Genomic DNA, 72,089 nt, shown 5'->3' on the forward strand with positions numbered 1-72,089 from the left:
TAATGAGATGACTGCTGAAAAGTGATCTCTACAGAACAGGAAAGATCAGACTATTATGAATGGTGGATCCTGTGTTATCTATATATAGGTGTTACCTGTCAGTGTAATCCTGTTTGGGATGATAATGAAACCACTGCTGAGAAGTGATCACTACAGAACAGGAAGGGTCAATCTATTATAAATGGTGGATCCTGCGTTATCTATATATAGGTGTTACCTGTCAGTGTAATCCTGCCTGTGATGATGATATGATGCTGAGAAATTATCTCTACAGAACAGGAAAGGTCAGGCTTAGTGGCCAAAGTGAAATGACTTCAGGATTACTTTTTAATATACATAATGACGTAGAATTTTTTTTTTAAAATCACCTCAGAATAGGTTTCTAGACTTTTTATTGGTGCATATCTGGCTTAGGCCGGATTCACACGAGCGTGTTCAGTCCGTGATATACGGTCCGCAGGTCGGCCGCATTTCCCGGACTGAGCACACTGCAGGGAGCCGGGCTCCTAGCATCATTGTTATCTACGACGCTAGGAGTCCCTGCCTCTCCGCGGAACTACTGTCCCGTACTGAAAACATGTTTTCAGTACGTGACAGTGGTCCTGCAGCGAGGCAGCGACACCTAGCGTCATAGATAACGATGACGATAAGAGCCCGGCTCCCTGCAGTGTGCTCAGTCCGGGAAATGTGGCCGACCTGCGGACCGTATATCACGGACTGAACACGATCGTGTGAATCCGGCCTTATGGTCCGTGGTAGACATAGCAAGAACCAAACTGGCCCTCTATTATAGGTTTACTGGGTATTACTATCCTGGGTAGAAGGGCCTGATGTTTCCCCCTCCATGCCTTTTCCATGACCCTTGGGCCAATTCCCCTCCCTCTTGTTTGCTAACAATGTCGTTTTTCTGTAGAGGGGGGTCCTGCACAGGTTCTTACCACCCAACAGTAAAGTGGACGGGACCAACCAGGGCTGGGCTCCCTTTCTCCATGAGCCTCAAGCAACTACATGGCCTGTCTCTATGGTGTGTACACACTTGTGTACGGGCCAAACATAATGTGAACAGTGCCTAACATGGATTTCCTGGGCCCGCCCCTATGACATCATAGGACAATGTGTGTAAAGATAACAGCCATATGCAGCGGTCTCTTTCCAGCTATTGCCAAACTATAACTCCCAGCATTCCTTGGCTCTACAGCTGTTGCTGAACTGCCGCTACTAGCTTGCCCGGGCAGCCGCAGAATGTCATGGAATGCTGGGAGTTGTAGTCACCAGTCACCCCCAATAGCTGGAGAGCCGCAGAACTACTACTATATAGTATCTACATAATATAGTGAGCTCTAGTATGATCACATTACTGCGGATTTAGTTCTTGCACAAGCTTCTTCGTTATGTGGCCTGGTGGACTATGGACCCCCAAGGCGCTGGGTCCTGGCTGCCATTGTCACCTCTGCCAGCTATATACAGGGTACTCGCACTCCACCCTTGACTACTTGTATCATTTCCGCTACACCCTGCTGATCTATTCCTTATCCCCCCTCACTTCTCACATACAATATCCTTATTTATGCAGCCGCACGATACAAAGTAACAGCACTGCAGAACGACTGCACAATTATAAGGAAGTTCTGTTCTCACAGATGATCTTGTGGTTTAGATCAGACTTGTGGCCAGAAAAGCAAAGTAGGTGAGAGGTCGTGAGGCTGACTGCGAGTATAAATAGATCAGGAATTATACTTCAGTTCTGGAATGTGTCCAGCAGGTGGCGCCACTGTGTAACTCCTGCTCTGCCGTCAGCCTCACGACCTCTCACCTACTTATATCTTTGTCCTCTTTTTATTTTTTTTATTAACATTTTATAACACGACAATATATAAAAGACATAAAATGCTGCACCGGTCAATACAGACGGACGTCACACTATACAGAATACAAGGAAACAGCAATTAAACAAACACCATATGGACACAAGTATTGGGACACCTACACATTTCACCTACTGGAGCTTTTAGGCCCTGTTCACACAGAATTTTTTTGCAGGTAGAAAATTCTGCCTCAAAATTCCGCAGATTTTGATCTGCCTGCACGCCGTTTGCCACATTTTCCGCCTGGGGCCATTGAGCGCTGCAGACAAAAATGTCACGACAAATGCTTTCTCTACCTCCCATTGATGTCAATGGGAGGTCAGAGACGTAAATGCCCGAAGATAGGGCATGTCGCTTCCTTTGAAATCAATGGGAGGCGTTTTCGGCCATTTTTTGGCACGTTTTCTGACGCGGTTTCTGCGTAAAAAAAACTCTGGGTGAACAGGGCCTTAGTTATTTCACCGGAATTAAGGGGCCTAGACCGACCCCTGAAAACCCCCCCCATAGCATTACCCCTCCTCCAGCAAACTTTACAGCTGGCAATGCAGTCAGGCAGGTAACGTTCTCCCGGCATTCACCAAACCCAGACTCGTCCATCAAACCGCCAGATAGAGAAGCGTCACTCCACAGAACACGTTTCCACTGCTCCAGAGTCCAGTGGCGGCGGCTTTACACCACTCCATCCAACGCTTGGCGTTCTGCTTGGTGATGTAAGGCTGGCATGCAGCTGCTCGGCCCCCGTGTCATGAAGCTCCCGGCACAGTTTTTGTGCGGATGTTATTACCAGAGGAGGTCTGTACTCTGCAGTTATGGAGTCAGCAGAGAGTTGGTGACTTTTATACTCTGTAACTTTACGTGGTCTGCACTTCGTGGCTGAGTTGCCACTTTATAATAATATCAGTAACAGGTGATGGTGGAATATCTAGGAGGGAATAAATTTCCAGAACTGACGTGTTAGGGTATGTTCACACGTACACGTCCGATACGCCTGAAATTACGTCCGTAAATGGTGCGTGTGAAGCCAGCCCAACACCGGTGGGGTCCTATTACAGGACCGCGCTGGAATTCAGTGATCTCTTTACTACGATCCATTATATGACAGATGTCCATAAAGGCGACTGCAGGGCGAGTGCCGGATTTTATACACCTGGGGGAATGGGACTGAAGAAAACACATGAACTCAGTGGTTGTGTCCCAATATTTGTCAAGTCTTTAGGCTCTGTGTACACACGTCAAGTATTTTTACCATACAAAACTGGAACCCAATCGCCCTCCCACCACAAAACAAAAACTCAAAATAAAGTCAATACGGCAAAACACTCCCCCATAAAAGGGGTAAGAAATTTCAGATGCAACGGCTGAGGCTGCGACCTCGTAAAGAAATGTGTAAAAGGTCTTAAATCTCCCTTTAAATCCAACTCCAGAACCCAAGAAGTGTGTCGAAAAGGTGTCACAATGTCTGACCTGATCAACTCATCCCGTGCACATGTTTACAGTATGAACACACATTATTTCTTAAAGAATGGTTTCGCTCCAGTCTCTCTTGTTTAATATTGTCCACATTCAGAAGATGACTGAAACCGCTTCTGTAGCAGGCATCTCTTGGCCGCCAACAGGACAGCCGCCACTATCTGCGAGAGAGAGGCAGAAGAAGGGTAGAGTATAACGATCAGGGGCTCTAATGGTAGGATAGTACCCAGGGGCGGCCTTAACGGTGTGCGACCTGTGCAGCATCGCTCCTCCTGAGTAAAAGGAGAGCGGCTAGTACCAGGCATCCGAGGCAGAAGCCCTGGATTTTTGGCTCAGTGCCCCGGGCAACTGCCACATTCAATTGTATCTGCATCCTCAGGACGCAGATACAATTCAAAACTTTGGGGAGCAGGGAGCTATCAGCTTATACGATGCCAGGACAGGATCCCTGTGCAAGCCGGCACGATTACATCACTGCGCCGGTCTATGCAAGGGTCCCGTCTTGGCGTTTCATAGGCTGCAGGCCTAATGTGACTGAGGAGGCTGTGCAGCTCCGTTCATCGCAGGATCATGGCTAGGTATTTTTTGGGGGGACACTATTTTTTTAATGGGCGCACTATCTACAGAGGCTTTGTGGCACTATCTACAGGGGGCACTGTGGCACTATCTACAGGGGGCACTGTGGCACTATCTACAAGGGGTTATAGCCACGCCACTAGTAAAAGGTAATATGGGAGGGGGCGCCACAAAAACCTGCACAGGGCACACTTTAGCCTAATTCCGTTCCTGATATATTGTATCACAGATCTCCAGAATTATTCAGTCTGACAATCTATGTGACTATGACTTTCAAAAAGCAGTTACATCCTCTTGATACAGGGGACAGAATCCACATGGTCTTCCCTGCACTGTTTATAGAGGTCAGTGACGAAGCAGTAGGTTTCATGTGAGCGCCCTCTAGTGGCTTATATGTAGACCGTACTTCAGTGACCGAACGTCGTGGGAGCCGGGAGCGTATGAATATACTATGGCATAACTTTCATTGGGGCACTGAGTCTAGTACTATTGTGGAGGGGGCACTGTTGCTGTCACTGTTATGAGGTTTCTGTAGCGGGCAGCGTGATTGCACTGTTATGGGGGAGGGGTGAGTTTACCTTGGCCATAAAAAAATAAAAATAATTGTCCCGTCCTTTTTAAACAAGTTTATAGCCAACACCGCCCGGGGCAGCAAACACGCCAACATGTAACTTCTTATGTATGAAGGGGACACTGTATTAGTTCGCTATTATATATGTACAGACAAGAGGATATACAATATAGGGTCCATCACCATTAGCGCAGTCGACTGCGCTATTAATTCTGTCAGAAAACCAGCCGGAATGGTGACGAACGGAAACCATTAGCGATGTTTCCGTCACCATTGAGATCAATGGTGACTGAAACGGAAGCTGTGCTGTCACTTTCACTTTCCGTTGCGGGGTTCACCCGACAGAAACCTCAGACGGAACCCCGGAGCGGTGGTTCGTCACCATTCCGGCTGGTTTTCGGACGGAATCAATAGCGCAGTCGACTGCGCTAATGGTGACAGAAACGGAAGCTGTGCTGTCACTTTCACTTTCCGTTGCGGGGTTCACCCGACAGAAACCTCAGACGGAACCCCGGAGCGGAAGCGAACGGTGATGTGAACAGGCCCTAACACAAAAGTTTTGTATTTTTTTAAGCTGGTTCACAAAAAAAAATAATTCCAAATTCTACTGGACCAACTGCCTATTTAGAGAGCGGCAGCAGCTCCAGGAGCGACATCATAAGGGACACACTAGGCGGATATGCTGAGTAAAACTCCACAGCTTATCCCGGGAGCCGCAGGGAATTCCGCCAGCAAAACCGCACCAAATAGTGGCGCAGGTTTGGTGAGGCGTGTCCGATGCGGGAATCCTGCAGGGAAAAAAAAAGTTTAGACTTGCCAGGGCCGTAGTCCTGGTGACGCATCTCTCTCTTCTGAACGTAGCCCCGCCTCCTGGGATGACGCTGTAGACCATGTGACCGCTGCAGCAGTCACATGGGATGAAACGTCATGACAGGAGGCGGGGCTGCGCTAAGAATAGAGGATCGCGTCACCAGGACTACGGCCGGGGTAAGTCTAAACTTTATCAATTTAAAAAAGTACCTTTTTTTTTTCTCATTTGTGATTTTTGCAGCAGAACCGCAGCATTTCCGCAACAGAGCAGCGGCGATTCCACAGAATACATTGACATGCGACTTAAAAAGCCAAAAGCCACACTGCAGGTCCATTTTTTTTGCAGCGTGTGGGTGAGATTTGTTAAAATCTCATCCACTCGGCTGCGACTGTAATACGCTGCGGATTTTCCACAATAAAATGTGTTGCATAAAATCCGCAGTGTTCATGCCTAGTGTGTTCCTACCCTAAGGCCGGATTTACACAAGCGTGTGCTTTTTGCACGCGCAAAAAACGTGGCGTTTTGCACATGCAAAAGGTCCATAACAGCTCCGTGTGTCAGCAGCGTATGATGCGTGGCTGCGTGATTTTCGCGCAGCCGCCATCATTATGACACTCTGTTTGTATGTTTGTAGCACGTGGTGCTTTTCTGTTTTCATTCATAGTTCATACGGCTGCGGAAGTGCTGGGCGTGATTTTCACGCACCCATTGACTTCAATGGGTGCGTGATGCGCGAACAATGCACCAATATAGGACATGTCGTGAGTTTTACGCAGCGGACACACGGACACACGCTGCGTGAAAATCACTGACAGTCTGAACGGCCCCATAGAGTAACATAGGTCCGTGCGAGGTGCGTGAAAATCACGCGCGTTGCACGGACGTATTACACGTTCGTCTGAATAAGCCCTAACAATAAGGCCCAGTTCACAGAGTTTTTGGGCCTTGATATTGACTCGGACACTGCGTCAGAATCAGCACCAAACAACTTCCAAAACCGCCTCCCATTGATTTAATCTGAAATCAATGGGAGCCAGTCGCGGAAAAAAGAAAAAGCAGCACGTCCTTTCTTGCCGCGGTTCCGCCTCTGACCTGCCATCGAAATCAATGGGAGGCAGAAAATGCATTTTTCGCTGCGTTTTTTGCCTGCTGTCCTCAATCGCCGCGAGCAAAAAACGCAGCAAAAAAACGCGGCAAGATAGTGTGGGCAGGGCAAAATCTGCCTCAAAATTCTTTAAGGAATTTTGAGGCAGATTTTTTTTTGCCTGCAAAATACTGTGTGAACAGGGCCATAAATGATCAGCACTTTGAGATAATTTACTCACTGTCAGAAGAGCTGCTCCCACTCCAGTCCTCTTCCGGCGATGTCTTCCAGGGGAGGTCTTCGGTCCAGACGTCCAGTCCTTCATCTCCAGCCAGGCTCCAGGTAAGTTTTGTCCATGTGGGTCCGCGGCTGCGCGCGCTTCGTTCGCGGGTGCGCGGGCGGCCGGTCGCGGGTGCACGCGCGGTCGATCGCGGGTGCGCGCGCGGGCGGTCTCCAGTGCGGGCGTTCGTGGATGCGCGCTCGCGAGTGCGCACGCGCGGGAGTTTCATTGTGCGCGCGATCGGGTGCGCGCGCGCGCGGACGGTTTGACGGCCCCCCATGACGAGGGGAGGGGGCCCGCAGCAGCAGCAGCAGTAGCTCACGACATTCTTTTGGTGAAAAAAACGGGCCCCATTGCAGGGGCCCGTTTTTTCCTAACAAAAGAATGTTGAGGCAGTTGCCGGGCCCCCCTTTCAATTAGGTTTGGCCGGGCCCCTCACACCACTACCCCTAATACCCCCCTGATGGCGGCCCTGCATGGAGGCGATCAGCCTGTGGCACTGCTGAGGTGTTATCAATGCTGCGTGGCATGGAGGTGATCAGCCTGTGGCACTGCTGAGGTGTTATGGAAGCCCAGGTTGCTTTGATATCGGCCTTCAGCTCGTCTGCATTGTTTGGTCTGGGGTCTCATCTTCCTCTTGACAATACCCTATAGATTCTCTATGGGGTTTAGGTCGGGCGAGTTTGCTGGCCAATCAAGCGCAGGGATACTGTGGTTATTAGACCAGGTATTGGTACTTTTGGCAGTGTGGGCAGGTGCCAAGTCCTGCTGGAAAATGAAATCCGCATCTCCATAAAGCTGTCAGCAGAGGGAAGCATGAAGTGCTGGGAAATGTCCTGCTAGACGCTGCGCTGACTCTGGACTTGATATAACACAATGGACCAACACCAGCAGATGACACGGCCCCCAAACCATCACTGACTGTGGAAACTTCACACTGGAGCGCAGGACACTTGGATTGACGCCTCTCCACTCTTCCTCCAGACTCCGGGACCTGGATTTCTAAATGAAAAGCAAAATTTACTTTCATCTGAAAACACACAGGAGCATGATGAGCGTCTTGGTGCCGTGCTTGAATGCTTAAAGAGGCTCTGTCACCACATTATAAGTGGCCTATCTTGTACATGTGATCGGCCCTGTAATGTAGATTAGGGCCTGTTCACACCACTGTTCGCTTTCCGTTCCGGGGTTCCGTCTGAGGTTTCCGTCGGGTGAATACCGCAACGGAAAGTGAAACCACAGCTTCCGTTCGTCACCATTCCGGCAGATTTCCGTTTTAACGACGGAATCAATAGCGTAGTCGACTGCGCTATTGATTCAGTCGGAAAACCGGAAACCTGCCGGAATCGTGACGAACGGAAACCATTAGCGATGTTTCCGTCACCATTGCTATCAATGGTGACTGAAACGGAAGCTGTGGTTTCACTTTCCGTTGCAGGGTTCACCCGACGGAAACCTCAGATGGAACCCCGGAACGGAAAGCGAACGGTGATCTGAAAAGGCCCTAATCTACATTACAGTGCCGATCACATCATGTACAAGATAGGCCACTTATAATGTCGTGATAGAGCCTCTTTAAGCATTCAAGCACGGCACAAAGACGCTCATCATGCTCCTGTGTGTTTTTTCCCCACACAATGATATAATCGGAAATATTGTGTGTTCCTTCACCACCATGTAGCACTTGTTGGGTGACATGTTGATAGGCCTCTGGTGCTGAGCATACTCCAAACATCAGGCGATTATATCTGAAGAGACCTTTATGGCTTGCAAACGTAAGTACCCTAGAAGCCGGGGTCAATTCACTTTCACTTTCCGTTGCGGGGTTCACTCGACGGAAACCTCTGACGGAACCCCGGAACGTAAAGCGAACGGTGATGTGAACAGGCCCTTACAGCAGTGATTTTTATTTAGAAAAACAATCATTTTTGACAGAATTATGACCTATATTAGCTTTATGCTAATGAGTTTCTCAATGGACAACTGGGCGTGTTGTACTATATGACCAAGTGGGCATTGTGGAGAGAAGTGTATGACGCTGACCAATCAGTGACCAATCAGCGTCATACACTTCTCTCCATTCATTTACACTGCAGATAGCGATATAGCTATATCACTATGTGCAGCCACATAAACACACTATAACGTTACTGCGGTGTCCGGACAATGAATATACATTACCTCCAGCCAGGACGGGATGTGTATTTATTCTCCTGACCACTTCTGTAGCGTCTCTGTGAGTTACAGCATAGCAGGCGCAGTCTCGCGAGATTACACTGTAAACTGTCATTCACAGCGAGATCTCGCTGTGCTGTGCTGTAACTCACAGAGACGCTACAGAAGTGGTCAGGATTCTGAATACACATCACGTCCTGGCTGGAGGTAATGTATATTTTTTTTTGCATAATTTATTTGAATTAGTATGTGAAGATGAAAATCTACTTTTTTTCTGAAAAACCATAGAATTTTAAATTTTTTACAAGGAATAAAGTAGAAAAAACACCCCAACATATGTAAAGCAATTTCTTCCTATTATAGCAATACCACATATGTGGTAATAAACTGCTGTTTGGACCCACAGCAGGGCTCAGAAGAGAAGGAGCAGCATTTGGATTTTGGATTTCTGATTTTGCTGGAATAGTTTTCAGTGCCGTGTCGCGTTTGCAATGCACTGGAGGGATGAAAACAGTGGAAACCCCCCAAAAGTAACCCCATTTTGGAAACTACACCCCTCAAGGATTTTTTCTAGGGGTAAAGTTAGCATTTTAGCAAAGTAAAGCAATTTCTCCCGATTACGTAAATACACCATATGTGGTAATAAACTGCTATTTGGACCCACACCGGGGCTTAGAAGGGAAGGAGCGCTATTTGGCTTTTGGAGCTCAAATTTAGCTGAAATTGTTTTCGGGTGCCATGTCGCATTTGCAAAGTCCCCGAGGGAAGTCAGTGGAAGCCCCCCAAAAGTGACCCCATTTGGGAAACGACACCACTTAAGGAATCTATCTAGGGGTATAGTGAGCATTTAGACCCCACACGTCTTTTGCAGAATTTATTAGAATTAGGCCGTGAAAATTAATATCAACATTATTTCCAATAAAATGTTGCATTTTTTCAATTTCACAAAGGATAAAGGAGAAAATGCACCCCAACATTTGTAAAGCAATTTCTCGCGAGTACGGCAATACCCCACATGTGGTCATAAATGTTTTTTCATTAGAAAGTAATTAACCCTTTCCGGACTGATCCATGTTTTGCTTTTTCTTATAAATTTTTTCCTCCCCGCATTCCAAGAGCCATAACTTTTTTATTTTTCAGTCAATAGAGCGGAGTGAGGGCTTATTTTTTGCAGGACGAGCTGTAGTTTTCATTGGTACCATTTTTTGGTACATACAACTTTTTGAGCATTTTTTATAACATTTTTTGGTAGAGCCAAGGTGACCAAAAAACAGCGATTTTGCTGTTTTAAATTCTTTATTTTTCACGGCGTTCACAGTGCAAGTTAAATAATGGTATATTGTAATAGTTTGGACTTTTACGGACGCAGCAATACCAATTGTGTATTTTTTTTACATTACTTCAGAGAAAAAATTTGCAAAGTATTTTTTTTTGGACTTAAAATATTTTATTTTTTCCACTAACAACCATTTACTTTTGTTTTTACACATTTTATTAGTCCCCATAGCTGTTTCTGTCCGTTAGTCCTGGGTATCAGCTGTAATACACAGCTGACACCCGCAGCGTATGGCGCGGGCTCAGTAAGTGAGACGCTCCATATATCACCCTCCGCACCATGACGTGCTATTAAGTCATGGTGCGCGAAAGGTTTAATGCGCAGCGGATGGTGCAGAGTGAAAATTAAAATTTTCCACTGATGTGCCATTTTAGTGCACTATATGTTATGCCCAGTTTGTGCCACAAATACCTCATAAAACATTAACCGGGTTCTCCTCGGTGGACGTAAACGGTTTGGGCACGCTGTAGGGCTCAGAAGGGAGGGAGCGCCATTTGGCTTTAGGGAGTGCAGATTTTGCTTGGCAGTTGTTCTGTTTGGGGTTTTGCTGGTATTTCCATTTATAATGTGAGGGCATGTGTAATCTGTGCGGAGAACATCAGGACATAATAAGAGGGTATAATAATGTGGTATATAAATAATAATCCACAGATATGTGGCCGGTGTCGCACTTATAAATGGCGCCTGATCTTATCCGCTTTTGGAACGCTCTGCACATTTTGCATCGCCATAATCTGGGAGCCAGAACGGTTTTATTTTTTCACCACCGGAGCCGTGTGAGGGCTTATTCTTTGCGGGACAATCTGTAGTTTTCATTGGCACCATTTTGGGGTACATGCGATTTTTTTTGATCACTTTTTATTCAATTTTTCGGCAAGCAAGGTGACCAAAAACCATCAATTCTGAACATGTTTATTTATTTTTTACGGGGTTCACCCTGGGCTATAAATGACAATTATACTTTATTCTGCGGGTCGATAGGATTACGGCGATACCAGATGTATATAGTTTTTTTATGTTTTGCAGTGTTCGCACAATAAAATAACTTATTTATAAAATAAACTATTTTTTGTGTCACCATATTCTGAGAGCCATAACTTTTTTATTTTTCAGTCAAAAAAGCTGCGTAAGGGATTGTTTTTTGCGGGACGGGTTGTAGTTTATATCTACAGGGCTGGGCTATATACAGGGGGACTATATCTACAGGGCTGGGCTATATACAGGGGGACTATATCTACAGGGGGGCTATATACAGGGGGACTATATCTACAGGGCTGGGCTATATACAGGGGGACTATATCTACAGGGCTGGGCTATATACAGGGGGACTATATCTACAGGGCTGGGCTATATACAGGGGGACTATATCTACAGGGGGGCTATATACAGGGGGACTATATCTACAGGGGGGCTATATCTACAGGGGGCTATATACAGGGGGACTATATCTACAGGGGGGCTATATCTACAGGGGGGCTATATCTACAGGGGGGCTATATACTGGAGTGGGCTGTCTATAGAGCGCCATATACAGGGGTGGGCTATATAGTATATAGCCCCCTGTAGATATAGCCCACCCCTGTATATGGTGCTCCATAGATAGCCCACCCCAGTATATAGTCGCCCTGTAGATATAGCCCCCTGTATATAGCCACCCTATGTATAGCCCACCCCTGTAGCTATAGCCCCCCTGTGTATAGCCCACCCCTGTAGATATAGCCCACCCCTGTAACTATAGCCCCCCTGTGTATAGCCCAGCCCTGTAGATATGGTCGCCCTGTAGATATGGTCCCCCTGTAGATATGGTCCCCCTGTAGATATGGCCCACCCCTGTATATAGTATCCCATAAATAGCTCCCCCTATAGTGCTCCACAGAAAGCCCACCCCTGTATATAGCCCCCATGTAGATATAGTCCACCCCTGTATATAGTGCTCCACAGATAGCCCACCCTTGTATATAGTATATACAGGGGTGGGCTATCTGTGGAGCACTATATACAGGGGTGGACTATCTAGTGGAGCACTATATACAGGGGTGGACTATATGTACAAGGGGGGCTATATACAGGGGTGGGCTATCTGTGGAGCACTATAGGGGGAGCACTATATACAGGGGTGGGCTATATCTACAGGGGGGCTACATACATGGTTGGGCTATCTGTAGAGCTCTATATACAGGGGTGGGCTATATCTACAGGGGGCTATATACAGGGGTGGGCTATCTGTAGAGCACTATAGGGGGAGGTGTGTGTGTGTGTGTGTGTGTGTGTGTGTGTGTGTGTGTGTGTGTGTGTGTGTGTACAGTGAAGGAAATAAGTATTTGATCCCTTGCTGATTTTGTAAGTTTGCCCACTGTCAAAGACATGAACAATCTAGAATTTTTAGGCTAGGTTAATTTTACCAGTGAGAGATAATTATATAAAAAAAAACCAGAAAATCACATTGTCAAAATTATATATATTTATTTGCATTGTGCTCAGAGAAATAAGTATTTGATCCCTTTGGCAAACAAGACTTAATACTTGGTGGCAAAACCCTTGTTGGCAAGCACAGCAGTCAGACATTCTTTGTAGTTGATGATGAGATTTGCACACGTGTTAGATGGAATTTTGGCCCACTCCTCTTTGCAGATCATCTGTAAATCATTAAGTTTTAGAGGCTGTCGCTTGGCAACTCGGATCTTCAGCTCCCTCCATAAGTTTTCAATGGGATTAAGGTCTGGAGACTGGCTAGGCCACTCCATGACCTTAATGTGCTTCTTTTTGAGCCACTCCTTTGTTGCCTTGGCTGTATGTTTCGGGTCATTGTCGTGCTGGAAGACCCAGCCACCAGCCATTTTTAATGTCCTGGTGGAAGGAAGGAGGTTGTCACTCAGGATTTGACGGTACATGGCTCCATCCATTCTCCCATTGATGCGGTGAAGTAGTCCTGCGCCCTTAGCAGAGAAACACCCCCAAAACATAATGTTTCCACCTCCATGCTTGACAGTGGGGACGGTGTTCTTTGGGTCATAGGCAGCATTTCTCTTCCTCCAAACACGGCGTGTTGAGTTAATGCCAAAGAGCTCAATTTTAGTCTCATCTGACCACAGCACCTTCTCCCAATCACTCTCAGAATCATCCAGATGTTCATTTGCAAACTTCAGACGGGCCTGTACATGTGCCTTCTTGAGCAGGGGGACCTTGCGGGCACTGCAGGATTTTAATCCATTACGGCGTAATGTGTTACCAATGGTTTTCTTGGTGACTGTGGTCCCAGCTGCCTTGAGATCATTAACAAGTTCCCCCCGTGTAGTTTTCGGCTGAGCTCTCACCTTCCTCAGGATCAAGGATACCCCACGAGGTGAGATTTTGCATGGAGCCCCAGATCGATGTCGATTGACAGTCATTTTGTATGTCTTCCATTTTCTTACTATTGCACCAACAGTTGTCTCCTTCTCACCCAGCGTCTTACTTATGGTTTTGTAGCCCATTCCAGCCTTGTGCAGGTCTATGATCTTGTCCCTGACATCCTTAGAAAGCTCTTTGGTCTTGCCCATGTTGTAGAGGTTAGAGTCAGACTGATTAATGGAGTCTGTGGACAGGAGTCTTTTATACAGGTGACCATGTAAGACAGCTGTCTTTAATGCAGGCACCAAGTTGATTTGGAGCGTGTAACTGGTCTGGAGGAGGCTGAACTCTTAATGGTTGGTAGGGGATCAAATACTTATTTCTCTGTGCACAATGCAAATAAATATATATAATTTTGACTATGTGATTTTCTGTTTTTTTTTAAAATATAATCTATCTCTCACTGGTAAAATTAACCTAGCCTAAAAATTCTAGACTGTTCATGACTTTGACAGTGGGCAAACTTACAAAATCAGCAAGGGATCAAATACTTATTTCCTTCACTGTATGTGTGGGGCACGGTTGTATGGTGCTATTATAATTAGAGGTGCAGTGTATGGCGCTATTATATTTAGGGGTGTAGTGTGTGGTATAATGATAACTTTATATTTATTTATAGGTGCAGAAATGTTGGAAAAGTGAGAAGCTGAAGACATGTGAGCGGCAAACTGCAGAAATGGGCCGGGAGAAGTCATCATAGAGGTCTGGACCAAATGGAGAAAAATAACTAGAATCTGAGACGTCACCGGTGAGTCACTTAATGTAAATGTTTATTCTGCCTCTAATCAGCACTGTAGTCACTATATGATCTGCAGTGAGATGATGGGTGGTATGATTATGATAGGATTTATTTTTTGTGAAACAGCATCTCATAGCATATCCTTACCATTGTTCGGGCCATGCTGGGAGCTGTAGTTTTACGCCGTACAAACCTATACGGCAGGGGTTGCACTAAATTGAGCTGTATTTGTGCTGGGGCTGTATATATGTACTGAGCTTGGTTCTGGTGTTGTGTATAGAACCATATTGCTTGTGAAATGTACAAATAATTTTATGCTCGCGTTACATAAAAAGAAATGACACGTCGATTGGTAGAGAAAACAAACATGGCGAGGGGGAAGGAGATGTCGGGAAAGAGGTTGGGGAGGGGGGGGGGGGCGGGCGCCAAACTGAATCTTTGCCCTGGGTGCTGGAGAACCTAGCTACGCCTCTGATATATATATATATACTACACTGGTGTTTCATGTTCTTGGAAGGTGGTTCTGTCCATAACGCTTCTATACCAGACATTTTAAGATAATGAGCGCCATCTGGTGGTTACCTAATGAAAAACTGTTTTTAACAGCCTGGGCCAGTCATTTTTCGTTCTCCTTTTCCCTAGTGCGGATCACTATCACAGGTAAGCCCGGGGGCATATAGTAAAAGAACTGGAGACCCCGTCCACTAGGACTATTATAAGCTGCGAGTTCAGGAAATGAGAAGGATATAAATGTTACGTTTTCACTCTGTCACCTATGTCTTTGTCTCTTTACCTTGATATCTCAGTGATGTGTTTTCCATGTCTCTCCCTTCTCCATCCTTTATCTACAATTATCATTAACCGTTCATCACCTCTGTGACTGCATTAACACTGGTAGTGGCCCCATAACAATAATTCTGAAATGTGAAAGTTGGCGCATCCAGCAGCGGCTCACGCAGTCCAGACCCTCTACTTATACATATGGGGAGGGACAGTACTGACTTAGACCTGTATTGTTCATATCCACGGACAGTTTTTCCTACTTTCTTCGGTCAGGTGGAGCCACTACAACTGTAGGCTGGGGTCCAGGATTCAGCCGGACAATCCCAGCGCTGTTCCTAATGCTTACACCCTTGACCCGAATGACTGAGTCTAGGACCATTAGAACTTCGTGTCAGTGATGTCTACTCTATCCATGCATGGAAAACTGAAGACCTATTCACAGGATAGGACATCAGTATATGAGTGTGGGGGTCCTACACCCAGACCGATCAGCTGCTCCATCAGCCTCCGGATGTCCTTGCCAGAAGCAGATGGCAAAAACTGCATCAAAAGGTGTGTGGTCCTGGCCTTAGAGGAGACTTAACTAATATAACCAGCAGATGGCAGTATCACTCCAGAGAGTCCCGGTCCCCTGGTGAGTCATAGCTCGACCTTCATTCACCCAGGGCAAATGTTTGGTTCGCTGCCCCATCTCTATATCTAAATATCCTGCCCAAGGCAAAGTGTCTTGTTGGCATCCTCCCGGCCCCTGGGGCGCATGTATTGTTGGCCTCCCTCCTAGCTTCTCCGCTGGTCAGTAATATTGCCACCTACCGATCGAGTGTCTGTGGAATCTGCACCGAAATTCTGCAACAGAGCAAAGTGCAACGTAAAAATTTCAAAGTGGATTCTGGATACGCTGCGGATTTCAATGCTGATTTTTAGGCCGTTGTCTGCGTACATTTTTTGCTGTGTGTGAACCCAGTCTTAGGAATGATAAATGTCGTTGGCTCTTGTCTGACGTACTTGTGTAACCTTTGTCTCCTGAGCACACAGGTTGATGGTATCAGAAAGAGGAAGATCCAGCTGGTGTAGGGAGGGAGTCTTAAAGGGGTCGTCCTAGAATGATAATAAAAAAAGAGAAAATCAGACATAATATTGTGCACAACAATCTCTTTCTAACAAAGCTAGAACCAGCCCTGTATCTTACATGGACCCAGAGATCTCCCCATTCATTGCTCCACTATATTTTCTTCAGGTTGGCAGCTCAGGGGTGTGTCCTTTCTGCTGCAGCTCCTCCCCCTGCTTGCATGTAGAGAAGGCATTTTCTATTGGCTAGTGGCAGTGGAATGGAGCTTGTGCATCCTCCCACATTCAGCTCAGTAGGAGGACATGCCCATTACTATACAGATTGAACACCAGGGGGCGCCATTATGATTAAGTAAAGGAAATATCTCGAAACTTGAGCATTTTTGTAACATAAGGTCAATTAAAAAACTAATTATTTTTTTAATGCTGAATTATATTGCAATAACATTTCATACTGGGACAACCCCTTTAAAGGCAATGATCTCTAGGAAAAGTATGCAAAATAGCTCTCTTATAGGTGACTACCCTGTAAGTCAATGTCCGACCCATAAACCAGACCCTTAATAGCCAAACCACAGACACCCTGGTTTGCCTATTAGGGTAGTCACCAATAGGTGGCCCTAGAGACTCCATATTCTTCCTTCTGGAGAGCTATTTTGCCTACTCTTCCCAGGGAGCTTTGCCCTTAAGACTCCCTACCAGCTGGATCTTTGCAAGGAGAATCTGTACCCTCCAAGATCTGGTTTCAAGGCATCTCATTCTGCCAACCAGAACCCTACTCTGTACTGATGAGGAGCAACAACTCTGAAACAGTCCGGTCTACAGATGGGGGTCTCTGGTTTGGCTGTTAACCAGTCATCTTTCAAGGCTCTATAAAGAATCAGACATTGACTTACAGGTAAGTCACCTATAGGTGGCAGAGCCATTTCAGATAGAGGAAGACGCCGCGGAGTGGTCGGACAAGATGTACTTATAGCTGGTTGAGATTCGTCTGCTGGAAATCTGGGAAATGATTTGCAGATGGAACATTGATTTACATAATAGTTTCACACAAAACAGATGTCTCCACCAGAAATACTCACCACCATGTAAAACTGAACGTTGCAGCAACACAAACACGAACTACAACCCGAGAACACTGCTGTAGTAGTCGTAAGGCTATGTTAACATGCAGAGTCAAAAACGGCTGAAAATTACGGAGCTGTTTGCAGAGAAAACACCCTCTGATTTTCAGCAGTTTTTTAAGCTTAAAGGAACAGTGTCATCACAAATAATTTTTTTATATGTTAAAGATGTTAGTGCTTTAATAAAAACGTTTATTTTCATTTGTGTGTTTGTGTTTTACTGTTTCTTATTTTTACACTTTTTTTCTTCCCTATGGGGGCTGCCATTTTTTGTTCCATTTCTGTGTGTGCCGATTAACGACACACACAGACATGGAGTACGGCAGCCACAGTCCCATAGGGACTGCGAACGGCTCCCGTCCCATTGACTGCCGTGTACGGCGTCTGTGTGGGAACTGCGCATGCGCCGCTCCCACACAGTCCTATTCGAAATTGGCGCCGTCCGGCGCCATTTTCCTGTGGACCGGAAGTTGCGGCCGGACAGTAATATTACTACTTCCGGTCGCGGCTTCCGGACTTGTGCACATGGAACAGCGGCAGCAAAGGGAGCGGACGGGCCGGAGGGAGCCGCGGCGGCAGGAGCAGGTAAGAGATTTCAATGTATGTTAGTGTTTGTGTGTGTTTACTACTGTATGTAAACCTACTACACTGTGGGTTACCTCAAAAAATGGCGACACACAGTGTAGGAGGTTAAACCTTTCAAACCCCTCGTTTATCCCGGCACTAGCCAGGATAAAGGAGGGGGGGATGCTGAGAGCTCACTAGAGCGAGGGCTTTTAACCCAATGTTGCAATGCTGCAATTTTGGGAACTAGCTCCATCTAGTGACCAAAAATGGGTAGTATTATAAATTAGAATTAATTTATAATATTTCCGGACTATTTCCTGACTCGTGAAAAAAATAAAAAAAATTTGAACCATGTTTAATCACCCACACACTAAATGTTTAATTTTTAAAAAAAAAACATGTTTTTCTGGCAACACATTCCCTTTAAAACGTTTTATGAGGCGTTTTTGAAGCGGTTTTTCCATCGATACAACGAAAAACAGCTCCAAAAACGGCTCAAGAAGCGTCAGTCTCCTTTTTACGGGGCGTTTTTTTTACGCGCCACTTTTTAAAACGGCGGCGTAAAAGAACGCCTCGTCTGAACGCTACACTTTTTCCCATTGAATTCAACAACACAGTGCAACTTCTATTATATAATGCAGGTCTTCTGAAACTTTTTTTTAATTGAGGCCTCAGAAACACGTTGATGCCTGGACCTCACTAGTGGTCAAAGTCCATTCAAGGATTGAAAAAATAAATAAATCTTAAATGTACCTTTCATTGATCTCCTGGACCCTGTAGAACATTAAACAGAGCACAAAAGTAGAAAATGATGTTGCTAAACCAGAGATTAGTGAAACCAGATAAAGGACTGTGCAGCACAGGATCATCTGTCAGACCCACGCATCACCAAAACGGGTGGCCACTAAGCCAGAGAGGCATTCCTCACAGTATCAGAAGCACCGCGATAAAGCCCATGTCAATCTTAAAACACCATTTTACATATATAATTAATGTACAGAAAAGGGTGTATCTTGTACTGATCCTGAGTTACATCCTGTATTATACTCCAGAGCTGCACTCACTATTCTGCTGGAGGAGTCACTGTGTACATACATTACATTACTTATCCTGTACTGATCCAGAGTTACATCCTGTATTATACTCCAGAGCTGCACTCACTATTCTGCTGGTAGAGTCACTGTGTATATACATTATATTACTTCTCTTATACTGATCCAGAGGTACAGCCTGTATTATACTCCAGAGCTGCACTCACTATTCTGCTGGTTGTCATTGGGAAAGCTTGTTAGACAATCCTTAGTCTTTAATACTACAGTTTTTCCTGATCTATTGTATTACTGTACAGTGCCGATGTAATGACTATACTAGATTACGTTAATTATTATTCGTTCTACTTTGCCGTTCTCCTAAACATTTATTACCCAAAGTTACATTTGGACTTCTAGTAACGGAGACGAAGGCTGGAATTTTGCGGTGAATAAATAACGTGAAAGACAAATAAAGAGCCGGATGTAAATGACCTACTGTCCCTCACAGGAACATTTATAATAAAGTGACAATAAGCTGGTGACACAGGCCGAACACGTCCATATGTAGAGTGATCGGTGCAGATAATGGATCTTACAGCGCAGGCCGTACGGTCTACAGCTTTAGTCCCACAAGCCTTCAAGATTTATAAAAAAACAAAAAACAAAAAATTAAATGTTTTTTTTATGGAGACAAAAAAATCCAACTCCCTTAGACGACAGTACGTTCTGTAAGTACAGGCCGTTAGACTCCCGGTGGGTCCAGACTTGTTACTGTAATATAGACGCTAAAGTGGGGCCACTATAAGGCCATCTGAATGAAGCTTTAAAGGGGTATTCTAGCTGGAGACATTCAAATTACTGTTTCGATATTTCTCTGACTGTTACAGAGTGACATTTGCAGCGGACTCCCCTAAGTTCCTGTACCCTCCGCTGGGTAATATGGATTACGTGACCCTCATTCAAATGATCAATAGGGGACCTAGCAATTGAAACCCCATTAATAAGACCATTATGGCATGTCTTACCGATAGCCCCTTTAATTAGAATTCCCCTTTAAGACTTGAACACGGTGCAGTTTTCTCCCCCTTGATGCATTTTTTTTAGTGCGGCACAATGTTACATTCTAAGATAAAGTGCACAACACACAACTGCGTTTTGGTTTGCGGCATTTTTTCCCCATAGGCTTCTCTATAGAACTTCAAAAAGCTATAAAAAAAACAAAAAAAAACGCATGTACAAAATGACAACGAAAAATGCCATAAAAAAACCCCACTAAAAACGCATGTTACATTTTAATAACGCAAACCTTCTTTTGAAACGTTTTCTTGATGCAGTTTAAAATTACCCAAAAAAAACACCGTGTCTGACGGAGACCTAAAAGGGGTTTTCTGAACTCAAAAGAATTATCTGAGACTTAAAATTTTGCAGGAAGGCAGGGGAGGATATAAAGAAGCGATCAGACCCTCACCGTTTCAAAACATTCCCCGCTCCAGTGCGGACAGTCTGTTCGCTGACACTCCGGTACCAGAAGATCCTGCAGTGCGGTCACATGCCGTTCATGGCAGCATCCCTGATGAGGCAGCGGCTGCAGCAACATGTGATCCCTGCAGGATTCCCTGGGACAGAGCGGTAACGAGCAGGGTGGAAATGCTGGAGCAAGGAGGCGTTTCAAAGGGCGAGTACCGGATGTCCTCCGCCGCTCTCTGTGGTCATCACACAGTAACAATGGCAGACAAACATTGTCCGCTGTAGTCAGGTGGTGCAAGACAACACATTATTGCTGCGCCATTACAACAGGCAGCGTCAGAGGACGGATGTCGTGTAAGGTAAGTATGTGAAATTTGTTTGGACTTTCGCCTCCATCACACGGCAGGATTTGTCAGTACATGAAAGCGAAAACCAGGAGTAGGTCCGAAACACATGGTTTTACCGTAGATTTCACGCATTTGACGTGCATTCAGTTTGCTGCAGTTTCAGAAATCTCCCGCCATCATCTTCTGGACCTTACGAGGAAACTGCGCCATTACTCCAAGCTAAAGCTGAATTTTAGATTTAAAGGGTTACTAAACTTTCAAAAAACTTCTGACGTAAGAAGTTTTGACCGGTGGGGGTCTGAGCACTGAAACCCCCAGCGATCACTAAAATGAAGCGGAAGAAGCGATCGGGTGAGCGCTAAGCCGCTTGGTTTCTGATTGGCTTTTCTAAGAAAGCCGAGCAGTTGCTGTACGGGTTCAGACTTTCTATCGAGTCCGTACACCACTCGCTCGGCTTTCCAAGAAAAGTTGATCAGAAACAAAAGCGGCTCAGCGCTTCTGCGATCAGTGGGGGTCTCAGTGCTCAGACCCCCATGGATCAAATCTTCTGACACGTCAGAAGTTTTTCTAAAGTTTACACTTTAAAGGAACACTCCAGGCGAAACGGATACACTGCATCATGTCCAGTGCAGGGCCTGAGGGGGCGGTGCATGACACGGATTCAAAGAACGCCAAATAGAGAATCCATGTGTCATGCTCCGCCCCCTCAGGCCCTGCACTGAACATAAACAGTCTGGAGCGTCCTTTTAACCCCCTAACCTCTCTACTAGTGTACTGTATAAATGAATAGAGAGGTCAGGCAACAAGTACAGATTGTCCATACACACTTATAAGGAAAGTACACAAAAAGGAATCACAAGTTCTGGTGAATTGTTAAGACACAGGTTTTAATGATATTGTAAGTCATTACAATCAATAATCGAATTAGTCCGAAAAAAATCAGAAGGTTCCAATATAAACAGATATAAAAATATAGATTTCCCCAAGCAATCCGCTGTGCTTCCCCGCGTGGCCCCATGAGACGTGGATGACCGACCTTTGGACAAAGCTAATCATTAACGCTGAACGAAAGGAACGTGCAGCCATTGTCTATGTGGAAATAGGAGACGTCTTGTGAACATCTGCGCTCGCTTCTAATACACCCGGCGCCCTTACACACCTTTTGTCAACAGAAAAACGGTGCCAACTATTCCAAAAGCTCCACTTAAATATAAAATGTACATATAATGTACAACTCTGCAAGTACTTTCCCGAATTTATCTTGTGTCGCAACACATTTCATTCTCAACTCACATCCAGAGCTGCGTTTAGTCTTTTTAGTTGACAAGTGGAATCTGACAGACATAGCGCTATTACACAGCCCTACATCTCTGCCACATCAGCGTATGCACAATAAACTGCAGAGGATCATGAGGTCCTGGAGCTGAATGGAAACCGGAAGAAAGTTGGATGCAGCTCTGGAAGTGACTAGAGCATGGTGTAAGTCAAAAGTACAACAAAATATTTTTTATTTTGCAAGCAAAAGGGACGTGAAAGAAAATGAAGAATTTATAAAAATCGGTAACCACAGGAAAAATCTTGATTACTTTACACACAATTTTCACCCCACAGCGATATCCTAATATGAAATAGAGCAGGCAATACGACGTCTCATTATTTCTCCGGCCATGGCGCGGGATCTTCGATAGGGTCAGGATATAATTTATATTATAACTGGTAGGCACTTTGCGATATGTCACTTCTCGTGTTATTCCTCTAAAGGCAGGGTCATGGGATTTGGCCTTCGGAAACCAAGTATGAAAAATAAAAGCGCATCACGTCAACCAACACGCGATAAATACAGGCAATGTGTCACTAGTAGTGCGGAACTCGAAGGACAGATCAAACACCTCCCCATACAATGCCTCCATAAGAGGGCAACCGGTCCTGGCACACATTTCACCATTGTCTTCTGCTGACACGCAAGTGTTAGCGTCTATGACCGGTACCAGCGCCAATCTAGAAATTTGTAGGCTCCAGCGATTTTATGAAGGGCAGCAGACCCCTCAAATATAAAAAGGTACAGGATCCCAAAAAACCCAGTTACATAATTTACTGTTGCCATATGATCTGGAGGTTCTCTCTTTGGGTTGGCGTCGGTACCTGTGATATCATATGCAGGCAGATTTCCATATGGAGATACGTCTGTCTCCCTTGACACACTATAGGTTGCATGCGAAAACAGAGGCAAATTAAAGAAGCTCTCCAACCAGACAGACTCCATCATGTTAGGGCATATAAGAGACTATAGTGGGTGCATCAGCACCTACAAAAATCACCCTCTCTCTCATAAAAGAGGTATTTTAAAGTAAACCTTTAGGTAGGGCTGGGCAATTAATTGGAAAAACAAAACTAAAACAGACGTCATCTTGCACATTTCATTTTAAAAAATAAAATAAATTCTCATTTGGTTTCAACTGTATCTGCGTCCTCAGGATGCAGATACAGTTGAATCCTATGATAGAGCAGGGAGCCATAAAGTCCCTGCTCTACCATCCTCTATGTATCGCTGGACGCTCACAGCTGGTCGCAGACAGGCGCGAGGCAGTGATGTCATAGCTCCTGTCTGCGCCAGGCCACACAGACTGGAGGAGCAAAGACATCTCCACTTGTCCTTGGAATGGGGTTAGGAGAGTATGTATTTTATTAGGCACTATTAGGGATGTATGGGGCAGCTGTGGGGCATTATACAGCGTGGGGGCATTATACTGTGTGGAGGGAAACTATGGGGAGCATTATACCGTGTGTAGGGCACTTATAGGGGCATTATACTGGGAGAGGACAGCTATGGGGGCATTATAATGTGTGGGGGCAGCTATGGGGCATTATAACGTGTGGGGCAGTGTTAGGGTGTATATTATATACAGTAGTATACAGCAGGCTCAGAGGATAAATATGAATTCAATGACATAGTAGGCAAATTGGGGGCGTGGCATTCTAAAGGGGTGTGGTCTAAATAATCATGATTTTGATCATAATCGCCCAGCCCTACCTTTAGGTCATTTCTACACCCTCGTGCAACTTTGGCTAATTAATTAGAAGATCGAAAGTGCACGCAAGCGTTGGCGCCTGATATGTAAAATTAACACACTCAACCAATCTGATGTTCTGGATCTTTCTAGTAGTATACAGATACAAATCTGCTAATGTTTGTATACACACACCTGTTGAGTAGGTACATATTATAGATGCCCTAACAATGAGGGAGGGGGGGGGCTGTCTGGTGACGTTTGCCCTTTAAGGAAATTCCGTACATTACACACACACAGAATTCATATGATATTTCAACTCAATAATTAACACAAAATACTAATACAAGTTGTTTTTTTCCAACACGTCGCTTGTCAGCCCCTTATAAAAAGTGAAGGCCATTATAATGCCCGTGTTAGCAATATTAGTCCGCAGGCACAATAAATAAAAAGTAATAAATAATGATGGATTATAAAGAGGAATGGGGCCCACACTGGAGCCGTGGAGCTCACGAGGGGTCCGTTCAAAAATATAATCTACGTATGGTAATGGACCGCGGGCAACTGTATTGTGAAGACAAAGATGTGATCTTTGGTTCAAGTAAGTCCTTGAAGTGGCCGGTCAAGAAAAGAGCATTATAAACTATCGGGTAAAACTAGTGGGTGTTTCCGAGATGCCGAATGGCCAAGAGCACATATCAGGCTTCTTATATGTAGGGCCTCTCAGAAAAGAGGTGTTCTAAAGTCTACCTTTAGGTATATTATTTATACACCTTCCTGCAACTTTTACATAATAATTAGAAACTTTGTGCTGAAATTATTTAAAAGGGAACTTTTCATTGAACCCTCTGAGCCAACCTAAATTGTAGGGCGGTTTCTGAAAGATACTGGAAGGAAATTTCACCTTCCAAGTCTAGAGAAAATAAGCACAATTGGAAATAAGACTGAAGTCCCTTTTATAAAGGCCAATGATCAGCAACGGAGCGCTCATATGATCGCTCGTTCCTGATCATTGGTGATTGCTATTAACAACTGATACAAATGATCAAACTACAACTGGCCTGTCTACTGACCGTTTTACTTTGAAGAGTAAGGGTACTATTATGCGGGCCAATGATTGGGCAAACGAGCGTTCACATGAACGCTCGTTCCCGATTAGTGCCCTGTGTAATAAGGGTAATGATCAGCCGATGAACGAGCAAACGCTTATTCATTGACTGATCATATAGCTTATGCTCACAAAATATTAGTTGTCGGCAGCCGACATGATGGAAGCCGGCACGTTGTGCTGACGACAAGATGGAAATGTATGAGGACGAGCGATCGTAGTAACGATCACTCTTCCCCATACATAACCAATAATCGCTCCTGGTGAAAGAAGCAAACGAGCGCGATTAACGAGCTGCCTCATTGATCGGCGCTCGTTTTCCCGGCTCGTGTAATAGGACCTTAACTGATGTCCAGTGACTCCCGTTGCAGGACGCTCCTGGTCTTCTACAGTTGAGGACTTGCTCACCACTGCTGCGGTGTCAAGGATCTACTGAAACATCCCAATGTGAAGCACAAGACGTCTAGCAAATCTCTGCCCCATTTGCATTCACCATGGTCCCCAAACAACACTAAATCAGTTACTGCATCCACCAAACAGGAGGTAATTACACAATTGAATTTGATTGTCAATAAGCTGAGTAATAAACCGGTAGTGGGCGACAACTATAGCACGAGCTACAAAATGTCAAGTCCTTGTAGCTGCCTGTGTGTAAAAAGGTTTAAAAAGTAGTCTGTAATGACACAAGACCAACAAGATAATAAACCACTTGACGGGAATGACTTGTGGATAATGCAAAATACACAGTGCCGACTGCAAAAACTGGATTGTAAAAGGATTGTCTGGGACCACCAGCAATCGTTTGTGCCCTGCAGGAGAACCTGGCAGCAAGTGTTCAATTTCCCTGCAGCGCCACCACAGGACGAAGGAAGAATTACACTGTTCTAATTGAAACGATGGGCTGTCCGTGTAACATATGGACGTACCAGGTCTTCCAGAGTGACGCATAAAATGTTTAGACTAGAAGCAGAGAGGAATCTGCAATTCTTCCGAATTAGATCATTCCCAAAACTACTGCGAGCAATGCCCATAACATTGCAGAGGGGTTGAAATTTTAGGAATTCCCTAATATTTTTGGCAATATTACTTGAAAGCAGAACTGAACCGTACAAGTCGTGTGGGCTCGAGCCGTCCTTCATCCTTGTAGTGCAGGAGGGGATCTTCTGATCACCACGTAAGGTGCATCATCTAAAAATTAATTTCCTGGAAAACAAGTGGATTGTAGAATTCCTTTATAGAATAAATATCCTCTTGGAGTGTTCATTTATTTTCTTACCAGTGTCTTATTGAAGAACTTGTCTCAGGACACTGGCCATTTTCTGTCTTCCATGTGATTAGATTTGGCTATTTTTCGTTTTGCAAATAACTATATGATGGTCAGTAAAAAGGCTCACGGAAGTTATTGCAATTGTCGAAAAGGATCTTCGATATTTTAGATAATAAAAAAAAAAAAAAAATCCACATGACAGCACATTGTACAGATTCCGAATGCTGCCCTTAAAGGGGGTGACACCCTCCAAGAAGGGTCGCACATTTTGTTTTAATCCCTCGTGATGTTTTTTTTTTTTCACTTTACTCTGTTTTCACATCTTTTTCCGCCTTGTCCTTCACATTATTCTGCTCTATGTCATTCCGGGAGTCAGGACTGTACCTGTACATGTACCCGTAGGGACGGAGATGATTGACCAGGTACTCTAACTGGTACATCGTCGTTGAATCCACATAGTGAAAGGAAACCGCCAGGTCAGAGCAGCAGCCGGGACCCTGAAATACAAAAACACCGCGAGATCACTGCCTGGTTACATGTTCTAGAACAAAGCCACAGTGTAATAAAACACAGGGACAGGTTTCCTAATATTATACCCACCACATAATATCTTTACCTACAAAAAGATAGACACACAGTTCTGTCTCCCTGTAAACCAGGGGTCTCAAACTCGACCGGGTAAATGGGCCGTACATAAAAATGGGAAGTTGACGGGCCGTATTTCTTTAAAATTTGATACAATACAAAATTATTGTTAAATCCATTAGTAATTTGACCTACTATAACAATACTACATTACTATAAATAATAAAACAATTGCGTGTTTACTCCACGTGCTTATTTTAATCCAGTTTTCCATTTTAAGTGTCGCTAAAAGCAGTCTGGCTGCTCAGTTGGCAGCGTTTGGCAGGTAAGAATATGAAGATTGGGCAGCCCCTTTTTAGATAGTGCCACAGTGCCCTCTTTAGATAATGCCAGAGTCGGAGTCCCGGGCAGAATGCTTGTAGCGCTCTTACTGGGACCCCAGCTCTGCTCCTGACATCACTGTCCATATATGGACAGTGATGTCATGGGCAACCCCAGAGCTGGAGCCCTGGGCAGAGTACTGATAGTACTGCCTCCCTGTCCATAATGTAGGTACTGATAGTACCGCCTCCCTGTATCTGTGTACATTGTATAGGACTATTCATTTAGCAGTGACAGTGATAAAGTGGATCTCTATAAGGACTAGTAGGTGGATTCCTGCTGCTTGGTAACAATCCAATAATATTTTAGTGCTGCCTAGCCAACAGAGCAAAATAAGTAATAGAATAATTACAATGAGAGTCTCACAGAACTACAAAACCAGCATGAAATAGTTATTTTTCCCCGACACTCAGCCAGTCTATTATACAGACCAGAAATTCTAAAGAACTCTGTGGACAATGTAGCACTTGAATGACTATCTCTATTGTCCCCCGATAGATGGGTTTGGTCTTCTCCCCGGTGATTTACCTACATAATGTCAGGTGACATTTGCTGCAGGTCCCTAAACTGTCAAAACTACAGAACAAGAAGCTCCGAGCCTTTAATAAACTGGTAACTTCTGACAAACGATTGCTGGAATCTGATCGTAAATGAGAACTGGAAAGACTTGTTCATTATGAAAACAAGAAGTAACGGCCATTGGTGACACCCTAAACATCATGTTTATATACTTACATAGTAATTACCTATTACATGTAGTGTGCCCAAGAGTTCTTACCCCCCTGCTAATTATCCCAAGCCCAGCCAGCAGCGCGAGCGCAGGGAGAGCAGCGCGCAAGGAAAGCAGCGCAGGGAGAGCAGCACGCAGCGCAGGGAGAGCAGCACGCAGCGCAGGGAGAGCAGCACGCAGCGCAGGGAGAGCAGCACGCAGCGCAGGGAGAGCAGCACGGATCCAGCAGCTTCTCCCTAAACAGTGACCGTACAGCTGCTTCCTTGACATCAAGTTTATTGCACTACGTTTGACGTATACACCAGGAAATGCACACGACCGTAAAAAACCTCCGTAATTGCGGTCCGCAAAAACTGACCCATTCACTTTCATTGAACGCGGACACCTTTCCGTAGCACTACAGAAGGCTGTCCGTGCCGTGGAAATGTTCCGGAAATTATGGAACATGTCCGTTCTTTTGCATTTTGCGGGCCGTGCTCCCATACTTTTTATGGGAGCACGGCCCGAAAATGCGGCTGTCAGTCGGCGGCCGGCCCCGCGATCGCGGGCACGGTCGTGTGCATGGGGCTTCAAACGTAGGTTGTGACGGATACCTAACAGTGGCATCCATCACCATAAAGTATAATGGTATATGTTAATCATATAGATCATAAACTCTCATGGCTCGGTTCGTGATGTATACCATTATAGGCTATTGGTGCTGGATGGTAGACTAGAACGGTATCTGTTTAATACATACGTTAGGAAAAGCCCATGACGTATACGTTAAACATATGCCAGACAGTGGTACGTACACCATACCACACGTGGGATGTAACAGCCTAGTCGGAGAAAAAAAAAAAAAAAAGTATACTGACATATACCCGCCCGACAAAGACCAAAAGGACTATTATTTGCCCTCTGTCGGGGTAATGGAACCCTATGGACACGTTTAGCCTGTACACTGGAAACTTCCCCGTTGTACACACGTAACATAGGGCGTGGTGTAAAAGGAGCCTTAACATTTTTGCCGATTTTTTATTTTTTTTAAACAAATTCCCCGATTTGAACACGTTATAATAGTTAGAAGGGTCACTTAACAATAAGCAGATCACAAAGAGTTCCACTGCTGGGACCCCCAGTGATCAGCTGTAATCTGTAGGGAAGCCTGACAGTAAGGCCTCATGCACAAGTCAGTATTCTGGTCAGTATTTGGAAGCCAAAACCATCAGTGGAACATTAACAGAGAAACCTATAATGGAAAGATTTGCACCTCTTCCGAGTTTTGGACCCACTCCTGGTTTTGGCTTCCAAATACGTAAGCAAAATACTGACGTGTGCACGAAGCCTTAGGCTGGGTTCACACAGAGTTTTTTTGACGAGTTTTTTGACACTGAAACCGCGCTGCAAAACTCGTCAAGACCGGCACGAAAATGCCTCTTATTGGATTTCAATGGGAGGCGGAGGCGTCTTTTTCCTGCGAGCAATAAATCCGCGGGAGAAAAAAGGGACATGCCCCATCTTCAGGCGTTTACGCCTCTGACCTCCCATTGACATCAATGGCAGGCAGAGAAAGCGTAGTTCGCAGAGTTTTATGCCCGCGGTGCTCAATGGTCACGGGCGAAGACGCCGCGAAAATCGGCGTGCAGGGAGAAGAAAATCTGCCTCAAACTTCCAAACTGAATTTTGAGACAGAATCTCCGCCTGCAAAAAACTGTGTGAACCCGGCCTTAGTGTTCAATTTCCCTGCAGCGCCACCACAGGAGAAATTAAGCATTACACAGTGTCTATTCATATCAACAGGTTGTCTGTGTAACGCAGGACGAGATATAGACAGACGCTCCATGTAACCGTTCTCCACTCAGGTTGGGGGCTGTTTTGTATATGGATGACCTATCCGGCAGGAAAGGTCATCAGTATATGATCGGTGGGGGTACGACACCCAGACCCCACACCGATCAGCTGTTCTGGCTGCTGGAAGCTATGCAGTGGTGAAAGCATCACCGGCCGCTACACAGTGTATGGAGCCTTCTGCTTCCGGCACCAAACCCTGCATGACCCCCGGAGGCAGCCAGAATAGCTGATCGGTACGGGCTCAGGGTGTCAGACCCCCACTGATCATATACTGATGGACAGGTCATCAATAGAAAAAACATCCCCTGCCTGGACAACCCCTTTAAGCTCAAAATAAACTACATCATTAAAGGGTTAATAGGTTTCCTCCACCCCAGACTAGGATATGTTTAATTGGAGGAAAGCCAACCTCTGGGATCCCCACCAATTCCCCTATCATTCTAGCTACTGGTTACGGTCCCATCCGTAGGGCGCCCATGGATCAGATATCCTAAAATTATAGAGGGCTGTGGTAGCAAAACCCTTTTAAAAATTATTCTGAAATCATGTAGACATTCAGTTCACAGCTTGTTGTATCAAAAGGAATAAAGACAAATCCATTTCAGAGGCTCCACCTCCTGTGCTGCTTTACACTGCAGCTCTGCTTGTTTGGATTTCCTGCTGTAAGCCCAGCAAGAAGTCGGTACATGGAGAGCAGATTTCTATTACAGCAAGGACAGAATGCTATAAACATGCAACAAAACCGGTTTATAAATTGACCCCTTTAGGACACACATGTTTTGGGCCTTGAGGACACACAATTTTTTTTAGTTATTTCAACACGAAGTTCCGAGTAACGTAACTTTTAAATTTTTCTGTCTACGTAGCTGTAGGAGGGCTTGGTTTTTAAAGGCAACATTTTGGGGTACATATAATGTATATAAAGTAAAAAAAAAAAGGTTTTGGGTGGGAATTGAAAAAAAACCAAAACCAAAGCAATTCCAATTTTGTTTTTACGGCACTCACCGTGCAGTCTAAATGGACTTGTTCATTTATTCATACATTTCTAGGAGGTACAACAGAGGAACGGCACAACGAATAACTAAGAAAAGAAGTTCCAGTATTATGATTTTATGGGGACTACAAGTATTTACTAAACTAGACATGTCAGGAGAGGGGACGGGGGCCTAATTTGGGACTTTTTTTTTTTTTTACCACCGCATTCCAAAAGCCGTCTACAGACGTATGAGGGCTTGTTTTCTGTGCGACGAGTTGTATTTTTAATGACACCATTTCAGGGGACGTGTGTACGGAATAACTTACATTTTTTATTTTGGGGAGGGCAATTCTGCCATGTTTTAGTTTGTGTGTTCGCTGTGCGGGACAAACAATGTGCTCATTTTATAGTACGTTATTGATTGCGGTGTTACCAGTTATGTACCATATATATTTCTTAGGCCGGGTTCACACTGAGTTTTTTGCAGGCGGAAAATCTGCTTCAAAATTCTGTTTGGAAGTTTGAGGCAGATTTTCCTCTGCCTGCACGCCGATATTCGACCTTCGGCCATTGAGCGCCGCAGGCATAAAACGCAGCGAAATACGCTTTCTCTGCCTCCCATTGATGTCAATGGGAGGTCAGAGGCGTAAACGCCCGAAGATAGGGCATGTCCCTTCTTTTTCCCGCGAGACGGTTTTACCGCTCGCGGGAGAAAACCGCCTCCGCCTCCTATTGAAATCAATCAGAGGCATTTTCATCCGGTTTTTGGCGAGTTTTCCGCATCAAAAAAACTGTGTGAACTGACCCTAAAAAGGTTTTCTGATTTTTTTTGTAAACTAACTTTTTGCAACAATTTTTTTAATCTCACAGGTGCACGGCTGGGTACAGTATGTGGGTAAGGCCACTCGGAGCGGCACTAACCCGGCCGCCATGTGGCCAACCACAGTGGCACCATGTTTTGCGCGGCTGTCAAAAGGCCTGTTAACAGCTGCGCGTTTTTGCGGGTAAAACGGATCTTCACCTCCAAAATAACGTGCCCATTAACGAACATATACTTTATGGCAGCACAATTTTGCAGGTAAAGAGTACGTTTTACCCACAACAACGCGTGGCCATTAACCGGCAGTTTGACAGCCGCACCGAACACGGTGCTGGAACGGTTGTCGGCCACATCGCGGCCGGGACAGCGCCGCTCGGTGTATCCTTACCCTCAGTGCGCTTTTAACGAGCAGTGCGCCTGTGTGTCCATCACATGACCAGGACAGAATTGTATCCACTGGAAGTAAACACTAGAGGTTCCTATTAAAATGACAGCAAGCAGAGATTTTAAAAATTGTGAGGAATTGATGCAAAAAGTATATCAACTTTTCATTATACATGACTAAGCTTTATTTGCTGAAATCAGTCAACCGCTAGGTGGCTAGAGGAGGGACGGGTATCAAATTTGATGCCAATGTGTGCTGAAGCGTATAGGATCAAATACAAGCCTTGTACTACAACCCAAGCAATCTACTGAGTGGAGTCCTAAGAAGGAGCCAGGCCTGTACTCCGTCAAGCATAAAGCCCTTACTAGACGAGCTCAGATCAATGAATTCATCACGGATTAATTCCAGTTACTTAAAGGCGGAACTCATCTTTATCCCGTAAGCCTCGGATACCCGGAGCTTACGCGGCACAATATCCCGCCCGGAGCCTTACCTCTATGGCAGGATAGTAGTTGTAATTCCAATACCAGAAAGTCTTTGGCAAATATCCCTGGATGAGATGATGCTCCGGCACAAACGGGTGGAAGGTCTCTTTTCCGCTGGTATCTCTGGAGTCTCCGGCCTTGACATTAATATTCTCCATGCACTTCCCCAGCGCCAGGTCCTCGACGGACGAGCTGTGCGTGCACTTCTCCTCCTTGAACGCGTTGACGAACCTTATTAAGGCTTCTTTGCTGAGGACGTAGCCGGCCCCCCCACTCATGTAGCCCTGTTTGACGTAAGGCTTGAACCTGCGGCCAAAATAAACGGGGTCCTCCGGGTTATGCTTGGACAAAAGCCAGCGCAGGTTATCCACCACCACGTACGTGTCATCGTCCGCCTTCATGAACCAATCGGCATCGGCCAAGTGGTGGTCGTGCACGTATTGGAAGGCCTTGATGGTTTTCCAGTAAAGCTGGTCCCGGCCCTCCTTGGTATCCAGCCCCACGGTGGGGAAGTCTTTATTCTCTTCAGAACTCATATATAAGACCTTATTGCACCTCTGTGCCCACGTGGCCTTCACGTGCTTGGTCTTCTTGTCCAGGTTCTGTGGGCCGGTCATGACCCAGCACAGGATTCTCACCTTTTTGTAAAGGTCTTCGGAAACATGGACGTCCTCATCTGAAGAGACAGAGATGGTTATGGACAACAAGGTCATGCTGGGAGTTGTAGTTTTGCAACAGTTGGAGAGCCACAAGTTAACCCATCAATCAGTCATAAAAGTTAGGTGGGGTCTGACCCGTGACACTACATTGCCAAGGACTAGGGTCCTGAGATCAGGACGAGCGTGCGCCATACCTCTCCATAGAGAAGACTGCGAGCGCAGAGGACACCCCCATTGGTCTCTATGGATAGGGGGTGGGGCGCATGCTCGACCTGGTCACCGGCCGAGGACAAGTATATGGGGCCACTCGGTCGTCATAAAATAAGACATTCCCCTTTAAGACAATAACCTAGTTGAACTTCTGGTTCTATTGCACCTTCTTTATGGGACTTCTGAAGATAATCTGATCTTTCGTGTTGGATTTCCTTGTCAGATTAGTCGTCAGGTTGTCATTTGCTGGTAACTCTTAATACCTCTGTCGCGCGTTAAGACAACAAACCCCAGTATATATGTATTCCACCCTCCGTTTCTGAACGTCACTATTGTGCGGGTGTGTCCTCGGAGTCCTAATCATCACACGTTACTCCCCACCATGCATGACGTGTCTGGAGTGACGCACATGACACCACAAGGTGCACTGCTATAATTGTGTTTCGATTGCCTATCATTTTCAAGATCTCAGTTTGCGGTCAGTGAATGGGAAATGGTGAAGAATTGAAATACAATTTATATTAGAAAGTCGCAGAACTTTTCATTATACAGCGCGGTCCTCGATACTTAGCGGCTCTCTGCTCAGACTAATAGAGGGGGGTCCTAAGCCGGGCGCCGACCTCTGACATCCATGTGCCGCACAACTGTCTGTAGGAATTGGGTGACAACTCGTGTGAGAGCTCTAATAATGTAATAGCTGCCAAGGCAGTCACCCAGCTTTCCCAGAGGAAGATAAAACCGCTTCTGAATTGTTAACTTTATAGAAGAGAATGATTCGGTGGACGATGAATTACATCTGGGACGGGTGGAGGGGCGCACACCCCAGGGAGGATCAGGGAACCAACGAGTCAACGACCGTGCTGTACAGGATACACGAAGGGACGCTGACAACTGCCGGCTATAGCGGGTCCACGAGACAGCGACTACTCCGCATCATTACAGCTATAGGGGGCACACGGGAGCTGCCAGGGTGTCAGTACTTATGAAAGGGAGACGAGAGTCTCTATAGATGGGTGTCGGGCGTCTCTACGGCCGGCGAGTCTCTATAGTCGGGTGTGGGGTCTCTACAGCCAGGGGGGGGGGGGGGGGGGGGTGTCTCGCTACAGCCGGGGGGGGGGGTCGTCTCTCTACAGCCAGGGGGGGGGGGGGGGGGGGTCGTCTCTCTACAGCCGGGGAGTCTCTATAGTCGGGTGTGGGGTCTCTCTACAGCCGGGGGGGGCGGGGGTCTCTCTACAGCCGGGGGGTCTCTAGTCGGGTGTGGGGTGTCTCTATAGTCGGGTGGTCTGGTTAGTACCGTGGTGCTGCTGGGCATCTGCATTGAAGTCCATGATGTGGCCGGGCAGCTGCTGCTGGTGGTCGTGCTGCTCAATGTGTCGGCCATGGGGGTCGTTGTGCAGGATGTCGGCCGGGTGTTCATCCCTCTCTTGTAGGGCGATGCTGACGATCACATAGCAGAAGATGAAACCGCTGGCCAGACCGAACAGGAACGTCGCCTGGCTCAGCACCGACTTGTTAAGGGCCATTTCCTTTATCACCCGGCAACGGGCACCGTCACATCGCGGGCAGGCGGCTCACTCCCTGCACCGGTCACCCGGGAACTGCTGAGTGTCTCCACTGCCGCGCAGGCCCCGCCCACTGGAGCCATCAGATGACGCCGTTACCCAGGGAGCAAGAGGTTAAACCGCTCCCAGGTATCAGCTGGGCACTTCCTTGCGTCTGACGTCATTACGCCCCACCGGGGTACTCAGTAGTGGTCATGTGACACCAGCCTTTCAATCATCAACCTACGGGAAACTACATGTCCCAGCATGCACAGCTAGGGAGCAGGGCACGTTGTTGTAATGTCCGGGGACAGTTCTCATTTTGAAGATTAATCTGTTTTCTGGCTGCTAGTATACGATTTAAAAAAATTAATAAAAAATAAATAAATAAAGTCCGATAATCCGGCATTGTTAGGACTGTCGAAGTGCCGGACTATTGGACACCCATTAGACTCCTAACGGATCATAAAATATTTAATTTTTTTGACACACAATGGGTGTCTTTATAATTTTGCTGAAATATGCTCCATTTTTCTAATTTGTAAAATCATACGTCCTCCCGTCTTATCATCAATGTCTAGAGAATTATAACATGATTCTAGCAAATACGGCAATGCGGCAAAATGCCTTTGTCCCGGATTATCACTCCTGGATTATGTAGAGTTCTATGCAGGAACCAATCAGAATGTCTGGATTATCAAGTGCTGGATTAGTTGAATTTTACTGTCTATGTTATTAAAATGAGAAATTCAGCAAAGTCTAGATGGAATATTCTGGGGACACCTCCGATACTGCATCCGAAAAAGCAAGCAAAACTTTATTACACACAGTTATGTCACATTGGGTCGAAACGGCACCAGGAGGGGAGGGGCTCCCCGACACTCATCCGTATAGGTTTCCCGACACTCTGCCCTGGGGGATAGAAAAGTTCTAAAACTTTTTTTATAACCCCTTCAGGACTGAGCCTGTTTTGGCCTTGTGGCACGGCAGACTTTTCAAATCTGACTTATGTCACTTTATGTGGTAATAGCTCCGGAATGCTTTTACCTATCCAAGCGATTCTGAGAGTGTTTTCTCGTGACATATTGTACTTTATGTTAGTGGAAAAATTTGGTCGACAAATTTAATATTTATTGGTGAAAAACACTAAAATTTTGAGAAAATTTGCAAAAAATAGCATTTTTCTAAATGTAAATGTATCTGCTTGGAAGGCAGATAGTAATACCACACAAAATAGTCACTAGTTACCATCCCCCATATGTCTACTTTATATTTGCATCATTTTTTTCACGTCCTTTTATTTTTCTAGGACGTTACAAGGCTTATAAATTTAGCAGTGATTTCTCATATTTTCAAGAAAATTTCAAAAGGCTATTTTTTCAGGGACCAGTTCAGTTCTGAAGTGGTTTTGAGGTCCTTATATATTAGAAACCACCAATAAAACACCCCATTTTTAAAACTTCACCCCTCAAAGTATCCAAAACAGCATTCTCAATGTCTCTTAACCCTTTAGGCGTTTCACAGGAATTAAAGCAAAGTGGAGTTGAAATTTTAGGATTAAATTTTTTTTACCGAAATTCATTTGTAATAAATTTTCATCTGTAGAACAGAAGGTTTTACCCGAGAAACGCAATTCTATATTTATTTCCCAGATTCTTCAGTTTTTAGAAATACCTCACATGTGGCCCTAGTGTCCGAATGGACTGAAACACTGGCCTCAGAAGCAAAGGAGCACCTAGTGGATTTTGGGGGCCTCCTTTTTTTAGATTATATTTTAGTCACCATGTCAGGTTTGAAGAGGTCTTGTAGTGCCAAAACAGTGGAAACCCCCCAATATTGACCCAATTTTGGAAACTATACCCCTCAAGGAATTTTTCTAGGAGTATAGTTAGAATTTTGACCCTACAGGTTTTTTGCAGAATTTAGTGGAATTAGGCCTTGAAAATGAAAATCAACATTTTTGTCAACTAAAATGTTGAATTTTTTCATTTTCACAAGGGATAAAGTAGAAAAAGCCCCCCAACATTTGTAACGCAATCTCTCCCGAGTATGAGAATACCCCACATGTGGTAATAATTGTTTTTTTATTAGAAATTAATTAACCTTTGCAGGACTGATCCTTTTTTTGCTTTTTCATTTTTGTTTTTCACTCCCCGTCTTCCAAGAGCCATAACGTATTTTTTTTCGTCAATAGAGGGGTCTGAGGGCTTATTTTTTGCGGGAGGAGTTGTAGTTTCTATTGCCACCATTTAAAGTATCATAAAATGTACTGGGAAACTGAAAAAAAAATTATTTACGGGCTGAAATTGGAAAAAAACGTGATTCCTACATTGTTTTTTGGGTTTCATATTTACGTCTTTCACCGTGCGGTAAAAACGTCAAGTTAATTTTGATCTGCGTCTCAATACGATTACGGTGATACCAAACTTCTATAGTTTTTTTTTATATTTGACTACTTTTACAAAGAAAAACTATTTGTTAAAAAAAAATAATTGTTTTGTATCATCACATTCCGGGAGGCATAACTTCTTTATTTTTTGGATGATTGAGCGGTGCGAGGTCTTATTTTTGGCGGAACGAGGTGTCGTTTTTATTGTTACCATTTTTTTGTACATACAACTTTTTAATAATTTTTCATTACATTTTCTTTAGAGCTAAGGTGACAAACAAACAACGATTTTGGCTTTTTAAATTCTTAATTTCTTACGGCGTTCACCGTGCGCTATAAATTATATTTTACTTTATTCTGCAGGTCGATACAATTACGGCGATACCATATATATATATATATATATATAGTTTTATTTATGTTTTGCAGCGTTGCACAATAAAATCACTTTTTTTTAATAAAATAATTTATTTTTTCTGTGTCATTCTGAGAGACATAACTTTTAATTTTTCAGTCCAAAAAGCTGTGTAAGGGCTTGTTTTTTGCGGGACGGTTTGTAGTTTTTATTGGTACTGTTTTCAGGTACACCCGACTTTTTGATCACTTTTTATTCTATATTTTGGGAGGGGTGGTGACCAAAAAATAGCAATTCTGGTATACTTTTTTGTTTATTTTTTTTGCGGCGTTCACCGTGCAGGAAAAATAACATTACAGTTTTACAGTTTGGTTTCGTTACGAACGCGGCGATACCAAATATGTGTACTGTTTTTTAACGTTTTAATTTTTTTCCTATAATAAAATACTTATAGGAAAGAAGCAGTGTTTGTTTTTTTAACTTATAACTTTTATTTTTTACACTTTTATAAAAAAATCTATAAACTTTTTTTTATGTGTTTCACTTTTTTTTGACCTGCAGCTCTGATCGCTGCTAGAATATATTACACTACCTACGTAGTGTAATGTATTCCAACTGTCATCGTGACGTGACAGTCACTCTGACAGGAAGCCTATGAGGCTTCCATACATGGCACACCCAGAGGCCGTTGTCTGGCCTCCGTTTGCCATGACAACCGTCGGCAACCCCCTCATTGCATGGGGGCTGCCAATGTGCTACAAACCCCCTAAATGCGGCGATCGCAATCAATGGTCGCATTTAAGGGGTTAATTGACAAAATCAGTGGCGATGAACCGCTGATCGGCAACAGTGGAGTGTCATCTGTCGGGGACAGTTGACCTCCCGGTTCCCAATGCACACTGTCACCGACAGTGTGCATCAGGAACGACTCTGTGACTTTCTGAAAGGCTTTCTTACATGGCAGACACAGAGGCCATTGATTGGCCTCCAGTTGCCATGCCAACCATCAGCAAACCTCACGATTTCATCATGGGATCTGCCGATGTGCTAGAAACCCCTAAAATGCAGCAAGCTGACCTCCCAGTTCCCGGTGCACACTGTCACCGACAGTGTTCATCGGGAAATGCGCAGTAACCACCTGCCACGACATACAGTTGCATCCCAGTGTGCCTAGGGACTAATTACTATATTCTTTTATTATTATCATTATTATTAGTGGCTGAGCTGCAATATCAGACACAACCCACATACAAGTGGGGCACTGTTTCTGTTTTAAAAAAGATAATCTGACTTTTTTTTTTTCGAGTCTCCTACAACCCCTTTAAAGAGGAACTCCAGCAGACATATCAAATCATCCCCTGAACCTCCCCCACATTAGAACAGGGTCCTTCTATTTTGCCCCTACACCACCTCTAGTTTGTTTTATGATCCAGCTTCTATCCACCATCTTCATATAGAAGAGCAGCTCTCCCCTCACTGAGCCCCAACACAGAGAGAACCCAATCCACCACACTGGACCACCAGGTAAAATAACATTAACCCCTTCTCAGCCCTAGACCACCAGGGAAGCTAACATTAACCCCTTCTCAGCCCTAGACCACCAGGGAAGCTAACATTAACCCCTTCCCAGCCCTAGACCACCAGGGACGCTAACATAAACCCCTTCCCAGTCCTAGACCACCAGGGACGCTAACATTAACCCCTTCCCAGCCCTAGACCACCAGGGACGCTAACATTAACCCCATCCCAGACCACCAGGGACGCTAACATTAACCCCAGCCCACCAGGGACGCTAACATTAACCCCAGCCCCAGACCACCAGGGACGCTAACATTAACCCCTTCCCAGCCCTAGACCACCAAGGACGCTAACATTAACCCCAGACCACCAGGAACGCTAACATTAACCCCAGCCCCAGAACACCAGGGACGCTAACATTAACCTCTTCCCAGCCCTAGACTACCAGGGACGCTAACATTAACCCCTTCCCTGCCCTAGTCCACCAGCAGTGGCGTAATTACCGCCGTAGCAGCAGTAGCGGCTGCTACGGGGCCCGCGGCATGAGGGGGCCCGTGTCGCCCGCCGGCACGTGCCCCCACCATGGCCGCAGGCTCCACTAGCAGCCGCTATGGCTGCTACAGCGGGACGCCACTGAACACTACGGCAGAGCAGGGAGGTATCTCCCCGCTCTGCCATTAAACAAAAGACATGTATCCCCTATCCACAGGATATCCACAGGACAGGGGATACATGTGTGATCGCTGGCATTGATAGGGAGAACGGGGGACTGAAAGTCCCCTGAAGTTCTCCATCACAAACCTCGGACTTCCGGGGTCTGTGTCGGCACCTCCGGAGAAATGAATGGAGCGCCGGTCCCGCTTGTGCGCATGCGTGACCAGCGCAGACACCGGAAGTCAGAGGTTAGTCATGGAGAACTTCAGGGGACTTTCGGTCCCCCGTTCTCCCTATCGCTGCCAGCGATCACACATGTATCCCCTATCCTGTGGATAGGGGATACATGTCTTTTATTAGGACACACTGTAGGTCGCATTTTTTTGGGAAGGGGGACGCTGTATGGCGTTCCCTACAGGGGGGGGACTCTGTATGGAGTTCGCTACAGGGGGGGGGGACGCTGTATGGCGTTCCTTACAGGGGGGGGACTCTGTATGGTGTTCCCTACAGGGGGGGGACGACGCTGTATGGCGTTCCCTACAGGGGGGGATGCTGTATGGCGTTCCCTACAGGGGGGGGCTGTATGGCGTTCCCTACAGGGGGGACTGTATGGCGTTCCCTACAGGGGGGGCTGTATGGCGTTCCCTACAGACCCCCCCTGTAGGGAACGCCATACAGACTCCCTGTAGGTAACGCCATACAGTCCCCCCTGTAGATAACGCCAGACAGCCCCCTCTGTAGGGAACGCCATACAGCCCCTCCGTAGATAACGCCATACAGTCCCCCCTCTAGATAACGCCATACAGTCCCCTCTTTAGATAGCGACATACAGTCCCCCCTGTAGATAACGCCATACAGTCCCCCCTGTAGATAGCGCCATACAGTCCCCCTGTAGATAGTGCCATACAGCCCCCCCTGTAGGGAACGCCATACAGTCCCCCCTGTAGGGAACGCCATACAGTCCCCCCCTGTAGGGAACGCCATACAGTCCCCCCTGTAGGGAACGCCATACAGTCCCCCCCTGTAGGGAACGCCATACAGTCCCCCCTGTAGGGAACGCCATACACCCCCCATAGATAACGCCATACAGCCCCCCCGTAGATAACGCCATACAGCCCCCCGTAGATAACGCCATACAGCCCCCCGTAGATAACGCCATACAGCCCCCTCTGTAGATAGCGCCATACAGCCCCCTCTGTAGATATCTACAAAGGGGGCTGTATGGCGTTATCTACAGGGGGGCTGTATGGCGTTATCAAAAGGGGGGGTTTGTAAAAAAGGCACTATCTACAAGGGGGGGGGGGGGGTTGTGTGACACCCGGTGGAGGGGGGGCCCCAGTCAAAAGTTTGCTATGGGGCCCAGTCTTTCCTAGTTACGCCCCTGACCACCAGGGATGCTAACATGAAACCCATCCCAGCCCTAGACCACCAGGGACGCTAACATTAACCCCTTCACTGTCCTAGACCACCACAGACACTAACATTAATCCCTTCCCAGTCCTAGACCACCGGGGGTGTTTACACTAACCCCGCCACTGCCCTCGACCACCAGGGATTTTGGAATTAACCCCTTAATACCCTAGAACACCAGGGATGCTGAGATTACCCCTTATTGCCCTAGACCACCAGGAATGCTGAAACTAACCCTCTACCCTAAACCATAAGGGATGCTGAGATTAACTCCTTACTACCCTGAACCAACAGCGATGCTGACATTGACCCCTTTCCTTCCCTAGACCACCAGGGCTGTTTATATTAATTACTTTCTTAGGCTACCAGGGATGCCAACTTTAACATTTTCACTGGTCTCAACGACCAGGGATGTTGGCATTAACCTTTTCAAAACCTCAGACCCCAGGGATATTAAAATGAAAAAAAAATTGGGTGGAAAAGTGGCAAACCTATATGTATTCCTGGTTTACTGTTATGCCATGGCAGAGGTATGAGACATCATTATTACCCCTGACAATTCACATTTTTCTGCAAAAAAGAACAATCACCTACAAAATCCCCTTGGGGTAGAAACAGTCATGGTAAGATTGATGGCAGCAGTCCACATGTCAAGTGTGTCAGCGTGTGAGTTACCTCCTCATGACTGCTGGCGATAACAGTGTGCAGGCAGAAGGTCATCACCATGGAAGACTCCCGCTGTTAGGGTCAGTTCACACTGAGTTTTTTTTATGCGGAGACCGCGACGGAATCAGCAACAAAAAACGGCCCAGATGGCCCTTCCCACTGTTTTAAAAGGGAGGCAGAGGCATTTTTTTTTTACCGGGCGGTTTTGACCACTCACGGAAAAAAAAAGCGGTATGCTCTTTTTTCCAGCTGTTTCCACCTAGTTTCTGAGCGTTTTTTGCCGCGTTCCTTGCATTAGATTAAAAATCTGAATAAAAATTCCATCAGGAATTCTGAGGCAAAGTTTTTGTGCCTGCAAAAAACTCTGTGTGAACTAGGCCTTAGGCCCAGTTCACACAGAGTTTTCTGGCATGGTTTTTAACTCAGAATCCGTGTCGGAAACCGCGCCAAAAAGCGTCCGAAATCTCCGTCCATTGATTTCAATGCGGGAAAAAGAAGCATTCTCTGCCTCTGACCTCCCATTGACATCAATGGGAGGCAGAGAAAGCGGTTTTCGCTATGTTTTTTCCACGCGGCGCTCAATGCCCGCGGCTGAAATACGCCGCAAATACACAGCAAAGAGAGTGCAGGCAGATCAAAATCTTTTGCTACATTTCTGAAGGAATTTTGATGCACATTTTTCTGCCTGCAAAAAAACTCAGTGTGAACAGGGCCTTAATGTTCCGAGATGTTTCCCCGGTTCTGTTATTGGAACATTGTGGCAAACTCAGAAATAACAACCAATATGGCTGCACTTCCTGTTAAAAAATGGTCGCCACAACTGAACAGCAAGATGCCAATATCTGTGTAAGTAAGGCTTCGTTCACATCTGCGTCGGGACTCCGTTCATGAGTTCTGTCAGACCTTTCCGTCAGGGGAACCCATGAACAGAATACAAACTGAAACAAACGGAAACCATAGGTTTCCGTTTGCATCACCATCACTTTCAATGGTGACAGATCTGGTGCAAATGGTTTCCGTTTATCAGTTGTGTAAGGGTTCCGACGTTTTGACAGAATCAATACCGTAGTCGACTGCGCTATTCATTCCGTCAAAACGACAGAACCCTTGCACAACGGTGACAAACGGAAACCATTGGCACCGGATCCGTCACCATTGAAACCTATGGTTTCTGTTTGGATTCCGTTCATGGCTTCCCCTGACGGAAAGCTCCGACGGAACCCGTGGACGGAGCCTGAACAACGCAGATGTGAACGAAGCCTAAAACAAACATGATTACAGAAGTATCAGTCGTACCAGGGCCCTGGAGCCTAAGGGGGCCGAAAAGCCCCATAGCCACATAAGAAGACACCAGTATTATAAATGATATATGGTAAGTTTTATAGATTTTGCTTTGGGGCCCAGAAGCTTCAAGGTACGCCTCTGGTCTCGTAATACCACTAATAAACCACGTCCAGCTACTTTCAAAAGTTGAGAACTGACGCTTCCCTCTAGATTATATGGTCCAAAGTTGAGGAGCCCCACAACCCCCTTCCATCCATTAAGATCCATAGGGCCCTGCTGTGGATCCACCACCGTAAGGTGACAGTGAAGCGAAACACTTTCCATTTCACCATCAGCCAAACTTAGCGGATAAAAAAAAGAGTAGCTGCTTACACTTACTGGACCACCATGGATATTAAACTGACCACTGGTCCGCTAGGAATTATAAGCAGATAACTGAACCACCAGGGATAGTGAGCTAGCCATGAGACCACCACGAATGATGAGCAGGCCACTGGACCACCATAGACAAACACTGACCACTGGTCCACTAGGAATAATAAGTAGACCACTGGACGACCAGGGACAGCCCTGACAACACCATGGATGATGAGCAGGCCACTGGACCACCATGGATATTAAACTGACTATTGGTCCACTAGGAATAATAAGCAGACCACTGGACCACCAGGGATAATGAGCTAGCCACGAGACCTCTATGGATGATGAGCAGGCCACTGGACCACCATGAATAATAAACTGACCACTGGTCCACTAGGAATAATAAGCAGACCACTGGACCACCAGGGATAATGAGCTAGCCACGAGACCTCTATGGATGATGAGCAGGCCACTGGACCACCATGAATAATAAACTGACCACTGGTCCACTAGGACTAATAAGACCACTAGATAACCAGGGACAGCACTGACACCACCATGGTTAATGAGCAGGCCACTCGACCACCATGGATAATTGGATAATAAATTGAATACTGGTCCACTAGGAATAATAAGCAGGTAACTGGACCACCAGGGATAATGAACTTTCCATGAGACCCCCATGGATAATGAGCAGGCCACTGGACCACCATGAATAATTGGATAATAAACTGAATACTGGACCACTGGTTCATTAGGAATAATAAGTAGACCACTGGACCACCAGGCATGACAGGCAGGCCAATGGGCCAGACAGGACACCAAGGTCAGCATATAATCAGTGCTGAAGTTAGTCCAGTTCCTTACACCCTAAAAGCTTATTTAGACGAACGTGATATATACGTCCGTGCAGCGCACATGATTTTCACGGGCCTCACACGGACCTATATTAGTCTATGGGGCCGTGCAGACTGTCCGTGAGTTTCACGCAGCGTGTGTCCCCTGCGTAAAACTCACGACATGTCCGATATTTGTGTGCTGTTCGTGCATCACCCACCCATTGAAGTCAATGGGTGCGTGAAAATCACGCGCAGCACACGGAAGCACTTCCATGTGACGCGCGTGATTCGCGCAACAGCAGTAAAAACTATGAATGAAAACAGAAAAGCACCACGTGCTTTTCTGTTTACAAACATCCAAACAGAGTGTCATAATGATGGCGGCTGCGCGAAAATCACGCAGCCACGCATCATACACGGCTGACCCACGGAGCTGTTAAGTGCCTTTTACGCGCGCAAAACGCACACGCTCGTGTGAATCCGGCCTAAAGGAGACGTTGATGTATGATCTCATCTTAATACAGAACCCCGATTTACGGCATGGTTCTCACCTCTATCATTGATACGGGTGTCAGCTTTGGGTAGCCCTTTCATACATTGCTGTCTTTCCTTCATGCATCTTAATCTGGGTGCAGTGATTGTGTGTTTAGATTACAGAGAAAATTTAGGTTACTGTAATTTACATTAATCCTTGGATGATATTAGAGGTGGATCCTGTGCTCTAATTACACTGTATGTCATAGTAAATGTGTATTTAGGGATTGTCTCTGAGTTCTCGGAGTACAGTATGCTGCCATCCCTCATTAAGTCCCATCCGGGAAACATTTATAATCTTACTTATCTCATCTGCTCATCTGTGTCCAATACTAGTATTAGTGGACAAAGCCAAGACGCCAACTGTCTGGAGCCAGCTTGTGTTATAGGCAGTTAATGCGATTTTCCCTAGATTTGAAATCTTATGGCTAAAGCCTGTCAGAGAGGACTCGGTCCAAGAATCAGGGCCGGTTTTAGGGACTTGCAATCTGAGCAATTGACCAGGGCCCCCCCCAGGACCTGAAACCTAGGAGCAACCTGAGAGTGAAGCATGTTAACTTTCACTGCCCTCAACCACCAGTGACTTTACTCTAGACCAGAAGTTCTCAATTCTTCTAAGCCAAGTACTCCATACTCAAATAAATTACATCAAAGTACCCCCAAGGCTATAATCATACACTGTGCTGCACCCTAAACCACAGCATTAGGACAGTGCAAGTACCCCCTTGAGACATGACATATACGTAACGGTTTGAGAACCCATGCTCTGGACCACCAGGGACTTTACTATTATAGTATGGCGGTATGGTTTGGACACTAAATGTCCGTTTTTTGGGGGCAGAGAATCAGGGCCTCTTTAATATTAGGGCAAACGGTGCACCTGTACAGGGCGCCCTGGCGACGTAATTTTTAACTGTGTTTGCGTCCTCGAACGCACATACAGTTGAAAACTATGGTGGAGTAGAGAACCATTGGCAAAAGGCCACCAGACTCGCAAGACGTCAACCTACCTTCACAGGCGGGATGGTGACGTCACTACATCACCCTGCCTATGCCGGGCAGCTGATGGCGCTGCAGAGGCTGCTCTGCTCATCATGGGATGAGTATAAGTGTTTTATTATTTTGGAGGCACAAAAAGGGATGCTATCACTGGGGATGACGACACAAAGGGGTCTGTTAGCTCTGTGGGGGGTATTATTACTATGTGGGGCAGAAAGGGACAATATTACTGCTGTGGGGAGCACTAAGTGGAGCACTATTACACAGTGTGGGACCTAAAGAAGTCTCTTTTACTATGTGGGGGCGTAATTTAGGCTCTATTAGCATGTGGGGCACTACTTCTTTCTGGGCAAAATTTTGTGGCTCTATTACTGTTTCGCCTTATTTTTTGAGACGTTATCTATCTGGCGCTATTATTTTGTGGTCACTATCTGTGTGGCAATATTATTTATTTCGAAGTACAGTATTTAGGGGTACTTTGCAACACAGCAGGTACAGTGATGGGGCAACAACAGACACATTGGGGGTAATAGCATGATGGGAAGTTTGTGTAAAAGATGGGGAATAGGTGGGGAGGATGCGGGAAAAGCAATGTGCCTAAGATGTCTGGCCAGCAAATTCTACAGAGACGAGTCTTGGCTGGAAGACGTCATCATGGTGGTCTGGACAGGATAAAGAAGAAAAGGGAAAGGACTCCAATCAGAGAAGACGTCACCTGTGAGTCAAAACTTTTCCATTATTGGAATAGAATTGTTTTTATAATGTTAATTGACTGTAAAGACATCGGAAGATAATGAACAATGTTCAGTAGGTGGCATACTCATGAACTCTTTGCACTGGGCTGCCAATGTGTTAAAATGGCCCTGCAAAGAATGGCAGTATTGTATGAGAAATAGAGTATATGGTGTTATTATGTGGGGGACTACATTGGGATACTGTGTGGAGGTATTGTTTAGGCATTGTATAGCGGCATTACTTGGCACTGAATGGCAGTATTGTGTGGCCATTGTATGGCAGCATTCAGGTAAAAGTGCATATCTTTTTGGGTTTTATATGTTTTTATGAAATTATGAGAGCAACTGTCTATAAATGGCGAGCAGGAAGGGGTGCATTTTTTATAAAACCGTCCCTGTGTCATACAAGCCAGAATTGTTCCTGAGCAAATGAAAAGTCAAAAGGAGCAATTGCCTCTGGGCCTCCATTGCCTAGGGGCCTTGACTAGCCTATACAAGTTTTAAGATGCATAAAGGGTGATTATGCAGCTTTTACTACTACTACTACAGTATGTATGACTAAGGGTTGGAGATCTGTTTTCCATACATGCTAACTAGAAGAAGGGTGGTGGAGCATTCATGTTTACTGCTGTAGGGAGAGATGGCTAAGAGGCTGACAGACTCTTCTGGCATTGCTTAGGTCCCGGGTGAACAAAGGATCTGGCACCCTAAAATCCAATATGCCCATCCATTATACCCCAAACACAATCAGGAAGTTTTATCAAAGCTGGTTATAAAGGAAAAGTGGAGCAGTTACCCATAGCAACCAATCTGATTCCAGCTTTCATTTTTCTAATGCCATTTGAAAAATGAAAGCAACAATTTGATTGGTTGCTATGGGCAACTGCTTCACTTTTGCCTTGCACCAGTTTTGATAAATCTCCCTCATCATTTTGTTGGTGGATTATGTTAATATTAACATAGAAACACAGAATTTGATAGAAAAATAACTTGCAGGTCCATCTAGTCTGCCCTTTGAGTTGCTTTAATTCTTAACATTTTCGACAATAGCCGTCCACCAGCCTTGATTTGGCCCTGTCTATTAGTTATGATCATTAATGTAATGAATACCTGGGAAGACTGGACAATGGGGTTCCATACGAGCCTCGTTAGTTTTTGCCAAATCTATGTTGACAGACCTTTTTAGCCCCTTTCAGCCCAGCGGCGTATATATACAATGTGTAAAGGGGTTGCCAGACACAGGTTCTGTGTCGACGCCCGGGGTTAATCAGCCTTCATCAGCTCCAAGGTCTGCTAGAGTGACGCGATCTGTTACCACTCAGGCTGGCAGGCTAAGGAGAGGGAGAACCTATCACAGCCTGGCCTGACGGTTCTAGCTCCCACCCATGGTCTATTTATTACCCTCACTTGCAGCATGTTCCTTGCCTGTGATTGTCTGGTTTCCTGGCTCTGCTATTCCTGCTATTTACCTGATTGACCGCTGTTTCTTATTGACCCTGGCTTGACTGACTATTCTCCTGCTCTAATTTTTCTACTACGTACTCTCCTGGTTTTACTTGGCTCGTTAACCACTGCCTGTTGCTCCCGGTGTTTCCGTGGGCAACTGCCCCTCTTCCCCTTTGCTTCTGTGTGCCCTTGTCTTGTGTTGTCTGTCTTGCACTTATTGAGCGTAGGGACCGTCGCCCAGTTGTACGCCGTCACTTAGGACGGGCCGTGCAAGTAGGCAGGGACTGAGTTGTGGGTAGATTAGGGCTCACCTGTCTGTCTCCCTACCCCGATTCATTACACAATGCCAGCAGTAAGGCCTTAAAGAGGATCTGTCACTAGTTTAGTAATGCCCAATTCCCTAGCTAATCTGATAGGCACTGTCACACTGATAATACTAGTGAAAATTGTGTCCCAAAAAAGTTTCTTATTTTAGAAGCTTTGAGCTTTTTTCTAAATATGCAAATGAGCCTTTACTAGACAAGTGGGAGGTAACAGCAGCGATTCTCCTGAGGTGGAGCCTCCTCACAGATTCTGACGCCGTCCTATCAGCATGAAGCTGCTTCACACAGTGTGAGAGACTGAGGCTGGAGGGAAGGGCGATCACTTCAAACAGCCATACCTACAACAGTGGTTTTGGTGGCATATGAAAGATGAGATTCTAATCTTTCCTATGACATGAGGATCAGAGTTATAGCTGTGAAACAACCTGAGGTATCACCAGTTGAAAACCCAGTTGGGAATGGAAGCTGTATACTATATGATCACGCTGTGTTGCTGGGCTGGGAAGGGGGAGAAGCTGTATGCTGATTGGACAGCGTCATCCAGAAAACATTACACCGCCCAGAGTGAAAAGAAAGTCACCTCCGATTTGGCAAATATAGCGAAATTACCATATTAAGAAAAATGCTCATAACTTTGCAAATAATAAAAGTTTTTGGAAAAAAAATCACATTGTAGTTATCAGCATCATAGCGCCTATTAGATTAGTTAGGAGATAGGGAATTAATAAAATAGTGACAGATCCTTTTTAACGCGAGCCACAGTACATGTACTACGTTCACTTGGTGCGGGCTCAGAAGCTGGACCTCTACGACTAGCAGCGGGTGTTCGCTATAATATACAGATGACAGCCTGCTGCAACGGCCGAGATTAGAGTTAGCTTCGAACCCAGCTGTTTATCCCTTTAGATGCGAAATCGGCATCTAAGGAGTTTGACAGATTGAGGGTCTCCCCTATGTCAGCCCATCGGCGCCCATGTCCCCGATGGACGTAAGCCTATTAGGCCCTGCTTGTCAGTAGAATACAGACAGGCAGACCTAATACACTGCACTAAATAAGCATTATGTATTGTACATATAGTATTGTGGAATCTATCAAGGGATCACATGTTCAAGTCCCCTTGTGGGACTAATAAATAAAGATGTAAAAAAGTTTTTGAACTATTAAAAATAAAATAACAATCGCTACAAACAGAGCTACTACGACGAAAAACTGACGAACAAATTTAAATGTTATGGCTCTTGGAATGCAGTGACACAAAAACAAATGAAAAAAAAGTGTGTTTATATTGTTTCAATTTTGTATTGCTGTAATCGTACTGACCTGCGAAGTCAGGCCTGCGAACTGCTATTTTTTTCCACCCCACTTCAAAATTTTTACTAATACAATACATTACCTCAAAATGGTGTCTTAAAAAAAATACAACTCATCCTACAAAAAAAATGTGTGGTTATGTCGACAGAAAAAGAAAAAACATATGGGTCTTGAATGCGACAATGAAAAAAATAAATAAATGATGCGTCTTTAATTACTTAAAGGGGTTTTCCCATGAGAGACATTTATGACATATCCACTGTTTCCGTAAGTCCCATAGAACTGAATGGTAGTTACGAAAACAGCGTAGCTCGTTCCGAACAATTGCCCTGTTTACACAGGGCAACGATCAGCCAATGATCGAGCAAACGCTCGTTCATCCGCTGATCTGCTCTTTTATGAAGTATTAAAAATCATCGTTGTCGGCAGCTGAGATGCGCTGCCAACATGATGAAAATGTATAGGGACGAGCGTTCCGACTAACGAGTGCTCGTCCCTATACATGTCCAATCATTGCTCCGTGTGAAAGGAGCAAACGATCGCTGATCAGCGAGCTGCCTCGTTGATCGGCGATCATTTACGTGGCCCATTACGGGGGGTGTAATACAGCCCTTATTCTTGAAAGTAAAACAGTCAGTAGACAGGCCGGTTGTACTTTGATCATCTGTGTTAGTTCTTGATAGCAATCACCAACACAAAGCCAGATGAATGACGGCTTATATACACATGGCGGTTTACTAATTATGTTGACACCAAACAAACACATTTCTTGTTTGGCTGAATTGTGTGTATTTGGTGACATTGTGTTACTTGGTCGCCATTCAATTTGTGACTTAATTGGTCAGGTTGGATACCTGGGTTGCTTCTCACTACAGTCTGCTGGTCCCCATACCTTATCATTGGGGTACATAAAGTGACCCTATTGCTACGTATAACCACCCGCCTTGCTTTTCATCTCAGTAGGGTAGTGTAATCCTCAAGTGTAGTCCCTGCATTTGTTTGCTAATTTCAGGGGTCGGCAACCCATTAATCGTCGACGACGAGTTCCAGAATAGATCGCTGGCTGTAGTCAGTACTACAGATTAAAAATCTATTCTCAGTACTGAATGAGTCCATGGTTTACCAGTTGCAATGGAGCTTCGTCTGCACGTAGTGCACAGGATCTGTATGTATGTAAAGTGGGAAAGATTAGGTGCCGGTGGCAGCTGCCAATGGAGGCTTTAATATTGCCTCTTTGGGGGAACATTATTTAAATTTAGGACACTATCAGGGGCACTATTACTAATGCGGGCACTGTTGGGGCTCGCTGTTACTAATGGGGGCACTGTGGGGGAGTACTATTACTAATGGGGGCACTGTGAGGGATGTACAATTACTAATGGGGGCACTGTGAGGGATGTACAATTACTAATGGGGGCACTCTGGGCAAAGCATTATTACTAATGGGGGTGCTGTTACTAATGTGGGTTCTGTGAAGGGCACTGTGGGTGAACACAATTACTAATGGGGCACTCTGGGGGAGCATTATTACTATTGTGGGCACTATTGAGGAGCTCTATTACTAATGGGGTCAATCTGCTTCACACAATTATTTTTGGAACCACTGCTTGAGAAATATTACTGTCAGCGGCACTATCAGTTAGGCACAATTTTGTTGTAGGACTATTGGTGTGTCACTATTATCTCTGCAGTACAGTATTTGGGGCACTGGGCAGCACAGCAGGCACAGTATTAGTGGTAGCAGCAGCAGTTTGACACTGTCAAAGCACCAGAATGGGGAGTTTGTGCTAAGAAGGTGGGGAGGATGATGGAAAAGTGAGGAAGCCAAAATGTCTGGGCAGCAAACTCATGACGGTCTGGACTAGATGTAGAAGATGTGGAAAGAGAAAATATCTCCATTTAGAGAAGATGTCACCTGTGAGTCACTGGATTTATAAGTTGTGTGTTTTGCCTGTGACTGTGTCTGATCAGTGCTGTATTCTCCAGTATGTTCTGTAGTGCTGAATGTTATTTAAAAAGTAATATCCATCCAGGGTCCATGTTTTTTAAGACCCTGGCAACGCCGCTGATAGCTTTCACACCATACCCCCCTGGTCCTGTCACAACTCTGTAGATCTGAAGACGCTCCCAAGTTACAACAGTAGATCTCCACCTCGCTAGTGTTGCCTACCCCTGTTCTAATCAAGAAGGGGAACTCGCATTAACACCACCCAATGGACCCGACTAACATATACTGTTGCCCCCTTAGGCGCAAGGTTTCATCCAGAGTGCCGTAAAGCCTGCAGGAACTGGTAAGAATTATGCAGACAACCCTACAATTGATTAAATACAAAAGCTGTGGGGGAAATTTATCAATAGTGCCATAAGAGGCATAATACATGGCGTACGCCAAATTTTCACAAGTAAATATATATATATATATATATATACATACACAGTATATACTTATCTATACACACACACACACACACACACACACACCAATCAGCCACAGAGACATTGATTATCTGGTAACAATGACACCTGACGAGGGGGGGGGGGATATATTAGGAAGCAAGTGAACTGTCAGTTCATGAAGTTGATGTGTTGGAAGCAGGGAAAATGGACAAGTAGAAGAATCTGAGCGACTTTAACAAGGGCCAAATTGTGATGACTAGTCTACTGGGTCAGAGCATCTTCAAAACGGACGGTCTTGTGGGGTGTTCCCGGTATGCAGAGATTAATACCTACCATAAGTGGTCCAAGGAAGAACAACCGGTGAACCAGTGACAGGGTCATGATGCATGTAGGGAGTGAAGGCTAGCCCATCTGGTCCGATCCCACAGAGGAGCTACCATAGCACAATGTCATGTCCATGGCCACAGGCCGTCAGGTTCACTCACCTCCTGACGGCCGCAGCCATGGGACTGCGAGCGCTGGCCCCAGTCTCCTCCTCAGGAGACGCCAGCGCTCACTTCCGTTTACCTTGGCTGTCTCCCGTAGGGTGCGCGCGCACGTTTGTGCCCGCTCTTAAAGGGCCAGCGCGTGCACCGGAGTTTAATGTCTAAATTAGCCCGTGAGTACCTTGGACTATAAGAAGGGCCCAGCCCCTTCCTCCCGTGCCTGAGCATTGTAGTCGTACCCTAAGTTTGTCTAGCAAATGGTCTCCTAGTGTTTCCCAGTTCTCAGTGTTCCCCATTCCTCTACCTGTATCCCGTGCTACCTGGTCAAGTGCCGTGCTGAGCTGGAGTCGTGCTGTGCTGTATTCCACTCCTGCCCTGCTACACCACGCCTGACGTCTGCCTGCTGCCCAAGTCCTAGCCGAGCGTGTCATTTCTACTGTCCAAGCTGCCACAGGTACACTATACGAACTAAAGACTGTGATCTGCGTCCTGTTGGCCAGCTGCCATACCGTCAAGGTGGTACGGCCCAGTGGGTCATGGACCCCACTGGACGGACCAAGACCAAGATGACGTCACAAGAGATGCGGACGTATATGCTGGACCTACGGTCTCGACAGGACCAACTTCTCAAGGCCTTGAACATTCTCGCATGTCAGCAGGAGGCAAAAGCTGCCGTTCCTCCTACTACACCTCCTGGCAGTGTCGATCCTCAGTCTACACCTCCTGGCAGTGTGAATCATCAATTTTCTTTGCCACTTCCTGACCATTATGATGGAGACGCAGGAACCTGTCGTGGATTTTTGAACCAGTGCCAGATCCACTTCACCCTGTATGCAAGGGCATTTTCAGCTGATGGCGCAAGGGTCACTTTCATCATCTCTCTCCTCACTGGCAGGGCCCTTGCATGAGCGAATTCTATCTGGGAGAGACAAGGACCAGAGACCCTTGACTTCCAGGGGTTCCTCCGAACATTTCGCACAGTGTTTGAGGAGCCTGGACGAGTCTCATCTGCAGCAGCCTCCTTGCTGAACCTACGCCAAGGAGACACCTCCGTAGGCGAGTACGTCATCCACTTCCGCACCCTGGTGGGAGAACTGTAGTGTCCGACGAGAAAACGCATCGGGTCTCTGCATATCTGGACTCTGGATCCGCTGATAATTTCATTCGTAGAGACCTGGTGGATCTTCTCCAATTGCCCACAACCCCTCTGGAGAGGCCGTTGATGGTTGCATCAGTAAATGGACTACCTCTGCCAGACCCAGTTATAGCTGTGACCAAGCCGCTGAGGCTCCAAGTGGGAGCTCTCCACTCCGAGCTTCTATCGTTCTTTGTCTTGTCCAAGGCCGTTAACCCCGTGCTGCTGGGCCTGCCTTGGCTCCGACTACATGCCCCAGACATGGACTGGAACTCTGGAGAGGTTCTCCAGTGGGGCCCCCGAGTATCACAACCGTTGCCTGTTATAGATTCGTTGGGCTCAGCCTCCTCTGCCCCAGTCATTGGCAGGATTGCCTGGTCATTATGCTGCATTTTCGGACGTCTTCAGCAAAAGGGAGGCGGAGACGCTGCTTCCACACTGGGTGTATGAATGTCCTATCAAGCTGATTCCTGGTGCATTCCTTCCCCGTGGTAGGGTATATCTGATACCATGCAGGGTGTGAACCCACTGGACCGTACCGCGTAGTGGGATGGCAGCTGACCGAACAGGTATAGTACAGAGTCTATAGTCCAGAAAGGTTACCTGTGGCAACTCGGACAGTAGCAAGGCAGGCTCGGCTGGGACCAGACGGCAGGTAGACGTCAGGCGTGGCGTAGCAGAACAGGCGTGGAATACAGCACAACACGATAACAGCTCAGCGTGGTAGATCTTGATAGCACGGGAAACAGGATATAGGAACAGGGAACACTTGGAAACTGGAAGACACTAGGAGACCATTAGCAAGACAAACTTTGGGTAACGAACAACGCTCAGGCAAAGAACAAGAGGGCAGAGCCCCTTTGATATTCCAGTAGCATTCTGGGCTTGATTGCAGGCTTCCTGCAATTATGCGCGCACTGGCCCTTTAAAACCGTGCATGCGCGGGCACTCGCTCCCTCCGGGAGACAGTCTCGATACCAGGAAGTGAGTGCCGGCGCCTCACTGGGGGATGACGCAGCAGAGAACACACATGTCCATGGACTTTATTACTGACCTGCCTCTCTCTGCAGGATGCAGTACTGTCTGGGTGGTGGTGGATCGATTTTCGAAAATGGCCCAATTTGTTCCTCTGACCAGCCTTCCTTCTGCTCCTCAACTGGCCAAGCTTTTCATCCAACACATCTTCCGCCTGCACGGCTTGCCGCGGCATATTGTGTCTAATCGGGGGGTTCAGTTCACCTCGAAGTTCTGGAGAGCCCTCTGCGGACTCCTCGGTGTGAAGTTGGACTTTTCCTTAGCCTACCATCCTCAGTCCAATGGTCAGGTCGAGAGGATCAATCAGATCTTCGAGAACTACCTACGCCACTTCATCTCCAAGCAGCATGATGACTGGGTGCAGCTGCTTCTGTGGGCTGAATTCTCATATAATAATCACACCAGCGAGTCCACAAGTAATACACCATTTTTCATTATCTATGGCCAACACCCACAAATTGCTCTCCCGGTGCCTAATACATCCGAGGTACCAGCAGCTGACACTGCTTTTAGGGACTTCCTGCAAATCTGGCAGCAGACTCGATCCTCCATCCTAATGGCAGTCGACCGCTTGAAACGGAAGGCAGACACAGGCAGAAGAGAGCCTCCTCAATTTCTCCCTGGCACGAAGGTCTGGCTGTCCTCTAGGAATATCCGACTGAGGGTGCCATCATACAAATTTGCTCCCAGGATCCTCTGACCCTTCGAGATCCTACAGCAGATCAACCCTGTTGCCTACAAGCTTCGGCTGCTTCCTACCCTCAAGATCCCCAACTCCTTCCATGTCTCCCTCCTGAAGCCGGTGGTTCTGAACCGCTATAGCAAGACTCCTAGCCCTGCGGTTGCCTCCAGCGGCCCTTCAGACACCATCGAGGTTAAGGAGATCTTGGACACCAAGAGGGTAAGAGGATTGGAAGGGGTTTGGTCCTGAAGAGAGGTCCTGGGAGCCAGAGGAGAACCCCAATGCTCCTACCCTTCTGAAGAAGTTTGTCTCCCGCTCTGGCCCCAAGAGGAGGGGGCGTAAGAGGGGGGATACTGTCATGTCCATAGCCGCGGGCCTTCAGGTTCACTCACCTCCTGACGGCTGCAGCCATGGGTCTGCGAGCGCTTGCCCCAGTCTCCTCCTCAGGAGACGCCAGTGCTCACTTCCGCTTACCATGGCCGTGTCCCGTAGGGTGCGCACGCATGCTCGTGCCTGCTCTTAAAGGGCAAGCGCGCGCACCGGAGTTTAATGTCTAAATTAGCCCATGAGTACCCTGAACTATAAGAAGGGCCCAGCCCCTTCCTCCCATGCCTGAGCATTGTTGTCGTACCTTAAGTTTGTCTAGCAAATGGTCTCCTAGTGTTTCCCAGTTCCCAGTGTTCCCCGTTCCTGTATCCCGTGCTACCTGGTCAAGTGCCGTGCTGTGCTGTATTCCACGCCTGCCCTGCTACACCACGCCTGATGTCTGCCTGCTGCCTAAGTCCCAGCCGAGCCTGTCATTGCTAATGTCCGAGCTGCCACAGGTACACTATACGAACTATAGACTCTGCCATACTGTCAAGGCAGTACAGCCCAGTGGGTCCACACACCCAACGTGACACACAAATTTGCTGAAAAAATTACTTCTGGCTATGATTGAAAGCTGTCAGAGCATCGCAGCTTGCTGTGTGTGAGACTGTGTAGCCGAAGACCGGTCCGTGTGCTCATGCTGACCAAAAAGGGCACGTGAGCATCAGCACTGAACCATAGAGCAATGGAAGAAGGAGGCCTGGTCTGATGAATCATGTTTTTCTTTACATCATGTGGACAGCCGGGTGCGTGTGTTTCGCTTACCCGGTGAAGAGATGGCACCAGGATGCACTATGGGAAGAAGACAAGCCGGCAGAGGCATCGTGATACTCTGGACAATGTTCTGCTGGAAAACCTTGGGTCCTGTCATTCATATGGATGTCACTTTGACACGTACCATCTACATAAACACAAAACCAGGAATGGTTTAAAAACAATGACCAGAGTTCAAAGTGATGACTTGGCCTTCAAATTCCCCAGATCTCAATCCTATCGAGCTACTGTGGGATGTCCTGGAACAATAAGTCCAATCCATGGAGGTCGTACCTCTAAACTTACAGGACCTAAAGGGAACCTGTCACTAGGTTAGGGGCCACTAAACTACCAGCATGTCTTTATACAGCTGAGTTAGTTCCTTCAGAGTTCGTGTTCTATCAAGGTTCAATTTCCAACGGATAATATAATGGGTGGTTTTGGTGTCAGCGCTGTTGAAATGGAGCAAGAGAAATATGTTTAGACACTGGTTTAAGTAGGGTGGAAAGGAAGTATTTCAGTTGTAGAGAAACAAATATCTCCTTAGGCGGAACTAAATGAAACTTTTCCCGTAGAATTGGGAAATATTTTACTCCACAGACAAGAGAATGCGGTGAACCATTGTAAGATCTACTGTGGGGCCTCCATGCCTGGTGGGAATTCTGCGTTACCCCAGAACAAGACTAAAGGAAGAAAAGGAGACATTAGTGAAGCTGATTATTTATCCGAAGAAGGGGGTTAAAAGTTTAATGAACATTGGGGAGTGGGGCGGGGTGGCTAACGCGGGATTGGATATGTGAAAAATAGGGAGAAGAACATTGAGGCTCCAGGAGGAAGGGAGAGGTCCCGGAGAACAGGTGATGAAAAAAGGCTGGGGTACAGTACCCTTTGAGTTGTCACCTTAGGTTGGCGTGGTGCGATTGGATGTTGTATATTAGCGAACGACTGGAATAACCAACTACCAAGACCTCCTAAAAAACTTTCCCAATGTTTTATAAGAGTTATTTATTATGGAATATAAAATATATTTGTTTATATGTAAGAGGCTGCTGGGGGAAGGGATAGATTATAGTAGTCGGTCCTACTCTACAATACTCTAGCCATGCAGTTATTTAATTTTATTCCTGAGAACATGTGATGTGCTGAGTAAATTACACATGACAACTCAGCCGCCCATATAGGATGCAGCAGGTCAAAGTGTTTTCTGCCAAGCTGGCAAACACACCCACCAGCCCTAGATAGTTTTCATGTTACGTGGCAACATATACTGTTGTTTTAAAATGTAATAACAGTGTTAATATAAGACAAAATAAAGGGAAAGTAAGCATATGAAATGTAGCATAGATTCATTATACAAATCAAGGTCAGTGAGTAGTAACATAAAGATATAAGAAAAGTAGTTGTCAGTTACAGAATTGATATATTAGAGGTGAAGCACGAATAGGTATTAAAGAACAAATCCTAGCCCATGTGGCAGTATTATACCAGTTATATTCTTGTATATAGGGGGCAGTATTATAATAGTTATATTCCTGTATATAGGAGCAGTATTATGGTAGTTATATTCTTGTATATAGGGGGCAGTATTATAGTAGTTATATTCTTGTATATAGGAGCAGTATTACAGTAGTTATATTCTTGTATATAGGGGCAGTATTATAGTAGTTATATTCTTGTATATAGGAGCAGTATTATAGTAGTTATATTCTTGTATATAGGGGGCAGTATTATAGTAGTTATATTCTTGCATATAGGAGGCAGTATTATAGTAGTTATATTCTTATATATAGGGGGCAGTATTATAGTAGTTATATTCTTGTATATAGGGGCAGTATTATAGTAGTTATATTCTTGTATATAGGAGGCAGTATTATAGTAGTTATATTCTTGTATATAGGGGGCAGTATTATAGTAGTTATATTCTTGTACATAGCGGGCAGTATTATAGTAGTTATATTCTTGTATATCGGGGCAGTATTATAGTAGTTATATTCTTGTATATAGGGGGCAGTATTATAGTAGTTATATTCTTGTATATAGGGGGCAGTATTACAGTAGTTATATTCTTGTATATAGGGGGCAGTATTATAGTAGTTATATTCTTGTATATAGGGGGCAGTAATATAGTAGTTATATTCTTGTATATAGGGGGCAGTATTACAGTAGTTATATTCTTGTATATAGGGGGCAGTATTATAGTAGTTATATTCTTGTATATAGGGGGCAGTATTATACTAGTTATATTCTTGTACATAGGGGGCAGTATTGTAGTAGTTATATTCTTGTATATAGGGGTAGTATTATAGTAGTTATATTCTTGTACATAGGGAGCAGTATTATAGTAGTTATATTCTTGTATATAGGGGGCAGTATTATAGTAGTTATATTCTTGTATACAGGAGCAGTATTATAGTAGTTATATTCTTGTACATAGGGGGCAGTATTATAATAGTTATATTCTTGTACATAGGGGCAGTATTATAGTAGTTATATTCTTGTACATAGGGGGCAGTATTATAGTAGTTATATTCTTGTATATAGGGGGCAGTATTATAGTAGTTATATTCTTGTACATAGGGGCGGTATTATAGTAGTTATATACTTGTATATAGGAGCAGTATTATAGTAGTTATATTCTTGTATATAGGAGGCAGTATTATAGTAGTTATAGTCTTGTATATAGGGGCAGTATTATAGTAGTTATATTCTTGTATATAGGAGGCAGTATTATAGTAGTTATATTCTTGTATATAGGGGCAGTATTATATTAGTTATATTCTTGTATATAGGGGGCAGTATTATAGTAGTTATATTCTTGTATATAGGGGGCAGTATTATAGTAGTTATATTCTTGTATATAGGGGGCAGTATTACAGTAGTTATATTCTTGTATATAGGGGGCAGTATTATAGTAGTTATATTCTTGTATATAGGGGGCAGTATTATAGTAGTTATATTCTTGTATATAGGGGGCAGTATTACAGTAGTTATATTCTTGTATATAGGGGGCAGTATTATAGTAGTTATATTCTTGTATATAGGGGGCAGTATTATACTAGTTATATTCTTGTACATAGGGGGCAGTATTATAGTAGTTATATTCTTGTATATAGGGGTAGTATTATAGTAGTTATATTCTTGTACATAGGGAGCAGTATTATAGTAGTTATATTCTTGTATATAGGGGGCAGTATTATAGTAGTTATATTCTTGTATACAGGAGCAGTATTATAGTAGTTATATTCTTGTACATAGGGGGCAGTATTATAATAGTTATATTCTTGTACATAGGGGCAGTATTATAGTAGTTATATTCTTGTACATAGGGGGCAGTATTATAGTAGTTATATTCTTGTATATAGGGGGCAGTATTATAGTAGTTATATTCTTGTATATAGGGGCAGTATTATAGTAGTTATATTCTTGTATATAGGAGGCAGTATTATAGTAGTTATATTCTTGTATATAGGGGGCAGTATTATAGTAGTTATATTCTTGTATATAGGGGCAGTATTATAGTAGTTATATTCTTGTATATAGGGGGCAGTATTATAGTAGTTATATTCTTGTATATAGGGGCAGTATTATAGTAGTTATATTCTTGTACATAGGGGCAGTATTATAGTAGTTATATTCTTGTATATAGGAGCAGTGTTATAGTAGTTATATTCTTGTATATAGAGGCAGTATTATAGTAGTTATATTCTTGTATATAGGGGGCAGTATTATAGTAGTTATATTCTTGTATATAGGGGCAGTATTATAGTAGTTATATTCTTGTATATAGGGGTAGTATTATAGTAGTTATATTCTTGTACATAGGGAGCAGTATTATAGTAGTTATATTCTTGTATATAGGGGGCAGTATTATAGTAGTTATATTCTTGTATACAGGAGCAGTATTATAGTAGTTATATTCTTGTACATAGGGGGCAGTATTATAATAGTTATATTCTTGTACATAGGGGCAGTATTATAGTAGTTATATTCTTGTACATAGGGGGCAGTATTATAGTAGTTATATTCTTGTATATAGGGGGCAGTATTATAGTAGTTATATTCTTGTACATAGGGGCGGTATTATAGTAGTTATATACTTGTATATAGGAGCAGTATTATAGTAGTTATATTCTTGTATATAGGAGGCAGTATTATAGTAGTTATAGTCTTGTATATAGGGGCAGTATTATAGTAGTTATATTCTTGTATATAGGAGGCAGTATTATAGTAGTTATATTCTTGTATATAGGGGCAGTATTATATTAGTTATATTCTTGTATATAGGGGGCAGTATTATAGTAGTTATATTCTTGTATATAGGGGGCAGTATTATAGTAGTTATATTCTTGTATATAGGGGGCAGTATTACAGTAGTTATATTCTTGTATATAGGGGGCAGTATTATAGTAGTTATATTCTTGTATATAGGGGGCAGTATTATAGTAGTTATATTCTTGTATATAGGGGGCAGTATTACAGTAGTTATATTCTTGTATATAGGGGGCAGTATTATAGTAGTTATATTCTTGTATATAGGGGGCAGTATTATACTAGTTATATTCTTGTACATAGGGGGCAGTATTATAGTAGTTATATTCTTGTATATAGGGGTAGTATTATAGTAGTTATATTCTTGTACATAGGGAGCAGTATTATAGTAGTTATATTCTTGTATATAGGGGGCAGTATTATAGTAGTTATATTCTTGTATACAGGAGCAGTATTATAGTAGTTATATTCTTGTACATAGGGGGCAGTATTATAATAGTTATATTCTTGTACATAGGGGCAGTATTATAGTAGTTATATTCTTGTACATAGGGGGCAGTATTATAGTAGTTATATTCTTGTATATAGGGGGCATTATTATAGTAGTTATATTCTTGTATATAGGGGCAGTATTAGAGTAGTTATATTCTTGTATATAGGAGGCAGTATTATAGTAGTTATATTCTTGTATATAGGGGGCAGTATTATAGTAGTTATATTCTTGTATATAGGGGCAGTATTATAGTAGTTATATTCTTGTATATAGGGGGCAGTATTATAGTAGTTATATTCTTGTATATAGGGGCAGTATTATAGTAGTTATATTCTTGTACATAGGGGGCAGTATTATAGTAGTTATATTCTTGTATATAGGAGCAGTGTTATAGTAGTTATATTCTTGTATATAGGGGCAGTATTATAGTAGTTATATTCTTGTATATAGGAGGCAGTATTATAGTAGTTATATTCTTGTATATATAGGAGCAGTATTATAGTAGTTATATTCTTGTATATAGGAGGCAGTATTATAGTAGTTATATTCTTGTATATATAGGAGCAGTATTATAGTAGTTATATTTTTGTTTCTAAGGGGCAGTATTATAGTTCTTATATTGTTGTACATTAAAAAAATAAACATAAGTCCAAACGTTGTATAACCGTCACGGGCAACACATTAAAAAATGCAATTAAACGCCAAAATTGCTGTTTTTTTGACACCTCACTTCCCCAAAGAATGGAATAAAAACTAATCAAAAATGTATGTACCTAAAAATTATACCAATAAAAGCTAGAGCTCTACCCACTCCATCGACGAAAATATAAAAAAAAGTTCTATATCCCAGAATATGGGGACAAATTGTTATTATTTTTAAAGGTAGTAAAATGTAAAAAATATATAAATATGGTATTGCCATAATCGTATTGACCTTCAGAATACATTTAACATGTAATTTTTACTGCACGCTGAACATCATGAAACCTGAACCCAAAAAACCAAAGAAGGAATTGTTGTTATATTTCTTTTCCACTTCACAAAATAATTTTTCAAAGTTTCTTAGTACATTATATGATACATTAAGGGCATGACCACACGTGGCGGATTTCCTCCGCAACTGTCCGCATCAATGCCGCACCTAATCCGGGTTGCGGATTACGGCTGCGGATCTGCACAAAATGTGCCGAAAATTGATGCGGACTAGCTGCTGCGGACTGCGGGAAAAGTGCTTCCCTTCTCCCTATCAGTGCAGGATAGAGAGAAGGGACAGCACTTTCCCTAGTGAAAGTAAACGAATTTCATACTTACCGGCCGTTGTCTTGGTGACGCGTCCCTCTTTCGGCATCCAGCCCGACCTCCCTGGATGACGCGCCAGTCCATGTGACCGCTGCAGCCTGTGCTTGGCCTGTGATTGGCTGCAGCCGTCACTTAGACTCAAACGTCATCCTGGGAGGCCGGACTGGAGACAGAAGCAGGGAGTTCTCGGTAAGTATGAACTTCTATTTTTTTTTACAGATACATGTATATTGGGATCGGTAGTCACTGTCCCGGGTGCAGAAACAGTTACTGCCGATCGCTTAACTCTTTCAGCACCCTGGACAGTGACTATTTACTGACGTCTCCTAGCAACGCTCCCGTCATTACGGGAGCCCCATTGACTTCCTCAGTCTGGCTGTAGACCTAGAAATACATAGGTCCAGCCAGAATGAAGAAATGTCAAGTTAAAAAAGCAAGACGCATCCGCAGCACACATAACATGTGCATGACAGCTGCGGACTTCATTGCGGAACTTTGAATCTCCATTGAAGTCAATGGAGAAATTCCGCCATGAGTCCGCCACTGCTCCGCAACAGACAGAGCATGCTGCAGACACCAAATTCCGCTCCGCAGCCTATGCTCCGCAGCGGAATTTTACGCCTCGTCTAAACGAACACTGCTAAATTAAAGTGTAAGTCAATGGACAAACGGCTCCGCTGCGGATTAACGCTGCGGAGTGTCCGCAGCGGAATTTAAGTGAAATTCCGCCACGTGTGAACCCAGCCTAAATGATGCCACTAAAAACTAAAACGAAAAAAATAACACTGGCCTGGTCCTAAAAGGGTTAAAGGGAATGTTTCGCTAGAAAAAAAAAATGTTTTTTTTTTTTTTTTAGTTAAACAGTTAGTGTATAAGTGATTAAACATTGTTCTAATTTTTTCACGAGTCAGGAAATATTATAAATTAGATTCTAATTTCTATCATTTCCCAGTGCTGGTCACTAGAGGGAGCAATTCCCAAAATTGCAGCATTGGCATGTGGTAAAGCAACCACATTGCTTTATGCTGCAAAATTTGAGAAAACACACTCGCTGTGGTGAGCTCTCAGAATCCCCCCTCCTTTATCCTGGCTAGTGCCAGGAGAAAGGAGGGGATTGAACGGTCTAACCTCCTACACTGTGTGTCGCCATTTTTTGAGCTAACACACAGTGTAGTAGGTTTACATACAGTAGTAATCAGACACTAAAACACGTACATACACAGACCTAACTTACCTGCTCCTGCCGCCGCCGCTCCCTCCGGTCCGTCCGCTCCGTCTGCTCCCTCCGCTCCAAGTGCACAAGTTCGGAAGCCGCGACCGGAAGTAGTAATCTTACTGTCCGGCCGCGGCTTCCGGTCCACAAGAAAATGGCGCCGGACGTCGCTCGGCCGAAGACCTTCCATTTGGACTGTGTGGGAGCGGCGCATGCGCCGTTCCCACACAGACGGCGTACAGCATAGTGAATGGAACGGCTCCCGTTCTGTATGTGCCGTATTCCATGTCTGTATGTGTCGTTAATCGACACATACAGAGATGAAAAAAAAAATGGCAGCCCCCATAGACAAGAAAAAGTGCAAAAAGAAAAAAAAGAAAAACACAAACACACAAATAAATATTTTTTTTTTTAATAAAACACTAAAAGCAAATTTTTTTTTTCGCGACACCCTTCCATTAAGCTAACAAACAATTCATTCTTTTAACCCCTACCCGCACCAGGACGTAACTGTACGTCGTTGCGGGAGGTTACTTCCCGCACGAGGACGTACAGTTACTGAGTAGTTCCCGGTGTACACAGCCGGTGGCTGTGTGCGCCGGGAACCGGGATAGAAGCTGTCCCTGACAGCTAACAGTCCCGAGTCACCGGCAACGGACCCCGATTAGCGGTCCGATGCCGGCGATCGATGTGGTCGGTGGATTTGTACAGATCCACCGATCACATTGCTATAACAGTAAAAGTTTTTAAAACCGTTCCCGGGACTCGTAGTTAAGTCCGGGAACGGTTACAAAGCTCCACATACCTCCCTCCATGGCCCATGTGACCGGCAATGGACTGCTGCTATTGGTCCATTGCCGGCGAGAGCTGTGATTGGTGGGTCTGTTCAGACCCACGAATCTCAGTGCACTTTTAGCCAGGGAGGGGTTAAAAATGCCCCTAACCGACATCTAACACATGTCAGTCACCGGCAACGGACCCGTAAAAGCGGTCCAATGCCGGCGATTGATGTGATAGGTGGATCTGTACAGATACAACCATCCTCCATAAAAGTTTTGAAAAGTTTTGAAAAGTTTTCAAAAGTTTTCAAAACTGTTCCTGTACTCCCTCCCCCCCTCCAACATGTTCCTCCCCCCTCCCCCATGTCCCATGTGACCGGCAATGGACTGCTGCTATTGGTCCATTGCCGGCGAGAGCTGTGATTGGTGGGTCTGTTCAGACCCACCAATCACAGTGCGTTTTGTTGCAGAGCGGTTGAAAAATACAGGATACAGGCTCTGATCTCTTAGTTGGTGTTTAGTAGTTGGAGAGATCAGAGCCTGTATCGTGTAGTCCGTGAAAATAGAGAATAACCCCTAATTTTCACTTCCCCTGTTCCCCACCACCTCCCAGTGTATAAGGGAGATATTTTTTCTCTTTTTTTTTATCAAAAAATAATTTGATTTAGTTAGTTGCTCGTCTACGTCAATTCGTCGCGTTAGTCAGTGTCCGTTGTCAGTTAGTCTGCGTCAATCCGTTGTCAGCGTCAATCCATTACTGTCAGTCGCGTCACTTCTCAATAAGTGTCAGTTAGTCAGTGTCCGTTGTCAGTTTGTCTGCGTCAATCCATTATCAGCGTCAATCCATTACTGTCAGTCGCGTCACTTGTCAGTGTCAGTTAGTCAGTGTCCGCTGTCCGTTAGTCAGCGTCAATCCATTACTGTCAGTTGCATCACTTGTCAGTAAGTGTCAGTCAGTGTCAATACATAGCGTCCGAGTCAGTCAGCCTCAGTGTCCGTTAGTAAGTTTTACAAAGTGCTATAAAACAAACAAAAAAAAATAGACTTTATTACAGTTCAGTGAGCTACGTGTGTGTAAACATATATATACGCACACACACACACCCAAAATGGCAGCGAGACTTTACACCGCTGAAGAGGCGTATGCAATGATTGCGTCCGATACGGACTCCGCGAGTGGTGAGGAACCACAGTTCATTCTCTCGTCCTCCTCCTCCAGTGACAGTGAGGAACCTCCTCGTAGTCGCAGGAGGGTTAGTGCCCAGGTTCTGCCTGACCCTGAAACTGCCGATCTGCCTGACCCTGGTACAGTCAGCAGTGGTTGGTTAACCCCAACCAATTACACCCCCCAAATCCCAGAATTTACTGCTGCGGCAGGCATTCACGTGCAGACAGGAGGGCTGCCTATTATTGGATTTTTTAAATTGTTCTTCACAGACAATTTGATCCAGCTCATGGTTGATCAAACCAATATTTACGCCCAACAGTTTATTTCTGAACACCCCAACGCCTTTCATGCCCAGGCCAATCGGTGGCAACCGACTAATTGTGCAGAAATGCACAAGTATTGGGGGTTAGTCCTCAACATGGGTCTCACTAAAAAGCCTGAAGTGAGATCCTACTGGTCCACGGACATTCTGTATCATTGTCCGCTGTACCGCAATACAATGACCAGATCCCGCTTTGAGGCCCTCCATAAATTTCTTCACTTTAGTGACAATTCCCAATGCCCCCCTGCGGATGACCTCAATTTTGATAGACTTTATAAAATTAGGCCCCTCATAAACATTTTATCCCAAAATTTTTCAGCAGTCTACACCCCTCAAAAAGAAATCTCTATAGATGAATCCCTGGTGCACTTCAAGGGCAGGCTGAAGTTTCGCCAATATTTGCCAAATAAGCGCGCCAGGTACGGGATAAAAATGTACAAGCTGTGTGAATCGGACACCGGATACACACACGCTTTCCGGATTTATGAGGGGAAGGACAGGACAATACAGCCCCCAAATTGTCCCCCCGTCCTGTCCACAACAGGGAAGATAGTGTGGGACCTCCTGCACCCACTGCTTGATCAGGGGTACAACCTGTACTTGGACAACTGGTACACAAGTGTACCCCTGTTCAAATGTCTAAAAGACAAAAAAACAGTGGCATGTGGGACGGTCCGAAAAAACCAGCGGCACCTTCCCAAGACCCTCATCAGCCAATCCCTTCAAATTGGCGAAAGCAGGGCATTGCTGCAGGATGGGGTCCTGTGTCTCAAATTTAGAGACAAAAAAGAGGTCTGTATGCTGACATCAATACACGACGCCAGCTGCAGTCCTGTCCCCACACGTGGATTCACATCATCCACGATGAAGCCTGTGTGCATTCAGGCATACAATAAATTCATGGGGGGGGTTGACCTGAATGATCAGGTGTTAAAACCATATAGTGCCATGAGAAAGTGCAAAATCTGGTACAAGAAACTGGCAGTGTACCTTGTCCAGCTGGCACTATATAACTCCTTTTTAATTTTTAGGAAAGCTGGCAATCCGGGTACATACTTGGAGTACCAAGAGAAAATGATAAAATTTCTTTTATTTGGAGACGAGGTGGGGGAAACGTCTGCTGCTCCAAGTAATGTTTGCCGAATTGTTCCTGGGCAGCACTTTCCTAGTGAAGTGTCTGCAACAGCAAAAAAAGGCAGGGCACAGAAAAGGTGCCGTGTCTGCGCAAAAAGGGGTATCCGTAAGGATAGCACATATCAGTGCGACACTTGCCCATCTAAACCCGGACTGTGCATGAAGAACTGCTTCCGCATCTACCACACCTCCCTGGATTAAAAATTTTATACTTTTAAAACCCCCACCCCTTCCTTTATCATTCTGGTCTTTTACCCATTTTTAAAATTGGACACTCTAAAAAAAAATGAACAAAAAAAACAACCCCTCAATATACCCCTAATACTCTAAACAAATGTGTATGATCTGCACAATTTTTTCAGGCCTATGCTTGTGGCCAAAAATCATCCAAGTAAAAATTAGGCCTCAAAACCCTCGTGGTGCTTCTTCACTTCCAGGCACTGCTAAGTGTCCAGACAACATATTTAGACCACTTTGGGGGTATTTCTAAACTCAGAAGAAAAATCCCAATCAACATTGAGGTGTCTTCCTGCACTTACATGCTGTGTCTGAAAAATCTGTCCTATAAATGACGCATTTGTGAAAAATGTAACATTTTATTTTTAATGGCAGATTTCTACTAAATTCAGCCCCAAAAAATATGGGGTCATAAAAGTGATCACACATCTAGATAAATTCTTTGAGGGGGGCAGTTTGCAAAATGGGGTCACTTCTTTGGTGTTTCCACTGTACTGGTACCTCAGGAGCTGTGAAAATGCGACAAGGCACCCAAAAACCTTTCCAGCAAAAGCTGTTCTTCAAATGGTTCTCCTTCCCTTCTGAGCCCTGCCGTGGGTCTAAACAGCAGTTTATTACCACTTATGGGGTATTGCCGTAATCGGGAGAAATTGCTTTATAAATGTTGGGGTGTTTTTTCTTCTTTATTCCTTGTAAAAATGAAAAAATTCTATGTTTTTTCAGAAAAAAAGTAGATTTTCATCTTCACAGACTAATTCCACAAAATTCTGCAAAAAAACTGTGAGGACAAAATGCTTACTATACCACTATAAAAATTCCTTGAGGGGTGTAGTTTCCAGAATGGGGTCACTTTTGGGGGGTTTCCACTGTTTTGGTCCCTCCAGGACATTGCAAACATGACATGGCACCAAAAACTATTCTAGCAAAATCTGCGCTCCAAAAGGCGCTCTTTTGCTTCTGAGCCCCGCTGTGAGTCCAAACAGCAGTTTATTACCACTTATGGGGTATTTCCGTAATCGGGAGAAATTGCTTTATAAATGTTGGGGTGTTTTTTCTTCTTTATTCCTTGTAAAAATGAAAAAATTCTATGTTTTTTCAGAAAAAAAGTAGATTTTCATCTTCACAGACTAATTCCACTAAATTCTGCAAAAAAACTGTGGGGACAAAATGCGAACTATACCACTAGAAAAATTCCTTGAGGGGTGTAGTTTCCAGAATGGGGTCACTTTTGGGGAGTTTCCACTGTTTTGGTCCCTCTAGGGCATTGCAAACATGACATGGCACCAAAAACTATTCTAGCAAAATCTGCACTCCAAAATCCAAAAGGCGCTCTTTTGCTTCTGAGGCCCGCTGTGAGTCCAAACAGCAGTTTATTACCACCTATGGGGTATTTCCGTAATCGGGAGAAATTGCTTTATAAATGTTGGGGTGTTTTTTCTTCTTTATTCCTTGTAAAAATGAAAAAATTCTATGTTTTTTCAGAAAAAAAGTAGATTTTCATCTTCACAGACTAATTCCACTAAATTCTGCAAAAAAACTGTGGGGACAAAATTCGAACTATACCGCTAGAAAAATTCCTTGAGGGGTGTAGTTTCCAGAATGGGGTCACTTTTGGGGGGTTTCCACTGTTTTGGTCCCTCTAGGGCATTGCAAACATGACATGGCACCAAAAACTATTCTAGCAAAATCTGCACTCCAAAATCCAAAAGGCGCTCTTTTGCTTCTGAGGCCCGCTGTGAGTCCAAACAGCAGTTTATTACCACATATGGGGTATTGCCGTAATCGGGAGAAATTGCTTTATAAATGTTGGGGTGTTTTTTCTTCTTTATTCCTTGTAAAAATGAAAAAATTCTATGTTTTTTCCGAAAAAAAGTAGATTTTCATCTTCACAGACTAATTCCACTAAATTCTGCAAAAAAACTGTGGGGACAAAATTCGAACTATACCGCTAGAAAAATTCCTTGAGGGGTGTAGTTTCCAAAATAGGGTCATTTTTGGGGGGTTTCCACTGGTTTGGCACCGCAAGACCTCTTCAAACCTGACATGGTGCCTAAAACATATTCTAAAAAAAAGGAGGCCCTGAAATCCAGTAGGTGCTCCTTTGCTTCTGAGGCCGGTGCCTCAGTCCATTAGCACTCTAGGGCCACATGTGGGATATTTCTAAAAACTGCAGAATCTGGGCAATAAATATTGAGTTGCATTTCTTAGGTAAAGCCTTCTGTGTTACATTAAAAAATGTATTCCAAATGAATTTTGGGAAAAAAATAAAAATTTGTAAATTTCACCTGTACATTGCTTTAGTTCCTGTGAAACGCCTAAAGGGTTAATAAACTTTCTGAATGCTGTTTTGAATACCTTGAGGGGTGCAGTTTTCAAAATGGGGCATTTTATTGGCACTTTCTAATATACAAGTCCCTCAAAGCCGCTTCAGAACTAAACTGGTCACTGAAAAAATAGGCTTTTGAAATTTTCGTGAAAATGTGAGAAATTGCTGCTAAAGTTCTAAGCCTTGTAGCGTCCCGGAAAAATAAAAGTACGTTCAAAAAATGATGCAAACATAAAGTAGACATATGGGAAATGTGAACTAGTAACTATTTTGTGTAGTATTATTATCTGTTTTACAAGTAGATAAATTTAAATTGAGAAAACTGCTAATTTTTACAAATTTTCTGTAAATTTTGGTGTTTTTCACAAATAAATATTGACTTTATCAACCAAATTTTTTCACTAACTTAAAGTACAATATGTCACGAGAAAACAATCTCAGAATCGCTTGGATAGGTAAAAGCATTCCGGAGTTATTACCACATAAAGTGACACATGTCAGATTTGAAAAAATCATCTGTGTCCACAAGGCCAAAACAGGCTGTGTCCTAAAGGGGTTAAAGGAGAATTAGCGCCACCTTGTGTTGAAAAGGTTATTCCATGTATAGGTCGTGTAAAGTACATAGGAAATCATTCCTTTCTCTCTGAATTCAGAATTTATAGGGTTTACACCGCGGAACATTCCGCCACCCGACATCAAAATAATAGAAATAGTCTCCCATTTTAGAGTAAAACCCAGGGAAAGGGGTAAACAATTATGGGCCTAATGACTGTTTTTGGATATTTGGGAGATAGATTAGTCTGTTTTCATTAACCCATTAAGGACCAAGTCTATTTCTGTTTATGCCTCCTTATATTCCGTCACCTATTCCCTTTTTTTTTTTATTATTATGACTACCTTGTCCTTTTTTTTTTTTTTACAGATTTCATTTAGCCATTATTTTAGGTTTGTAAACGTTGGTGTCTGATATATATGATTTTTTAAATGTTTTTTCCCCCCGCTTTACTGTAAATAATACAGTAACTTAATTGCGCAGGTTTTTTTTTACATGTGCGTATTTGTAATTTTATATATAATATATTTATTATTTTTGTAGGACTTTAGATAAAAAAAATGTTTTTTTAAATAATTGTGTTTATTGTCTTTTTTGCGTTAAACTTTTTCAGCTTTATTTAAAATCTTTTACTTTCATCATTTTTTGACAGTAATTTTATCTCATAGTCTGTATGACATTACATTACTTTCTCCCCATATACAGTGGACAGGCAGCAAGCTAGATCGGACCTAGGTCGGCAGGCATCAGCAATAGACAGACGTGAGAGCTGTTTGTAGGCATCGACTTTCCATGTACGATCACTGCCGCCAACCAACGGAATGCCGTGTCAGCGATTTTTATTCGAGCCCACTCCCTTTGCAGCACCGCAATCGCTACTGATCACATTGCTGAAGGGGTTAAACAACCGGGACCAGAGTTCTCTTTTAGTGCAGCTCCTCTTACTAGGAACAGAAAGTTTCATCCATCGTCAGCCATTTTGGAGGCTATGTAATTGAATCTCATGGCCATGGACAAAATTACCTTGCACTCTCCTTCCTCCATGTCTATTAGTTATGTGTAGATATCCCTGTACAATGTGTGAGCACTAGAGGGCATCAGGGAGGCACTCCTACTCTGAGGTATGAACACCCGCATGACAGCCCACATGGAAGCTAAATCCTCCTCTCAACTTTTCCATTTTTATAGTGATCACTGCCTGACAGGAAAAGACGATATATATATAATAATAATAAGATAAGATATTCCAAACATTACATTCCCTAATGTGGTGCAGTCGGAGGCAGCAAGTTATGTCAATGTATATATAGCTCAGTTTCTATCTAAGGATGATGGGGGTTGGAGTGGAAGGTAACTGAAATGTCACCCTACTCCCCACAGTACCAGACCTCAGCATATCTGATGTAATACTTTGTTGCATCATCTCCTGCCCAAAACAGAACTTCAACCCGATCATATAGAGAATTCTTTGTAACTATATTTGCTGTATCAATTTACAGCGAACTCCAGATTGAAACAATGTTACCGATTATATTAGGGAATTGCCCTGTAAGGCCTCATGCACACGACCGTAATGGTTTTTACTGTCCGCAAATACGGATCCATAGTCATCCGCAACTCCTGTGCATATACGGCACGCTGTCCGCAGATACGGTCCGTAGTACATCCGTATTTACGGATCTGCAAAAAGAAACCACGGAGGAATCTTGGGTAATCCCCTGGCGTCGCATAGCAACGCTTACGCAATTACAGATGGCAACGGATCCACCTCCATAGCCATCCGCAGATCCACCGCCGTAGCCATCCGCAATTGCGTAAGTGCCCATAGACTTATATGGGGAGTCCGTGCCGCAATTGCGGACAAAAATAGGACATGTTCTATATTTTGCGGATCATTACGGATCATAGAAATGAATGGATCCGCAATTTGATCCATAATTACGTA

At 44.6% G+C, this 72,089-nt stretch overlaps 1 protein-coding gene across 1 annotated transcript; it reads right to left on the minus strand.

Annotated features, from left to right (window-relative positions):
• Window positions 1–21,550: 21,550 nt before the first annotated feature.
• On the minus strand, window positions 21,551–34,846 carry LOC142652181 (glycoprotein-N-acetylgalactosamine 3-beta-galactosyltransferase 1-like). Its single transcript, XM_075827737.1, has 3 exons — window positions 34,426–34,846; window positions 32,271–32,938; window positions 21,551–26,564 (listed from the first exon to the last, which is right to left on the minus strand). Exons 1-3 carry the CDS (start codon window positions 34,652–34,654, stop codon window positions 26,373–26,375), a joined length of 1,089 nt encoding a protein of 362 aa, XP_075683852.1. The 5' UTR covers window positions 34,655–34,846; the 3' UTR covers window positions 21,551–26,372.
• Window positions 34,847–72,089: the final 37,243 nt, after the last annotated feature.

The sequence above is a fragment of the Rhinoderma darwinii genome, chromosome 5 (genome assembly GCF_050947455.1).
Source record: "Rhinoderma darwinii isolate aRhiDar2 chromosome 5, aRhiDar2.hap1, whole genome shotgun sequence".
NCBI lineage: Eukaryota > Metazoa > Chordata > Amphibia > Anura > Rhinodermatidae > Rhinoderma > Rhinoderma darwinii.

Bases quoted from the DNA above. Each gene is read 5' to 3' on its own strand.
- LOC142652181 (XM_075827737.1), bottom strand. From the start codon at position 34,654: ATGGCCCTTAACAAGTCGGTGCTGAGCCAGGCGACGTTCCTGTTCGGT. The intron at 32,939-34,425 runs GTACTAACCAGA...CTGTCTCTTCAG, and splicing joins AGATGCCCAGCAGCACCACG to ATGAGGACGTCCATGTTTCC. The intron at 26,565-32,270 runs GTAAGGCTCCGG...TTTGTATTTCAG, and splicing joins ACTACTATCCTGCCATAGAG to GGTCCCGGCTGCTGCTCTGA.